General features: G+C 38.3%; 3 protein-coding genes across 3 annotated transcripts; 2 read left to right on the plus strand and 1 right to left on the minus strand.

The window, feature by feature from the left end:
- Positions 1-4311: 4311 nt before the first annotated feature.
- Positions 4312-14163, plus strand: LOC140170190 (protoheme IX farnesyltransferase, mitochondrial-like). The gene is made up of 6 exons (XM_072193522.1): positions 4312-4507; positions 5371-5495; positions 7019-7089; positions 7623-7810; positions 10002-10046; positions 10874-14163. Exons 1-6 carry the CDS (start codon positions 4318-4320, stop codon positions 11272-11274), a joined length of 1020 nt encoding a protein of 339 aa, XP_072049623.1. The 5' UTR covers positions 4312-4317; the 3' UTR covers positions 11275-14163.
- A 369-nt stretch (positions 14164-14532) lies between these two features.
- Positions 14533-28429, minus strand: LOC140170191 (uncharacterized). Its single transcript, XM_072193523.1, has 4 exons — positions 28273-28429; positions 24731-24917; positions 19100-19221; positions 14533-16802 (listed from the first exon to the last, which is right to left on the minus strand). The coding sequence occupies exons 2-4, from the start codon at positions 24906-24908 to the stop codon at positions 16572-16574; spliced, it is 531 nt and encodes a 176-aa protein (XP_072049624.1). The 5' UTR covers positions 24909-24917; positions 28273-28429; the 3' UTR covers positions 14533-16571.
- A 3980-nt stretch (positions 28430-32409) lies between these two features.
- Positions 32410-39897, plus strand: LOC140169053 (uncharacterized). Its single transcript, XM_072192333.1, has 6 exons — positions 32410-32525; positions 33320-33547; positions 34317-34395; positions 37418-37543; positions 38151-38321; positions 39253-39897. Exons 2-6 carry the CDS (start codon positions 33329-33331, stop codon positions 39726-39728), a joined length of 1071 nt encoding a protein of 356 aa, XP_072048434.1. The 5' UTR covers positions 32410-32525; positions 33320-33328; the 3' UTR covers positions 39729-39897.
- Positions 39898-72089: the final 32192 nt, after the last annotated feature.

Here is a 72089-nt window from a genome sequence, read left to right on the forward strand (position 1 = left end):
CGATTTCATCATCAGTATATATTTCGTTACGGGCGTTGCACAGAGTATGAACAGAACAGCAGATGTTTGTGATTTCAGTTAACATGGTTAACAACGTCCGATATATACTTTTTTTTCATTATGTTTTTTGATTCCACGTAAAATATTCGATGAAACATGTCTTCGTTATATTATTTAACCTATTCCCATTATTATGTCAACTCATATTTAACTTCAAACAAACATTCAGTACAAGATGAAAATGACTTGAAATAGGCCTAGATTGTATTGAATATTCTATATATTTGGAGTATTACCCGGTATGGCCCTAAACGGAGTTTGTGCAAACCTACCGTATATATATGTTTTCTGAATCCTTTGTTGTTTTCTTTGTGTCCTTTCCCCGTGGTTGAAAGGATAGTAAACCAAACTAAACAAAATTAAACTGAATATCAACTTTACAATGTTCTCTGTTCTGTATATATTTTCTTTCAAATTTTGATACGACTGCTTGGAGCGCAAGAAGGTCAACTACAGGCCCCTACTGCAGGAATGTATTTGTTTATTGAACAACGTCGTGATTTAAGTGAATATAATTTTACATCAATAATTTGATGAAAAATACTTCATTTTGACCGATGTAGGCTTATACTTAAAATGTACTATTATTTCTAAAATTAATGTACTTGACACTTTTAATTATACAGAGCAATATTGGAAATTTAAAAAATGTCAGTCTGAGTGAGTAGGCCTATACCATTTTACCATTGAAATTTTTCTTGGCCCCTTTCCAGCTAGAATGTGCACGATGTCAAAATAATTCTATACAAAAAATGAAGTTTTACCCAACCAATTTACCAACACAAAGGGTCGTTTTCTGAGCTACGAGTAAATGGATATGAGTCAGGGTATATAATGTTACCGTCCAACTAAAGTTCATTGTTATGTCGCGGTATAAACTTATAAACTTATAAGGCCAAACAAAAAAAACCTATGTCTCAAAGCCGCCCAAAGTCATGAAATTCTGAGACATATTTGGAAGAAAATTAATTAAAATTAATTAAAATTAATTATTAATTAATATTTGTACTTCAAATGTGTAAATCAGCCCCAATTTTATGCTGTGTACTTTTGAACACTAGAATATGACATCTTAATTCAAAATTAAGTTTTAAAAAATCTAAAAAGAAAAAAATGAATAAATAGGAAATGCATTCCGCAAATAGGTCGATGACACAGCTAGTGTTAATTGCATTGTAGTTACATTTCACAGATTTTTGTATAGTGCTAGCCGGTTTATGGCCAGCTGACTTTTTAAAAATTAATGTTAGATAACTTATGCATGATGTGGCCAGTGCTGTATCAAATTAAACTTACTATTAGGCCCTATTAGCAACTAAATAAACCATTACTTACAAACATAAAAATCTTGTGTCTAAAATCAGTTAGTTATGAATAAACCGATTAGGGACCGTTCACAAACACTTGTTAGGGGGGGCCTGATGCAAAAAAAAAAATTCGCGAAAATTTTACGCCCCCCCCCCTTTACAGACCTCAAAATTTTCAGCCCCAACACCACCTCCTTTTTTTGACATGAAAATTATGGGTCAACCCCATAGAAAACCATATATAAACTCAATTTTCCCAGGAAAATTTGTGGTCATTTTTTTCAACAAGTGTTTGTGAAGTGTTTAAGGGTACACTTTTGCTTGAATTGATCCATGTATTGTGGCTTGATAAGCATATAGGCCTACTGTGTGTAACCCAACGTTTTAAATATTTTGGGTTTTGGTTTAGGTAAAAACGTTTTAATAACATTAAAATGTCGGTTATATGAAAACACACTACAACAATATTTTTAAAATGATTTCGAAATGTCATTGTAAACTATATTTGCAAACATTTTTGGCCAAATATTTTGTCAACACTTAAATAACATTAATTATGTTAAAATATTTGCACCCAGCAAACACATAAATGTTCTTAAAATGTTTTTTACAAAACGTTTTAATAACATTTAAATGTCGGGTTATATAAAGGTCGTGAAAACATTTTAAAAACGTTATTGTAAATATTTTGGGCAAACACTTTTTGCAAAATATTTTTTCAAACCCAAAATAACATATTCTGTTTAGAATGGTTTGTACCAAGTTTTCAAAAATGTTTTTGGAGTGTTACTAAAACGTTTTTATACCCTTTATATAACACGACATTAAAATGTTTTCTGTAAAACATTTGTGTTTACTGTGCAGTAAATTACCAACAAATTTTTTTATGTTATGAAAACGTTTTATACCATTAATGTACCCTTTATATAACCCGACATTTAAACGTTTTCTGACAACCTTTTATAACCTTTTGCGAATGATTTCGAAAACGTTTTGTGTTTGCTGGGAACTTTTATGTTACACACCCTGTATACAGATTATACAGGTAGGGGCCTACACAGGTACAGGGTGTCCCAGAAAACAGAACCCTCATTGCGCCCTCTTTTTCTCCTATTTCTTAAAAGTTAATGAAATGTGTTTTGGTATGTAAAGAAACCTTTATTCGTTAGCTTTAAAGGGTGGGGTATGAACGTTTGGATATTATTTATTGTGGGACATTAGAGCACATCAGACATATCGAATTGCATTCTGAATACGAAGAATGTCCTTCTGATATCAAATAATTTTGATTTTTTGAAATTCGCAATGTAATACACATTTTATGGCAAATGATTAAAATTGATATTTTTATATTTAACAGTCCTCGAAGTAAATTTTATAAATCTAATGATATATTCTTAAAGTGTATGTAGGTGGGATAAAAAGCCGACGATCAATTGAAAATTTTGACCTTTCGTATTGAAGATATGGATTTTTTTCCCAAAACACCCAAAAAAAAATAGGTCTTTTGGGGAAAAATTCCATATCTTCAATATGAAAGGTCAAAATTTTCAATTGATCGTCGGCTTTTCCTCCCAGCTGCATACCGGTACACTTTAAGAATATATCATTAGATTTATAAAATTTACTTCGAGGACTGTTATATATCAAAATGTGAAAATATCAAATTTTAATAATTTGTCATAAAATTTGTATTATATCGTGAATTTCAAAAATGAAAATTATTTGATATCAGAAAGACATTCTTCGTATTCAGAATGCAATTCGATATGTCTGATGTACTCTCATGTCCCACAAAAAATACTGTCGAAACGCTCATTCCAGATCCCTTAATAAAAATTTAAAAAGAAATATTTCAATCGGCTCACAACTTTTGAAGATATGCTCTTTTAAAGAAATGCACCAGTTTTTTACTCTGTCCACGGAGGAGGTTTGGCTACTTCAAAGATTGAAAACATGGAAAAGGAGTACACGTACCATGCATGAATATCAAGCATTCTTCAATGATAACTTTATAAAATAACGAAGTTTATTTAAGGAATGGGCTTTAAAGGTTGTGACAGATTTGTTTTAGCCCCTGAACTGGTAATGTTTTATACATGTTCAGAGGCCAAAACAAATCTGTCACAACCTTTCATGATGTTTTCACCTTGGCACATGTATTAAACATTATAAAACCATAAGAAACTAAACGTAACTTTAGTGTATAGGCCTACATGTTGTGGGGCCAAGTGGACGTACGGTCTTCTTGCGCTTAGGTCTTCACTTGCTCCTCGTGGGACCAGGCTTAAACAAAATGCTCGAAGCAGGCTATATAGCCTGTGCAAGCATGCTAGCCTATGTCGAAAGAAGAGAGAGAAACGGATTTGAAGGATAAAGATCAATGAAAGAAAAGAAAGCCACTCCCTAAACAAGTGAATATTTTCACTGTAAGCTTCTGAGTCCGGCCTCTGGGTCAAGAGAAAGGAAACTCAATTGCCACTGATAGCTGATCCTGGGGTCAAGGTGGTTTATGCTGCAGGATGTGTTGCAAAGTCATGTAAGGTGCTGTCCCTTTAACTTGTCCGCTTGTTACAAGTGATAGAAATGTTTTTTGAAGTTTGAACCATTCATGAATAATAAATAAATAAAATAATAAATTTTGGATGACCAATGCAATCAGTGTCTCGGGTTGCAGCAAAAAGATATTGAATAAAAAAAACCGTCCATCTAGAAACCAATTGCATTTAAAGAAGCAAATTAATTTTTTGATATTTTAGTCTTAAATTCGTTCTCCCATCATTGTCATCATCTCCCACCTCCTTTATTCCCTCCATCATGTTGCGCACCATCTCAAACCCGGTACTTATGCGCTGCCAGTTCATTTCCCCTTTCGGTTTCCCCTTTCAAAAGTTATTAATAATAACAAAAATAATGCAAAATCTTATATCTATATTAGGACGTGGACACCATGGCCGACGACACAGAAGACTGCAGCTTTTCACGTCAACCTTTACAAAGAAGTGGTATTCACGACAAACATCCGACACATGAACAAACTAAAGCAAAACAATGTCCTGAGAATGAAGACATCCCACAAAATCTAACACTTGCGAGTCTTCCGTCAATATACCTTCGACTATCCAAAGCAAAATTGACAGGTACGTATAGACCATTCCTAGAATTGGCACTTTCCTGCCGTTGATGGGGTGAACACCGATATCATGCCCTTCTTGACCCCGCTTTCATTTGTCAACGTTTGACAACCAAATACAGTACTTCAAGCGGGTAGCACATTTTAGGAACTACTTATCTCACTTAATGTTGCTCATTGATCCTCTAATCTGTGATGTAAGGTATCTGCTATATGATAGTCTTTCTGTTTAGCATGTTTATCTCAAAGAACCTCATGGCAAGGGCGTGACCAGCTTTCCTGGTCGGAGGAGGGGCAAAATAAAAAATTTGGAAGACTTTAGCTAAATCTTCCACTGGGTAGTGCAGATTTTAAATGGATTAGCCCAAAGCTATCTCCCGGGGGGCATTCCCACTTTGGAGGTGACGCTTTTCAGCGTCGCTGTCACCCAAAGACCCCATGTTTTTTTACGAACACATGCTTTGTCACCCGAATACCCCCTATTTTTCCATTTGATCTGTCACCCAAAGACCCTTACAAGTTCAATTTGAACAGCCACTTTCATATATCACTGATTACTGTCATGTTGAAAAAAAAGAAGAAATTTGAAGTCGATGTTCGAGGTTTCTGTGGCGCTGTTTCGGCTCTCACCCAAAGGTTCCATTTACAAAAAAGTTCATGTTCTCACCCAATGACCCCATATTTTTTACATTTTGCTCTCACCAAATGCCAAAAATCATGCTCTCACCCAATGATCCCATATTTTTTACATTTTGCTCTCACCGAGTGCCAGCCCTACGCCTGTATCTGTTAGAGTATCTGACAAGTCGCATTTAACCAAACTAAACCGAACACCTTAACCCTTGTTTAATATTCTAATCATGTTTATAGGTTTGGTGGCGATGTCAGCATTATGTGGTTATGGTATGGCACCGGGTGAGCTTGATCTAATGGTATGCTTCCTGATGTCACTCGGGACATTCATGTCTTCCTGTTCAGCCAATGCATTCAATCAGGTACTTGTGTCATTTATCTGCTAATGAGGGAAGACATGTCACCACGAAATGAGCGCAAAATCGCAAGTTGGAGGTTTTGAAACGCCCTGGTTACTTACTGCGTTGATGGTCTTTATTTCCTTCGTGAATGACCCATTGTGCCCCATTCACAAAGGACATACAGACGTACTTCTGACTTGAACATGTACGCGGCAAACAAAGCCATCAACTCAGTCAGCCTGGATGTCTCGAAACTACCAACTTGCGACTTTATATTCATTTAGTTGTGGCATGTCACAAATATACAAGCATACAGCGAAAATATTTACACCTGGTATGGTAAACCAGTTTCTCAACAGTAGAATAGTGGTTTAAACAGTCGAAATTTGTGACGAAGCGCAAAGCGGTAAAGGCGAAAACAAATCTGGCAAAAATTACGTTCAAATATACCAAATAGATAGAAAATAGATTCGGAACTTAGTCCTCCGAGATCAGTATACTATAAATAAATATTCAGGGCCGTGCATATAAGGTAACGCATCACGTTTGTTCCGATTGATAGTGGATATAGCGCGCTCACCATCGTGCACGTTATGTCGACTATAGCGTAATATCGTCGACATAACGTACACAATAGTTTTTCAATAGCACAGGCTCTGTTGCTGCATGCTGGGACTGTCTCTGGACTCACTACGCTCGCTTTTCGAGGAACGTCGCTGTTTGCAAACGGGCTAGTTCTAAATCACTAGCGGCAGGACATACTACCACTAGTGTCAAAGAGAAATTACATATGGAAAGGTTTCTATACAAAAACGATTCTCTTATAAACCATCATGTGCACAGTTTCCACCTCGATACACCTGAACACACATTTTCGTCCCAAGAGCTTCCAAGCAGAGAACAACAAGCAGCGAATGTCTCCACCACAATCTTTGATTGCACTACACGGTTGAGTGCATAGCAATGTAGGATCTGTGAAGCTTCTAGCTAAAAAATGGGCCTCTTTGATTGTTTTTTGTCGAAACCTCAAGTGTTCCCTTCATCCAATCAGAATTTTTTTTATATCAAACGAAAGCTAACACTTCCCCCTAAAACACTTTTAGTCACTAGGTCAACAGATAACACAATTCAATGTTATAGCAAGACGAATGTGGAAAATATGTTGAAAACTACCTATCCAAGCACATTTTTTGACCAAAATGTAGGTTTTAAAAGTCAAAACCTCAAGTGGTCATTACAATATTTTTCAAATTTAATGTCATTAAATGAAAAACCACACTTATATTGTCCATATACTAGAGTCACTAGAATGAGCAATGGTTAATTCTCTTTAAATTGCAAAAATTGTGCAAAAAGTTACTATTTTCGCCTGTTTTGTCATACGGTTGTAAATTCAATGAACTATGACTTTTAAAAAGAGCGCTTACAAATTGATATGATGCCTAATGAGAAGGGATTAATTTGAAAGAATTCTTTAATGTGGTGTATCTTAGTGGTTCGGATTCAGGCAATTTTAAACACCGATTTTAATATATTTTTAACAGATCTTCGAAGTGCCGTATGACTCTCAGATGGCTCGAACAAAACGACGTGTGTTGGTTACAGGGCTATTGAGGTAGGTGTAAATGTGTGAAGGCAGTATCTATAATAATAAGAAACCAGATCAACTGATTTTCTTTAAATAATATCGCAACGATACGCGTAAACATCATCATTGCATGTATTTGGAAGTTTTTTACGGTACGCTTAGTAAAAGTGCTGCCCAAAGCACTGTCCTGTCGTCTATGACATGCGTTAACGCTTCCATATTTAATGAACATGCCTAACAATTAGTAAAATGTTTAGCGGGTTCGCTTTCAGACAAGTTCCAAACTTATCCGACGGCGAACCGGGTAAAAAAGACTTATTAATTGTTATGAGCTCCGTCGTAAAAGCCTATCTCACAATTTGTAGAACATGCCTAATACGTATCAAACTTGCGTAAGGTGTAGCTCTGATTTCCTCATGGTACAAATAGACGGGAAAATACCATGTTTCTAATATTTTCAAGAAACTTCAATCTTACAGGAATTTTAGATTTATTTGATTCTTTTAGATACGATCTGTTTATTTTTCACTTTTAATACCATGATTCCATTACTTTTGCAGCCGCGTTCACGCCATTTCCTTTGCATCCATTATCGGCATTAGCGGAATCTTGATCCTCACCTCGTATGTGAATTTACTGGCCGCTATAATATCTGCTACGACTTGGGGTCTGTATGTGACAACATACACACCGCTGAAGCGAGTTTGTATCGGCAATACATGGATCGGAGCCGTTGTTGGAGCTTTGCCACCGCACACCGTCGACATCCCTATATCTTCGTGTTAAAAATTGCCGTGGTAGTACGATAAATCATCACGTTTTTCAACAACTACGCATGGTGATTTTGAGCTATTTTGTTTGAGATAGGCCGTGCGACTCAGGCTATGCATACAATTTGAGATTTTGAGAGCCGGCCACACTGTTTCTATTCTATGTTTTACGATTTTCGCATGATCAGTATATGGCTGGCCGTAACCGCCACAACGTGGAGCTGCTACGCGTAGCTTACTTTTCGCTTCGCGGAGCTAAATTGACCAATCATGTTAGATCTTTTCATTACGCGGAGCCAGTTGATGCATCATCGTTCCAGAGAGAGAAAACTCTTGCCAAAATTAATGTTTACTATGTGGATTTTAAATGAATCGAATGTAAATAAACCACAAACAGTTGTACAGGATCAATACCATTGTTTGATTAGTGTATAGTCAATGTTACCTTGCATGCATGTGCCATGTGTGTGTGGCGTGTTTGTTTGTTTGTCTACTGTGTCAGGCCAGGATCACTGACACCCACGGTACTGATACTGTCATACTATCACGGTGATCATATTGTTGAATGTTGTTGACTTTAAAATAATCATGATGCAGTCATGTCTACAGTAGAATTCACCACGACCTTTGAAGGACTTAAACCCCATTAAAAGCTATTAAACCAAGATAACACTCAATGAAAACAGCTCAACTATGTTACATCAGATCTTCTCTGGTTAAATACACACTGCACTTGTGTCTGTTTTACCTGTGCAATGAACAATGAGCTGGTATTATAGTTTCAGTTGGGTGAATGATTATAAAGCGAACGCAAGGTAACAATACTGTCTGGGCTTTTGTTTACGAAATGAGACAATAGTCTGCTTATTGTTAACCAGCGTTCTTGAAAATGAGAAGCATAATGGTTTGCAGACTTAACACGGTTTAGAAATAATTTGTTCATATTTTTTGGTGTTATCTGTCGTTTACATATCCTTCCTAAAACACAAAAGTACCAATATTTCCAAACACCTAAATTAGCTAAAAATTTAGGAAATGTTACAAAACTATATTTTCTAGAATTTCAGAGAATACTTTAAATATTGACTGGTTATTTTTTACACAGTGACGTCATATAGGCAATGGCATAATACTTCTAACATACACTAGGTCACGCGTCAATGGTGAGCGCACTGAGTATTGTGTATAGGAAAACGGGCAGTACCGTAACTACAGTATGTATGGCCTACTACTAGTATATAAGTAAATCCGAACTGGTTTGCTGAAGGTCGAATTCCGCAGGCCACGCCGCGCAAGATGTACAAATCAGCCTGAATTGTGTGCATGGTTTACCACCACTCTGCCTAGCTATATAGTTGTGTACAATACTGTATGAGTTTCTTGTGAGTGCATGTCCATCTTAATAATAAGTCGGTTCGTACTTTTCATAAATTACTTTTTGAATCATAACTATCGTGACCGAGGATATCTTGCAACTACGTGAAGCTCGTCTGGCAAATTCTTAATGACTAAATTCGCTTCACGTAATGAGTAAGTCGTACTTGATTGGTCAGTTTTACCTCCGAGTAATGAAAAACTCTAACATGATTGGTCAATTTGGCTCCACGGAACAAAAAGTCAGCTACGCGTAGCAGCTCCACGTTGTGGCGGTTGCGGCCTACTATATCAGTATCCCATATGATATTTCTATTGTAAGAAAATTTTATTTGTTGTCACGTAAATCACAGGTTTCGTTTAAATGTACTAACTGGAAATTAAATGTACTAATTAGTGAGGACCGGTATTTTGCTGTGGATATATGTTTAACTGCAATTTGCGGGTAAAAAATTTGAAATCCTGGGTAAAAATTTTTATAATATTCAACTCTTTGAGAAAATTATTTTATAAAGGAATGCTGGTAAAGCCAGGTGCAATACAATGTACATTATTGACACACTATCACGCTCTTTGTCTTCGTCAATAATAGAATAATCGATTTCAATCGAATTGAATGCATGAGTTTGTAGTTGACTACTGAGCGACCTAAGCGATCGATTGCTAGCCAATCAGATAGAACTCCTTTTCTTGCGTTCAGTGAAATACCACTCGCCTGTCGCTCACTACCACTCGCCCGTCGCTCACCAACGGAGTATTAAATTTATATTTATCGTATAGGACGTCGACGGTGTGCACCGATGATTGGTTGGGCTGGGAGAACTGGTAGTTTAGATGCAGGTATGTGAATTCAATATACCCACGATGTCATGGTGATACGGACTTACGATTGCAAAGTTGGTAGTTCGAACCCCAGTGGTATTGTATCATCGCATCGTATCGTGTTCATTTAGGAAAAGAAAATGGCTGGTACCTCTATATAAATTCAGACTCGTTCTGCGGCCGGTTAGGGTTGACTGGGTTGTGTATGCTGAGTTGATATGTGCACTGTTCAACAATTGCCTCGACATTCCTAGGCAAATTAGTAAAGAGTTATAATGGTGTGACAGGTGTATGAATTCTAACCGGCCTGAGTACTGTAAAATACTACATGATATATGCACTGCGCCTGCGTGCATCTCACGTGATGTGATGATGCAATCACCCTAAGTGATATATAGACATACGGCAAGCGAAAGACCCGTGGCTAAGTGTCGGCGACCTAGTGCTTGGCATGCAAGGGGGTCTCGGGTTCGAATCCCACCCAGAGCAAACAACTTCTTTATTTGTTTTCTTTCTTTATTTCTTCCTCCTTTCCCTTCCAGTCGCCAGAAAGCCCTTTCGGGCGTTAGGGTTAGGTTAATCAAAGAAGAAGGTGTAATTCTAAGTAATATTGTTTTTGCCTGTTTAGGAAGTATAGAACAAAGCATCTCATGTATGTAGAACCATGCGAGAGTATTTTCTTCGGAAGAGACAACAGTTACAGAGATGACGGACTCCTGAGGACAGAATAGCCAATATCATGTTTATAATAATGGTACTCTACCAATGATTGCACCTATAATACTATCGTACAAAATTACGAAATGTCTCCTATATTTGAATGTTATTCTCTGTTTCGTTCACAGGTGCCTTTATCATGGCAGGGTTCCTGTTCACGTGGCAATTCCCTCATTTCAATGCATTAAGTTGGAACTTACGCAGTGATTATTCCAAGGCTGGTTACCGTATGATGGCCACAAGAAACCCTGACCTCTGTCAGAGTGTAGCATTTCGTCATTGCCTCTTCATCATCGTGCTTAGTTTTTTGGCGCCATATTTTAATCTAACCACGTGGCCGTTTGCGTTATTCTCTTTACCGCTCAATTTTACATTTGCATATCTGGCGTGGTGTTTCTATAAACAAGCCGATGGTAAAACGGCCACTTATCTATTCAAGTTCTCATTACTCCATTTACCTCTGTTAATGATAATGTTGCTTATTAGTAAAAAGAATCTTCCCGTGGCCAAAGTATTTGAAAATATTTAGATTTGTGATTAATTGGGAATAAGCCCAATCGGCATTGTAACTTCCGGTTTTTAGAGCAGTTTTGGAACACTTTGACCTCTGACATATCGGGAAAATTGCTGTAATTAGGCATATTGTTCATTCATTTATTATTGTAATAATGTTATCATTAATAATATTTTAATAATTAATTTATGAAATAATTGTATTTTTAAACAATTTTTATTCTAGTAAAACATATTAAATAATACGAACAAAAAGCCATTTTCCTGATAGGTCAGAGGACAGTATAAACTTTCAAAAACATCCCACAATGCATTGCAAATTTCAATGTCGTTTTGGCTTATTACCGAAGGCTGTTCAAAGGCGTGCAGGATTAGTTTTGGAAGGGTAAAGATTTGAGAGAATTTTGACTTTTTTTATGACCGTTGTATATTGACTAGGCCATACCCCTGAATAAAATTCAACTGACTAGAATTACAAACTGACTAGAAAACGGTGTTCAAGGGTTTGGGTCAACCTTATGGTGCGTAACCACCAAGAGTTTGAATCTTTTGGCATGGAACATGTTGAAGAACACATTGAACCATTTTTTATTTAAAAACAAGAAAAAGGTTGAGTCAAATTTTTATGTGGTTATGGAATGGCGCCGGGTGAGCTTGATCTATGCTTCCTGATGTCACTCGGGACATTCATGTCTTCCTGTTCGGCCAATGCATTTAATCAGGTATTTGCGTAGTCTCAGTCCCAGACGATTTGTGCTCCTTTGTCACTAAACAACGGAGGAACACAAACCGGCTGGGACCGAGACCTTGGTATAAGCAAAACAAAATATTGAACCTTTCGACATTTAAGCACAAAAATTACATTGTTACTTTTGTCACGAAAGCAGCGGAACTTTTATATCAACTTAGACTTTAATGGATTGGGAGTCTCCTTGAATACAAACTATAGTCATATTAACACAAACTGTATTATGGTATTGTCTTCGAAAATTCATAGTTTCTGCCGTCCATCCTCACACTCTTTGAATTGTCTCTTTCAGTAGTGCAATAAGGTACATTACTTTTTCTCGTCACCGTTCAAATATTGTTTAAGCTATTGTGTATAGACCACTTGACATCACTGTTTATCAACAAAGGCGAGGGACTCGTCTATCGATATGCTCGAACGAGCCGCTATACTGTTCAATGGCTTTCCTGTACTATATGAAATGTGGCGGGCGATTTAAAATGCACGTGCCCTTTGCAGACTACGATGCGTACGCACACTGCAGGGCAAAGAACAATTGAAATTGCCATAATGCGCGCGCATACTGCCGGGCAATGACGTCAGATGCCAAGTGGTCTATACTGACAGAATGGGAATACAGACAGCAAATATTTAAAGTACAAATTATGTTCACCCTTGTATGTCCTAAGCACAGACAAATAATGCCAAAATTAAAACAAGCAGTCAAAATCGGTACCCTTTAGCTTTGATTTAAGACTTCGTTTGTTGAAATTGGTTGAAAATTATAGAAACGGTGATCGGAAAATCCAAGAAAGGAACGCAATCAAAAGTTGCATTTTAATGTTCTAATCAATGGAAAGCACTGGGATAGGTTTCTTGTTCCAGAACGCTTTGTGTAAAATTAACATCCAATAGAGCAATATGCAACTTTTGAATTTGCTTCTTCTTTGCAATTTTGGATAACCGTGTTCTTGACCGATTTCATCAAAATGAGGTGTTAAATCCGAGCTAAAAGATGCAGTTATTGGCTGCTGTTCTAATCATATCTGTCTTTGTTTAGGATATAATTATATGGTACAGGGGGAAATAACGGGTACCCTAACCCCATAAGAACTACCGGCCTATTGGTCTAAAAGGAGTTTTCGTTATCAATTGGACCAATCAGCAACATTGTTAGAATAATTTCACCACGCAAAAAAATGGGGTGAACTCCATTCTGATTGGTGATTAAAATGAAGATATCATGTAATTGACCAATCAGAGGCAATGTTAGATCAGCATGTAGTGCTCAGGGGTTAATTCTTTTGCTGTCTGTATGTGTTGATTATTTTGCTTGATGTTCCACCGTTTCAGTGCTAATTTTGCTCCACCTTAAATAAAAACTTCAGTATTTTGTATATAAACATCTGTAAATTATTACCTAAATATGCTGCTTTTCTTATCTAATCATCAGAATGTGAATTTTGAAATAGAATTTAACATCTTCCATAATAATTATTATTATTTGTGCGTGGTTCTTCATACTGGTATTTTGTTCTTTATACATGGAGGCATATCACCAAAGCATTCTGATATAGTTTTGAGTTAAATTGGTCCAGTGGATTTGATATTAGAAGCAAAAAAAACGTGTATCACAATGGTTAATAGAACAGTGCTATCGGAGTGGTTCATCCATAAACTAATAATATTACAGACTATTCAGCGACTGGCAAAGTCCCAACATCAACCGTTAATGAGGGTCAATCGTTCCAAGGACGTACGAAACTGCTGCGCACATACCGCGTATTTTTACGGTCTTTCGCCTAAACGCGAAGCTCGAAGACACACAAGGCACTATTTCGTGTCACAAGGAACGCATCACTGGCGTGATTTGTTAGACACGCTCGATAAAAACAATCGGCACTCATGAATATGTGAGAATACTCAGCATACAAAGCACTAGGGCTTTGTCTGTAGTCTGGGGATGACAATTTGGTGATGAGGCTGCCACCTTTTTCTTTTATTCATATCTTAATAAAGGGAACATATCACTGGGGATTTTACCGGGTTATGAGAAAAATACGAGCTTTCTTCAGATGCGAAAATCTGCATTTTGATATGGTAAAGTGGGAATGAAGCTCTCAATCGGGTCACCAATCTTTGAGTCACAATATGTATTATCATGATTATATAACTTTTTTTTTTAAATCAGTATTCTAAGCAATTGCTTTTGTAATGAGGCAACGCACAAATAAATCATGTTCCGTAATAAATTTAATTCTATACACGATGTGAATTTATTTAATTTCAGTGAAGTTGCAAAGAATGAAATAAGATGCGTTTCAGCAAAACGTTTTAATATTTAAACAACATTCAACGTCATCATCATCAGGGTCGAGGTTAAGATTTATGTGCGCATGCGCAGTGGGATGGGTTATTCTAGTTGAAATCCATAACCCCCTTTCGAGAAATGATCTTAACAGTAGATTCCTAACGAAGTCACCCACGTACATGTAATCCCATTTGAAATTCACACTCCCTTTGTAGGAGATTAAGGTCGTGCCTTCCATATAGGAGTGTTTGGATTTCATCTGGAATAGCCCAGTGCTGTAAATTTTGGGTTCAACATGGGCAAAAACTGAAAATTATCCAATTTTAACGAAACAAATTTTTGACATATAAAAATATAACGGTTTGTATTGTCATATCTGAATACTTTTACTGCAGTAATAGAGCCTGGCCAGAAAGAAATTTACCAGACCCACTTAGCACCAAAAACTTAACCTCGTATAATACATTTTAACTTGATTGACCTTGTAGAACATTTTCAAAGATCACTTATATTTTATTTAGAAAGCTTACAGGCGGGCTTATAGACAACACAACATCAAAAAGAAGTGAAAATTATATATTTGATAGAAATTTCTACTTTCCAGATGAGGTAGGTTTTTTCCTGAATTGCGGGGAGGTTTTTTCGACTAAGGCATTGATCCACGAATAGGGATAATATATTTGCTTTCTTATAAGAGGTACCGCTAGAATGTACCTCATTTCTTAACATATGTAATGAACCACTTGCCTTGAATCACTGAAATTTCAGTAACGTCACCCTCTATTGACGGAATAAAACAATACAAAAGCGTGGTCGCTACTCGCGCTCGGCGAATCGCTTGAAGTGGTTTGTCTCTGCCGAATTTCTTATATGATTTAAATACGATACAAGTGGTACGGAACAAATTCTTGAACCGTAGCTTTTTTTGAACTAAAATAAAGTTTCCACCCTATTCACGGCAAAAATTATACTTGATGAAACTAAGCGTTTTTCTTGTGGCCACTATTCAGCTTTTTAGCACAGCTTAGAAATGTTAAGCATCATTAAGCAACCATTTGTGATCAAGCAAAAACATTCCGAGCTCGGAAATCTTTCATTTTCAGTTTCTTACAAGATAGTAAAAAGCACTTATATACAAAGCTGGATTTTGCAGAAAACACCGTTGAAATTGAACAACCATATCCAAAGATATGAGCAATTAAAGAGTTTCCAAGACAAAAGGAAACATTTCCTTTGTTTGGCTATATCTCAAATCAATACTTCCGAATTCGATTTTGCGGTACGAAAAAGATTCTGATTTTGCTTGATCGCATCACATTTATGCATAATAAAATAATCAAAATATGAGATTATTTACATACATGATTTGGTCCAACAAATTTAAATATTGTATTGGTTGTATTATGTACACAAAATTGCACACGGGGGTCTCCCTGTTTCATAGTATGGGCCCATGTTTGGGGTTCACTTGCAGCACATTGGGCAATTCTATTTCATTAAAATCCACACACCCCTTGTGGAAGATTTTGGAAATATTTGCATAATGTTTATATTTAGCTTTCACAAACATAACAAAACATGCAGAATATTCTATTTTGTCAGAGTTAAACGTTCATCTACATCTTTTCTTAGGATGAAATCAAAACTCGACCGGTTCCGCCCGGTTCCGTCCAGCGGTTGACTAACAATAGAAACTGGCTGAACTGGCGGTCAACCGCCGGTCGAGTCAGACATTGTATTATTGGAACAGGTATAAAAACAAATTTGGCTACCAACCAAATTTATAATCTTTTAATTTCGTTAACAACTTTTTAATTATGTTTAAAAAGACTTGGGGAAACTTTGAACTTGTGAACCCTTTATGTTTGTAGACACCTCCCAATTGGGCTATTCCATTTAAAATCCACACTACCCCTATGGAAGATTTAGCTAAAGTCTTCCACAGAGGGAGTATAAGTTTTGAATAGAATAGACAATTGGGTAACTTCCATTTGAAATACTCACTCCAGTTTCGGAAGATATAGGTGAAGCCATAATACAGGGGGAGTATGGGTTTCAAAATGATTAACCCTGACCAATTACATTTGAAAAACATACTCCCCTTGTGGTGGATATTTCCAAATCTTCCACAGGGGGAGTGTGGATATCAACTGGAATAACCCATTACATGCACGTTGCGTCGAGATATTGCACGGTGATTATATAGTCAGTATAGCCTGCAGAATAATATGAAATGTTTCAAAATTATTCACACTTTTTACAAACTTCATATCCACTACATACAAAAATAAAATATTAAACTATTTACAAAAAGAACAGCTAGACTTCCCACAAAAGTTGTCCCCGAGTTTCCTGTATGTGCTGGGGCATTGCATAAGTTGGTTTCGCAGCATGTTGCGTTGCTGACGATTTGGTTACCACCAGTACAGTAGCCAGCAGTCTCCATTTCTGCATCAAGGCAGCCACGGGTTAAAGTCTGTGCTATTCCAAGATTCGCTATAAAACTCTGCAAGGCGGAAATGAAATTTGAATAAAACTGTTAGGTTGGCGAAGTTGTATTTTTTTTAAAGATTTTAGTTAAAATTGTTTGACTTCTGAGAGCTCCTATGTGATATGTCCAAGATTTTAAGCTATTTTACCCCCATATGATCGTTTAAAACCCTTCGTAAAATCAATTTTTAGAACACTGGGTAAGAAATTGGTTTGGTAAGGTTTTTTTACCAAACATTGGGGTAAATTTTACCCAACATCGGGTTACTATTGGGTAAAAACCTTACCCAATCCATGCAGGGGCGTAGCCAGCTTTCTTGGTCGGGGGGGGCAAAATAAAATTTTGGGGGCACAGACGAAAAAAATTGCAGTTGCATCATACAATACATAGAGACTGTATGTCTTCGAGCTTCCCGAAAAGGGCCTTATTGGGATGATGTGTGCGCGTAGCGCGAAAAAATGGTATTTTACACTATTCTCGCCCATTATCCGGCTAGAAAGGGTGTTATTGTTACAATGTGCGCGCGTAGCGCGGAAAACATTTGTATTTTACACTATTTTGGCCCTGAATTTTGCTAGAAAAGGGCTCCTTGCCCTTTTTCTTTTCCTTTGCCCTCCTGATTTTCTCTTTCGTTTTTTGTCAGAGGGGCACTTTTTCTTTCATTTTTTTTGTCAGGGGGCCACTCTACCCCCCCAATTGTCCGCTACGGTCGACTAATCCAATCGATAATGACGCTATTGACATGTACGAGCGGAGCTCCACTGACCGAGTTTTGGGTATTTTTCACTGGTTTGCAGCTGTTTGCTGTCATTCAAGGCGGACCACCGTTATTATAAGGACTATGCTAATAATTTAAAGATTGACATGTAGAAAATAAACCATACTTGATTGACAGAAAGTACTAAATTTGTATCTATTACGGTTTTATGACACCAATCTTCCAAATACGCCCAAGTCATGGCTGCCCGGTGAAGCAAAATGTGCATTCGAATAACACGGCGAGTTTGGATAGATGGTAGGATTTCTTTTAATAAAATGTATGTTCCCCGTTATTAAAGCTTGTATCGGGTTGAAGATTCAGATATTTGGAAAAGAATAAGTAATTGAAACATAGAGCAAGTACTAAAATCATAGCTTTTACACTTTTTGATATATGATGCTAACTAGTTCATCCCCAATAGCTACAACACAACGCTACCAGTAGGGTTCAATTGCCTATTGTGAGTGCCCCTGTGTTGTGTGCATACATGTAGTTAACAATAACTGCATGATGATCGTCGGTCGATTCAAAGGTCGGACACATTTGTTTCTGGTGCCTTAGGTATATGTGACCGTACACGACGAATGAGGCATAAATTCCTCCACCGGTCAATTTTGTTTTATTTCGTGTTTAGAAAATATATATCATAAGCTTTAAAATTGTATATCATTTGACTTCAACATATATCCAGAAGCAGGGTTATGGTTTGCTGAACTTTGCTCCTTCAACAAAATGGTACCATTTTTCGTTTCTACATGTGTCTCTTTTTCCACATTGCTGTTAATAAATCATCCCCAAGTCAATGAGATTCAAGCATGTCCTCTCATTGTTATTTGTTGGTTATACATACCTAGACAAAATACAATGCTTTGTAACCCACCACTTGAAAGGATTTAGCCAAAGCAAACAAAGACCAGAGCTATTAAGAATTCTATAGACATCTAAGGTAGAAGCTTATAATCCTCTTCAACAATAGGATTATTGATTGGTTCAAAATGAGTTAGAGGGAGAGCGTGGCGCAATGGTTAGGGTACTTGCCTTTAGTGCATGAGGTCCCGGGTTCGATTCCCGGCGGTGGCGATTTGCTGGGATATTGACTTGGAAAAGAAAAGTCTGAAATTAATTGGCAACATCTGTAGATTAAATTCAGACTTCCGCTCTCCCCATGGTTCATTTAGAATTGGTTAAATGAATCTTGAAAGTACTCCGTCCTTTGGAGGGGGCGTTAAGCCGTCGGTCCCGTGTGCAGAGAGTCATACCTGTACATGTATCTCGCAGACAGTTTCGAAAAGAGTAGGGTGTTAACCCCTGACTGTTCCCAACCCGTCCTGGTGTTCAGATGGACCCCAATGGAAATAAGCTTCAATAGAGGCTTTCTTGGGTTATCCAGGGTTGTCAAATTCCGAACAAATCAAATCAAAAATCAAAATGAGTTACATGTCGCACCAACTTGAGGTACCGATGAATGCAATTTAGGACATTTATGGCTCATTTGTCCTGTACGGTCACATATATCTGAAAAGGAGTATATAATGTGGAATTACCAACTTACAATACACTTTCCTGATGGGCAAGCTACGCTCATGACAGTCTGCGATGGAAAGGTGCCATTGAAACATTCAGCTTCCATCGCATCAGTGCTGGGAATGACTGTATCACATCGCCAGCAATGTACTGAAATGAGACAAGATAATGGACCACTACATTTGAAATCCACACTCCCTCTGTGGAAGATTTAGCTAAAGTCTCCCACAGAGGGAGTATAGTTTTCAAATAGGATAGACAATTGGGTAACTTCCATTTGAAATACTCAATAGGTAACGTAATCATTAGAAATATACACCAGGCACAAAAAGAAACTCGTCAGTTATATTCATCCTCGCTGTTCAATTACTTGATAATTTTGGAGAATTCTGAAATATACATTTTGTTAATTGGACTTTGCTTTCTCATTTGACACCCTGTTCGTGAAAAACGAACAAGAATTGACCAAGATATGCGCCTCCAAAGCCTCAAACCCCAAAATCAAAAGTTGCATTTTCAACGATTTTCAATGGGAACGCATCGTTGTATTGCACACAAGCACCACGGGCCAATCGATAAAACACACAGTGTAACAAGCACAATTGAATCGTTGAAATTGCAACTTTTCATTTTGGGGTTTGAGAGTTTGGAGGCGCATATCTTGGTCAATTCTTGCTCAATGTTCACGAACATGGTGTCAAATGAGAAAGAAAAGTCAAATTAACAAAATGTATATTTCAGAATAATCAAGTTATTGAACAGTAAAGATGAATGTAACTGACGAGTTTCTTTTTGTGCCTGGTGTATATATCCCTCTGTGGAAAACTTTTATTAAATCTTCTACAGGGTAATAGGCCAATCAAATTAAGGAATATCATGGTTTAAGGAAGGGTATGAACGTTTGGACAGTATTTATTGTGGGACATTAGAGCACATCAGACATATCGAATTGCATTCTGAATACGAAGAATGTCCTTCTGATATCAAATAATTTTGATTTTTGAAATTCGCAATGTAATACATTATTTTTGGCAAATCATTAAAATTGATATTTTTGATATTTAACAGTACTCGAAGTAAACTTTATAAATCTGATGATTTATATTTGAAGTGTATGTAGGTGGGATGAAAAGCCGACGATCAATTGAAAATTTTGACCTTTCGTATTGAAGATATGGATTTTTTCCCAAAACACCAAAAAAATGAGGAGTTTTGGGGGAAAAAATCCATATCTTCAATATGAAAGGTCAAAATTTTCAATTGATCGTCGGCTTTTCCTCCCAGCTACATACACTTTAAGACTATATCATTAAATTTATAAAATTTACTTCGAGGACTGTTATATCTCCAAAATGTGAAAAATATCAAATTTTAATAATTTGTCATAAGATTTGCATTATATCGTGAATTTCATAAAATGAAAATTATTTGATATCAGAAAGACATTCTTCGTATTCAGAATGCAATTCGATAGGTCTGATGTGCTCTCATGTCCCACAAAAAATACTGTCGAAACGCTCAAAACGCGCATTCCAGTTCCCTTAACCCACCACTAATTGCAAGAGTATATATATACCGGTAAAAGAAATATCAAAGGTCCCCCTTAGTCCAAGTAGTGGAACAGTGCCTAATTTGCAGAGGGAGTATAGTTTTCAAATAGGATAGACAATTGGGTAACGTAATCATTAGAAATATATGGGTGATTCTCTGAAAAGAGTAACTTTTAAGTCCCGCGACTTTCGGCGCTCATAAAAGTTTTAAAAGCGGATTTTTTTCTCCTTTTTTTTTCTTAGTCATTGACTTTTGTATGTATAAAAATAGTTAAGAACATCCAAGTGGGGAAAAATTAATTTCTTGAGTCAAAAATTCTTCAATATCTGACGACCCCCTGAAAACCCCATGTCCCGATGTCACGCACCGAATTTTAGTGATTTTGTAGTATTTTTGTGAGCAAGTGTGGGAAGTGAAAATTACCACTGACTGGGGTAAATATCATGTCTAAGAAGGTTTAAATGCTTAAAACCACTTCTAAAGTCAATATTATGGAATAATTCAAAATTTGTGTCAAAAATTGCTGTCCCTTGGTTTTGCATCATTGCCGTCACATTGGCATCAAAACGACTGGAGGTGAAGACCAAATATCAGAGGTCAATAATTTGACCCTGTACGCTGCCTTTACAGACGACGAAAAACATCAACCCGGAATAGGTGCACATTGGTACTCTTTTCCTGCCAATTTTGAGGGTATCTTCAAGTATACACGCGCGTACCTTTATTCAACATCATCTCCAAACGTTTCTGATCAATTTGATATAAGTCTTATTGTTGAAATTTTCCGGAAAATAATGATGGTTGAATATGTCCCACAAGCTGTTGTGGTGATATGTAACACGTGGGTAAGATTTACCCTGCTATTAATCGTAAGCAATGTCTGAACCATCATCTCCGCTACATCAGTTGGCGTCACAATTTGCCGTGGCGGAGATGATTCTCTATAGGAATTCGTGTAGAAATATCATCTCCGTCACATCACCATCATCTCCATCACATCACCGGATCTTGAGATACAGCGAAGTCCAGTTTAGTTTATCAGAAAATGCTTACCAATTCTAGACCTTCTCATCTGTATGAATTTAATTTTCAAGTAGTGTGAAAACATTACTGAAATCAAATGTCTGTGACGGAGATGATTCTCTATAGGAACTTGTGTAGAAATATCATCTCCGTCACATCACTATCATCTCCATCACAGCATTGTCATCTCCATCACAATTGTTGTTGACTTTTATTTGACCTTTGACCCAGACAACATGGAATTTACTACTTGGAAATGTAATTGATATTGTATGTGTTTACTATGTCAATAGAAATTTATTTAGTTATTTCAAGCAAAATTATGAATATACTTTAGTTTGTATAAAAAAATACTAACAGACATGACTTTTTCCGTACAGCCTGCCTCTCATTGTCTCAACTAAATGACGAAAGTACAAAATCATATTTTTTAAATCAAAAAAGCAAACATGAATCAAGCAACTTACAAGTTATCCATAAAACTCATAATTAAGAGTTTTAACAATTTTTTTTGTCCTTATTTCCTTTTTGGCCTAAATGTGACGGAGATGATGCTCACCTGGCACAACCTGCAGATTACGCCCTCTATAATATAGAGGGCGCCCTAAAGATTGCGCCAAATATTGTTTTCATGCACTAGAGACTTACATCCTTACAGATATGTAAAGGAAACATTTTTATAATCATTTTCAAATTCATATTTGCCTATCTTCAAATAGTACACCTTTTCAGAGAAATGCCCATATATATCCCTCTGTGGAAAACTTTTCTTAAATCTTCTACAGGGTAATAGACCAATCAAATTAAGGAATATCATGGTTTAAGGGAAGGGGTATGAACGTTTGGACAGTATTTATTGTGGGACATTAGAGCACATCAGACATATCGAATTGCATTCTGAATACGAAGAATGTCATTCTGATATCAAATAATTTTGATTTTTGAAATTCGCAATGTAATACACATTTTATGGCAAATCATTAAAATTGATATTTTTGATATTTAACAGTACTCGAAGTAAACTTTATAAATCTGATGATTTATATTTGAAGTGTATGTAGGTGGGATGAAAAGCCGACGATCAATTGAAAATTTTGACCTTTCGTATTGAAGATATGGATTTTTCCCCAAAACACCAAAAAAAAATTAGGTCTTTTTGGGAAAAAAATCCATATCTTCAATATGAAAGGTCAAAATTTTCAATTGATCGTCGGCTTTTCCTCCCAGCTACATACACTTTAAGACTATATCATTAAATTTATAAAATTTACTTCGAGGACTGTTATATCTCCAAAATGTGAAAAATGTCATAAGATTTGCATTATATCGTGAATTTCATAAAATGAAAATTATTTGATATCAGAAAGACATTCTTCGTATTCAGAATGCAATTCGATAGGTCTGATGTGCTCTCATGTCCCACAAAAAATACTGTCGAAACGCTCAAAACGCGCATTCCAGTTCCCTTAACCCACCACTAATTGCAACAGTATATACCGGTAAAAGAAATATCAAAGGTCCCCCTTAGTCCAAGTGGAACAGTGCCTAATTTGCATAAATTCATGGGGGGGGGGGGGTAAATTTCAAAGTTAGTCAAATCTTGTTTAAAACCATACCACTGTCAGAAAAAGTATGAGTTTGACCAATCTCCGACATACAGTTCTGAAGTTATAGGCAAAAAGGTCAATGGTCAAATCTTGAGGTCCACAGTTGTTTACAATGGAAATATTTATAGTCCAACTGGTCTCAAATTGTTCCTTTGGCCAAAAAAATAAAAATGAGATAAGTTGCATTGTTTTGGATGTTTTGTTACATGGGCTAAATGGCATTCGATCTTCTTTGCCATGTTACCAAGGTAACAAACCACATGACATATGGCAAACTATTCATTAAAAAAAAATGTTTTTGCAAGCGGAGCAATATGAAACCATTTTTATCAAAATCGGAGCATTTTTCAATTTTTGTCCCCCTGTGGAATCCAAATTTTAACATAATATGACCTTTTCCCCCATAACTCAAGAAATGTATATAGGAGATGACCAAAGGAATCATAGGTATGGTTTTTAACAACAATTGACCAAATTTGAAATTTCACCCCTGCAAAAGAAAGGGCTATGCTTTTTTCTTTCTTTGCTTTTTTTAGAAAATGAGGTAGGTATAATGCGATATGCAATATTTTTTGGGGTTTTTTTTTACAGTCAAAGCAACAATGTTTGTAGTATTCAAAAACAGTACAGATACATAGTTCCCCCTCCTCGCACTTATGTAAAGCCCAGTTTCAGAGTAAAACTGCTCCTCCTTAAGAATTTAGAATTAGAATTTAGAAATGTGTACAAAAAACAACAACCAAACTGCAAAAAAAAGAAAGACACTTTTCTTTGGATCGCGATACGATACTGAGAATATCAACAAAAAAAAGAAGAAAAAAACGCGCTTGAAGCGCAAAATTGGAGTTCACTGTTCACATAGCAATGCGCGCGGGTGCCTGAGACAGATGTATTATGTGGTTTTTTTTCACGCATGCTTACAGTGTTTACTTCCGTTTTCAGAGCGTCAAGCCGATCAATCAATACAAATCGCTGATGAGGCAAAAACGACGTCGCTTATATGCAATTTAAAGAAATCTCAACTTCCGAGCGATGACGCTTGACACGTGAATGCATCAACCAATCATAAACAACCAACTGGATCTATTATTTTGCTAATTGGTTTACCTTTCTCGATATATTAACTTTCGGTGATGAATTAATTCAATGCAATAATTATTGACAGCAATTTGGATGTTCTAAAAATAAATTTTGTGGCATTTAGAATACTTAAAGTACTTTAGGCGTAAGTAGCCTATGTCCAGAATGGTCGACTGCTGATCCGTCGGATAACGCTTTTTCAATGGGAAATGAACTTCGCTGCTTGGATGATGTCACGATGAGGTTAGCAGTTATTCCGTATTGAAAAGTGTGTTCCGACGGATCTGCACTCCACCGCCTCGCAAAAGCAACAAGCGACGATCGCAAAATTCACGAAGTTGCCCCCAACGTTTTCGCAATCGCTCGGCAATCGAGTGTAAATTCAGCTTAATGCTTACCTGTATGATTTCCTGCATGCGCAGCGCCATGCCCAGCGCCATGCGCAGCGTTATGCCCAGTGCCATACCCATTGCCATTCCCAGTGCCCTGCCCAGCGCCATGCCCACCATGCCCGCCATGCGCAGAAACAGCTGCTACAACTGCTACTAAAACTACAACTACGTAACGAAGATCCATTATTAGGCCCTGTGATAAAACAAAGAGAAAAATGAGCAATCAATTAGTACATGTACCTGTAATTTGCGTGTTAATTTTGCTATTATTGCCTTCATTAACTCATTTCCTGTATGATATAAACGTATGAATTATTAAGAAGTAGGCTATATTGCAGATTGAATAAATTTCTTTTGCACAAAACCAGAAATTAACTCACGATTGACGGTTTCGTCTATCATGGTCGATAGACATCTTCAGAATGATGATGGTAGATCCTCACCACTTCCGGTTTGCCGGATCCCGACCGTAGATGGTGTATCAGCCAGGAGAGGATCATAGACGTGACTTAAGAAGTGGACGTCCTCGTCTCTATTCATGACGCTGGCTCCCCTTCTACCATCATCATTCTGAAGATGTCTATCGACCATGACAGACGAAACCGTCAATCGTGAGTTGATTTCTGGTTTTGTGCAAAAGAAATTTATTCAATCTGTATATCTACAAACCTGATGAATCTATTCAGTGAAGTATACTGCAATTTTTAATTAAATATCTAAAACATGAAAAATGTGGCTCCCGTGCAGTCCCACTCGCCTCAGCTATTCCAGAAAATATGTGCACACCCCCTATAGAGGGGTAACTTTTCAATCAAAGAAATGTCTGGATTTCCAGGTCTGCTTTCTGAAAACGACTGGAATTCTAGTTGCAAATCAATGTCACTTTAAAAAGCCTGGAAATCCAATTAAATGAATGATTAAACACGGAATGTCCAAAATGCATGAGCTCTCATATTAAGGATTTCTGATTTTGAACTATTTTTCTGCTGTTTTTTCTTTTCGCCTTTGGACACTTTAAAAGTCTGGATTTCCAACAGTCATGACTGGACAAAAAGTCGGGAAATCCGAACTCGGGTGTGCATCTATTTTATGGAATAGCTAATTTGCGCTCAAACCCCACAAAAAACTTTTTGTATCAACTTCTGAACAATTATTTTGAAAGCCTATAATTTGTCATTTGTGACGTGTCATGTCAAAAGGAGACACTTTTGGGCAGGTTATCAATTTTGAGGTTTTCCATATTTTAAATAAAGAGATATTTTGCTCCATAACGCCGTTTTCTCCAATGAAATCGGACATTCCTAAGCGAAGATATTGAGTTCGTAAGTCATGGTATTATAAAATTGGATATTGAGATATCGGACTTTGAAAATATTATCGACAATGTTGAGAGTAGGAATTACCTTGAAAAATGTCTCAAAAATACAAGATGCCAAATTGTGAAAGAATCACCCCGGACAGATTTTTGGCTATTTCTCCATTTACGATCCTGCCCAAAAGTGTCTCCTTTTGACATGACACGTCACATTTATGAGGGAATCTACTTTATGAATTATAAAACAGACCAAAAAAAAATTACACAAAACCCTCCCCCACCCCCCACCTACCCCCCCAACAAAAAAAAAAAATCACACATGTCTAATGGCAAGGTGGAATTATACAAAAAATACAGTTTTTGAAGTTTGTGTGTCTGTGAGACTGTAGTATATTAGGCCAAAAAAACAAAGGTGTTTGTTTGCCCAGACACGACCGACCCAAAAAAATCAAAAAACATCAAACACTTTTTTTTAAACAATGATACAAAAATAAAGAAAATGATGTTTTTCTATACAAAATGCTAAATGACACTTGAAAGTTAATATTCCTAGCAATCACAGCTTTCATTTTCCCATTTAACCCTCCCCAACAATATTTCACCATCAATCAGTATAGAGAAATTTATACAGGCTTTATCAAGATTTTGTTGCCAAAGAGATCAAGCTTTATATGGTAAGGTTGAAATACATTCATACACTCCTATTTCAATTTAGCAGCCAATTAGAAAAGCGGTTAGAAAAGTACGCGGAGTGCATTGATTTTGCACGTGTTCGCGTCGCGTAGGACTGATTCATTTTTGGGGTGGGTTCATGCATTAGAGGCATTAACAACAGCGCGCGTGCATTATTTTTTTCTAATTTCTCTCCCAACAAGTAATACGCGTTCATTAAACAAGTACAAAATGTAAGACTTGCTGCAACACATACTCTTAAAAAAAAAAAAAGGGAAATCGACCTACCGATCCACTCCTTTCTACACCATGTCTGGGCAAACAAACGCTTTTTTTTTTTTTTTTTTTAGTCATGATTCGATTACCATATATGGATATCCGCGGTTTCCTTTGCTGATCATTTTGATTCAAAAAAGGAATAAAGTCATGAGTCATTCATAAATCATAATTCGTAAACGCACAACAACAACGCCATGTGCAAGTTTACTACTTTTCCGACATATCGTTTTGAAGCTTATTGACTGTATGAGAATCATTTGTTTGTTTGTTTGTTTGTTTGTTTCTTTGTTTGTTCGTTTGTGTGTGTGTAGGGGTGGGGGGGTGTGTGTATGTTTATTTGTTTACCTAGAGTGCAATGGTCCAGACTTGTCCAGACCTACAATCCAGGAAAAAATAGTTGGCACACTTGCACTAAACAATGGAAATGCGTGCCCTATCAAAATTGGAGAGGCGAGTGAAACATGCATGCAATATATGTGAAGTGCAGACTCCCCTATATCTCACCCTTCCCCACTCCCCATCTTTCAGGGTCTCACGGACCTGTTGACAACATGGCTTGGTCCAACATTGCCAAAGTCAGGATATAGCTTAATAAAAAAAGCATGCTGCCCTTAGAAGTAAAAGGAAGCATAGCGGTAATTAATTTCTCCTGTATTTAATACAAAATGTAAATTTAATTATAGTTTTCAATATCCTTCACGAAATGCAAATTTCATTTTGAGGGATATTTTGTGTTGAATTTAACCGTCTGTTATGCACTTATTCTTTTCTATCAATATCATTATTACATTATTAATTATAAACATTTGCGAGTTGCAAAAGTGAAAGTGAAGAGTAGCTTATAATACTTACATATATTTTTACTATAATAAAAACTTAATTTATTGTTGTTAATGAGTTATCATCTAAAAAAGTATATCTGTGATTTTAATTCTTCTACACGCTCGCTATGAATTGAGCAATGTATTTTTTTCCAAAGCTCACTATCATTCGTAAGATGCTGTGAACTACTAAATCACAACAGTTTAAAATAACTAATAACCTTAACGTTGTACAAATCATACTAATCGTATTACACACAATGACTTATGGTTTATGGTTCGTTCAGTAAGCCGACGTATACGTTTGAAAGCAACACTTACGCTATACAGTAACGTATAAATGTCATTTGAAATTATGATATTAAAATGTGGGCGTGGAATTTGGCCGCCGTAGCTCTCTTCAAAAACAAGTTACACAACATTCATTTTACGCACCCTATTACATAACGCATAACTCTTACCTTTTTTACTTTTCCAGTTGACAAATGGTATTGGTATAAAACTTTTTAAAAAGTTTTGAACACGTTCGAGTAGAATTGGTTAAGTTCCACGGTTAAGTGCAGCATGTACGTGACTTACGATGTGACGGTGACCGTTTCTTGTCTGTTAAATTAACAGTGCTATGACGTCATCAAGTCTACATGGCCCGCTTTCTTAAAGGATGTTTGTACAGGGTGTCCCTGAAAGAACTGTATCGTTGGGTATTATATTTTAAGGGCTCGGGTATGAGCATTTGGGCAGTATTTTTTGTGGGACATGAGAGCATATCAGACATATCGAATTGCATTTTGAATACGAAGAATGTCCTTTTGATATAATATTCGCGATATATTACACACTTTATGGTAAATGATATAAAAATTGATATTTTTGATATTTAACAGTCCTCGAAGTAGGCCCTAAACTTTATAAATCTAATGATATGTACTTATTAAAGTTTTTATGTATTTATGTAGCTGGGACGATCAATTGAAAAATGTTACCTTTCGTATTGAAGATATGGATTTTTTCACCAAAACACCAAAAAAATTAGGTTTTTTGGGGAAAAAACACCGCCTACAAATTGCCACACAGTAATTTCTATTTTAAATCTATAATAATATAATTGGTACTTTCACAATCCCCCCATTCATAACTCCCCCCCCCCCCCCCGTAAAACCCAAAATGACAAACATTTACACGTTTTGCAGCAATTTTCCGCAAAATTTGTTGATTTTGTCCCCCCCCACCCTGAAATTCACTTTGAACCCCCCCCCCCCCCCCCATGTACCCGCAGAAAAAATAACCTGCGCCACCACTGCAACGAAAGAATGTATGGCCTATACTTTGGAAATCTCTTTTCACTTTTGCACGAAATCCCATTGGATTGACCCCTTTCATGCAAGTATTCGTAGAAACGCATCGCAATTATAAATATTTACAAAAAAGAGATTAAATCACAACCACGACAGTTAGAACATCAAACTGGAATGACCTGGGATATTCAGATTTTCTATAGGCCTACGACTAACAACACATTGATGTAGGACCTATATATAGTTTACAGACTTGCATTAATATAGTGCGTTAAAAGAAGGAACATAATATTTCCGTCCTCATTTAGCATGAAAACGATATTTCGCAGCAAAAACTGTAAATATAATTATGATGTTCTTTATCAATTTCAGAAAATTAATTAATGAGCTCATTATTGTAATTCATATACAAACCTCACAGCGATTTTAAGTTAAAACCTCACAGCAGATTTGCGTGATTATATATACCGGTATGTTAACACTCAACTTAACAGTTAAACTAATATCCAAACAAGATTCATCAAAGATAAAACATAATAAATCCATCATAGAAAAATCCCTAAGGTTGCTGAATTCAACAGACATGTACAAGCAACCATTTCCCATTCGGGAAGTTCATGATTAGGTAATCATGGTAATGTGCTACTAGATGTGAATCAGCATAAAACACTGAATAATTGTGTTGAAAACATCGTTAAAATATCGCCACATTTGTCGGGGTCCCGGGACACCATGTTTATGAAGACTTTGTCTCAATATTCTCTTACATATTTCTTCACAAAAAACATTTCATATTTGCTTTCAGGCAATCCTCAAAGCTCAGCGATATCCGCTAATTTGTGTGGGGGTCTGGTCTCTGCCCTAGCATAAAAACGAATCATTTCTGTGTTCTTACTATAATCATGATAAAAAGACCGAATTAAAAAGACTAGTTTGCGCACATGACGTTAGACTAATTCCAATCAGCCGTCTACACTTCGCATGTACTGTGTAGCCTATGCTTCATAGTGACGACTGATTATCTTACAGCCAATATCATGACGGACTTCTGAAAACTATTCAATGCGACTTTGGTTGTGCGCCGTAGCGCGACTGACTAGCGGCGCCCGCGTACCGCGTCGCTGTACCGCGCCGCTGTGACAAGATCGCGCTCTGAACTTCTAAAAACAACAAACTCGGTCAAAAGGTCAATTTGGACACAACTGCGCATGCTCTATGCCACAGGAATCCTGTTGCAAAATCCGTCACTTTTTTTCCACGTAGTTTTCTCAGTCGTCAATCCAGACGGTTGACGACTGAGGGCAGCAGTCTAACATGACGTCCTGTCAACCAGACCAAACATGCTGTACTGCGCAGGTCAGCAACCAATCAAGTCGCGACAGTGTCCTGACGTCAGACACAAACTAGTCTTTTTTAATACAGTGTTTTTCAATGGAGGACGGGTCTGGGAATAGACCAGAACATGACGCAGCAGCGGCGGCAGAATTGACTTTTTCTGTAAACCCCATAGTTCCTTGCGGTTAGACCTGATATGTCGTCATTTGACGTCACGCCAACTTGCAATGCGCAGTTACGATGTTCAATAAACGATGTGCGAATCGTCGTGACGTCAAATGACGACATCTCCGGTCTAACCGCAAGGAATGATGGGATTTACCGAAACGGACAATTGAAATTGGTCAACAGCAACTTCACCCTTTCCCATTTCGCCCACGTAGCTAAGCCTACTAGTTTGCCCTATCCAGTCCTAAGCTAAAATTCATGTTAAAAGGGCATTTCGTGATCCACAGCCTCATCCCCCACTTTTCTCAAAAAAAGTTGAGATAGGCCTATTTATACCACTGGAAACCTCTGGCTACATAATGTTTATGTACCAAAAATTTCTTGCAGATTAATTCGTTTAGCTAAAATATCTTCATATTTTATTTTCGTTCTGGTATACCAGAACGAAATTACAACAGTGGCCTATGCAGCAGTGTAATACACATAATCATGCATAACTCGCAACGCAAAATCGGAATCAACTGAAATTTTGGGAATAAGCTTTTTTCGTGGATATCTACTGACAAATATCATAAAAAGTGGATGCTAGGATCACGAAATCCCCCTTTAACATACATAAATAGTAGACCGCATGCGCTATTCCAGTTGAAATCCATACACCACCTATGGAAGACATGACCTTAATCTTTCACACAAGGAGTGTGAATTTCAAATGGTGTTGACTGAATGGATGATTCCATTTGAAATCTACACCCCCTGTGTGGGAGATTAAAGTCATGTCTACTGTAGGGGTTGTGTGGATTTCAACTGGAATAAGCCCAATGTTCGTGGTTCCGCCTAGTATCACTTATCCAGTAAAGATGACATCATAAGCTTACCCGAAACTTTCTCTTATTTATTTACCACCGTCATCCAAACCCAAATAATAATCCTCCCTGCTAAATCAAACTTTCATAAATCATAGCAATATAAAACGGCTGATAGGGTGAAACTGCAGGAGACGAAGTTGGAATATTATACAAATTTTGTTTTAAAACTTCAAAAAATTCAGAAATGGAGATTGTCATGACCATATTTGGAATTAGCATGAAAAATGCATTAACATGAGTAGTATTGGCCCCGGGGGTACTCAACTTTAGAAGTGACGGGTATGTGCCTACCGGGGTCGCGAAGTAGGGGCCTATCGGGAACAAAGCGTTATTTTTAAAAAGGGGGGGGTCATGGGTATAAACAAAATAAAAAAGGGGGTCATTGGGTATAATATTTTGAAAAAAGGGGGTCATTGAGTATAAGATTTCAAAAAAGGGTCATCGGGTAGAAAAATTTGAAAAAATGGAGCAAAAGTTTTGAAAGTTTTGGCATAATTTTGAAAAAAATTGAGCAAAATTTGAAAGTTTCGGCATTTTTTGTGGCATTTTGATGATTCTCTTCTAGAAAATCTAGAAAAAAAGGGGGTCATTGGGTAGCCGCAACCAAAAAAAGCGGGTCATTGGGTAGCCGCAACTAAAAAAAAAAAGGGGGTCATCGGGTATAGTCGACTTCAAAAGAGGGGCCTATTGACAGGCACTTACCGTCACTTCCAAAGTTGACTGCCCTCCCCCCCGGGTATTGGCTCAGTGGTTAAAGATGCTCTTGATATTTTGAGAAAATATCTAAAACCTTTACGATGAAGACTATGGGTAGTATGCAGAGCACATTTCTAGCAAGTCGGTTCGTGTCAAGTTCGTTTATTTTTTCTAATACTAGTTTGAAAAAGGGACATTCTTGGGGAGTTGAACGTACTCACTACCATGACTATGTATGAGTTATATGTGTAGTACGTAGGGCCTATCACTATCACTAACTTTTTGTTTTATCCAGCACGATCAGCAGGGCTGTTTTTCGCTCCAACTTGGAACATTGTCAATGATAGTCACGTAAGTATACATACATTGGGGTTATTTGATAAATTTTTATACAATTAGTTCACCATAATAGCATTTTGCGCGCATTTTTTCCAACTCTCCGCTCCGATTCTTAGCTGCGACTTTAAGCTGCGACTCTCCGCTGCGCGCTGGGACTCTCCGCTGCGACTCTCCGCTGCGACTTTTTGCTGAGTGAGCCTTTCCGTTGCGACTCTCCGCAGAGACTTTTGGTTCTCCGCTGTTACTATTCCCTCCCAGGATTATTTATTGTTTGGGGCTTTTGTTCTTCTTCCCACCACTTTTTGTCGTTGCTGAACAATGCTGCATCACGCTGCATCTCTGCGTTTGTCCGCTAAGTGACCCTTTTCGCTGCGACTCTCCGCTGAGAGTTTTGGTTCTCCGCTGTTACTATTCCCTCCCATTATTATTTATTGTTTGGGGCTTTTGTTCTTCTTCCCGCCACTTTTTTTTTTTTGCTGAACAATGCTGCATCACGCTGCATCTCTGCGTTTGTCCGCTAAGTGAGCCTTTTCGCTGCGACTCTCCGCTGAGAGTTTTGGTTCTCCGCTGTTACTATTCACTCCCATTATTATTTTATTGTTTGGGGCTTTTGTTTTTTTTCCCGCCACTTTTTTTTCGTTGCTGAACAATGCTGCATCAAACTGCATCTCTGCGTTTGTTGCCAACGCAAAAATATCTAACTATAATTAGCCCTTATGCTCATTTTATTTGTTTGTTTGTTTGTGGGAAAGTTGCGATTTCAACAGAAATAAAGAGCATTTTGCGTTTATTTGCGATTCTTACAGAACCTCAAGATGACGATCCCATTAGCATGGAATGACCGCGTTGTGTTTCTCTTCATTACAATACTATGTGGCATCCTGGAGATAACAAGTGCCTACCACTTGGAGTCTTCTGAGAATTCTACGCATCAAAGCCTGGAAGATAGAATACTTCATCTGGAAACCTTGGTCCACAAACTAACAGTAGCTATTCAACACAATGGTGGACAAGATAACGGGAAGACAGACAAAGTAAGTCAAGCTCTCATCATCGTTGTCATCACGCATGAGCAACATCCTCCTCCTTGTGCTCATCCCCCGGCCTTCTTCCCTTCTTATCATCATCATCTTCATAATCATCATCATCATCATCAGCAGCAGCAGCAGCAGCATCAACTTCAGCAGCAGCAACAGCAGCAGCAGCAGCAGCAGCATCTTCATCAGCATCAATTTCATAATCATCATCAGCATCATCTTCAGCATCATCATCAGCAGTAGCATCATCATCAGCAGCAGCACTCTTTTCATAATCATCAGCAGCAGCAGCATCGTCATTATCATCGGCATCCTCCTCATCGTGATCGTCATTTTCATCATCTTTTTAATCGGCATCGTCGTCGTCATCATTATCGTCATCGTATCGTCATCATCAGCAGCATCATCAGTAGGATCGGCCTCCTCCTTATCGTGGTCGTCATCATCATCATTATCATCGGCACCGTTGTCGTCATCATTATCGTCATCGTATCGTATCGTATCGTCATCATCATCATCATCGACCTCCTCCTTCTCCTCCTCCTCGTCGTCTTTGTCATGTGTGATCATTATCACTAAAAAGTTGTTGGCAGCAGTTTATTATCATGTTCTGAGGCAAATGTCTTTAAAGGTATTATTTCAAACATTTTACAAAATTCTAGGGTATTGAGCAGAGATTTTGGTGTTTAAAAACTTTCTGGCGTTCCCGAATATAAAACGATTATTCTGCCACAATGGTTGATACGTCCACTTTTTAATTTGCTAGAACAAATCGGAAGGAGGCAGTCGTGTACGTCGTAGCGCCAATGGTACCGACCTTAATTCATCTGGATCGGGAATTTTAGGTAAGCTGGTAGAATTTTGTAAAATATATTATTATGTAATTTCGCAACACAAAAGTATGGTACATAGATAAATCTAAAGGGAGCTTCAAATCACTTTATGGCCTTTTATGAGCCGGTCGCATCCTGACATTATCTTTGTATAACTGACGCACATCGTCATCATTCCTATATCTTCGTGTCAAAAATTGCCGTGATAGTACGGCGAATCCTCTCATTTTTCAACAGCTACGCATGGCGATTTTGTTCGAGATAGGCCGAGCGACTCAGGCTAAGCATACCATGACTATCATATGAGATACTACAGAGTTTCTATATTCTACACATTATTACGATTTGTGCATGCTCTAGTACCCCATATGATGTTTCTATTACAAGAAAATCAATTAGTTTTCAGGTAAAAGCAGGGTTTTGTTTCCAGTACACTAACTCGAAAAGCAATACACTAATTAGCGGGGCCTTGCAGCTTGCTGTGGATATCTTTTACTGCATTTTATAAGTAAAGATTTTGAAATCTAAAGTAAAAATTGTGATATATTTAATTTTGAGAATTACAATTATACTCTATAATAGGTATAAAGGAACACGTTTAGCCCATTCAGTTAAGTTCCAGGTGCAAGTGCTATAACACAATGCATATGTAAACTTCCCTTTATCTGTGTCAATAATAGAATATTGATTTCAACGGACTATGGCGCTGTATGGAAAAAAAATATTTATAATACAGGGTGTTGACACTCCCTCATTTCAAATATATAGTTTTGGTTTCTCTTTTGTTCAGAAACCAAAAATCAAAGGATTAAAAAGTAGAGCTGATCTGATCTGCAATCATAACACTATTATGCTGGGAGGACACAGTATAGGGTATATAACCAGAAGTATACAATAGCCTATTGTGCTAACATAATTATTATCATGATTGATATCGGAAATCTATCCCGCGGACGACAGTTGATGCTCTCTGTCGAAGGTAGGTGGCATATTACACTCACGAGTTCTAGGCCTAGAAATCATATACATGCGCGTATACTGAAGGATGGGGTGGGGTGGGGGAATTTGTTTGTTTGTATGAAACATAAACGATGCATGGAGATGCTTTGATTATGAATTAGTTTAGTGTCCCCGGTACGCACAACCCATACCTCTTTAATATTGGGCTCCCCTCCCTATATAACCACCTCTTTCCTAAATTACCCCTTTCCCCCTCCCCCTCCCCTACATTCGATATCTTCATCTCGAGCTCTCCTCCCCTTCTCTTTCACTTCCAATGCTCTCTCTCATATGTTTCTCTCTCTCTCCCGGCCCATATCCCCCTTGCCCTTCAACCCCCCCACACACACACACACACACACCCCAATCTTCTCCCTCTATCTTCTACTTTTTGCAGTAAAATTGCTTCAGTAAAAGTCATTAGGTTATTAGAGGTCATATAATGGCCTTCCATCGATTCTGGTACATGGGATTAAGGACATGAATCGATTTTGTTTATAGCACCTATACAATTACAGTAGTGGCCCTTTTGTAATGTCGAATGCAAATATTTCGATGGTCTATATATTTTCACAGTGAAATCAGCTTAGGCTATTTCGTAGTCTCAAGCCAATGCTTTCAAACTAAATCAATGCTTTCAAATGTAGACTGTTTTGTTCGACTTCTCTGCTCGTGAATATTGCACTGCGAAATTTAAACATTTCTTTTGTATACTTAGATCAGGTAACTCGAAAATCCTGTAATTTTATTCGTCACACCACTCATAAGAAACTGAAACCAAAACCGAAACTACCTGTCACAAATGTTTAGTTTTAAACAAAAGGTAGAAACAAAGAGATCGATATCTTGTGATTCAAGTGGTTAGGCAGGACAATAGGAAACCACGTGACCAAAACCAAAACCAAAACTAAAACTATATATTTGAAATGAGGCACTGTGTGACGAGTTTCTTTTTGTGTCTGGTGTAGATATGGAAACTATGTAATATGTAGTACAATTCAGATGTTCAAGCAGGACAATAGTTTTAGTGAGGTTGATTTCGTCATGGCATAAAATAAAACCCAATGGGCATTTTCAAGTTCTTGGTTTTAGTTTTGGCTTTGGTTTTGATCACGTGGTTTTCCCCATTGTCGTGACTAAGCTCAAGGCATTATCGTTGTCTCTTGTTGCAAGCCAAAATCTTCAAGAAAGTGGTTTTCGGTTCTCTTTCAGTTGTTTACGTAATATTGTCTGACCGCAAATCCTTGTGATAAGTGTGCACCTGGTAGTTAGAGTAAACAATAGCAGTCACGTGAGAACACAAGTCCGCTTACTAATATACATATTACGTAAGAGAAGTGCTATTACCGTTATTGGCACTGCAATATTCGTGAGCCGGAGCACAGAATGTACAGCTATATATTTTATAAGTGTAATGTACATGTTCAAATAATAAAGGATTATTGCTCTGCGAAACGAAATATTATTGACTGATAAAAAAAAACCACACGTACAATCGCTGCTGAATCGGCCATATTTCGACCACGGTAGCTTTCTCTAGGTTTCTATATAGTATGATCAATAACCATGACAAGACTGATGTCACACTATAAATCTCTTACTTTTTAGTTCCTGTGCAACAGAGAAACCAAAACTGAAAGTTTGATAAGGTGCAATGTATCCTTCTATAAAGCGCTTCTATATGTCTTATAGACGAATCCAATTTCACGCATTCCGCATTCCTACACCTCAATGGCAGCCATAGCTGGGTCCCCGTCGGCTCCATCTCACCTAAAATCCATCTCACCTAAAATGTAAAATGATGCGGCCTTGGAGGGTATTTTAAACTGCATTCTATCACCCGTGGTACACAAAAGAATGATGACAATTTACAACACAAAGGAATCTAACATCGAATTTTAAGCGGCTTTAATCCGTCCAATTGGGCAGTCACAACACCAGTTTGGTGTTGCGGGGACCCAGTAATGGCCGACCAAATCCTGACCATGACTTGGCTCGTTGGATTCGTCTACAGCATACCGAGTGTCTTTTACAGATTTATCAGGTCCAAATGGATTGGGCCCATCGTCATACGCACCCCAAATAAGTGATTGCATGGCTGGCTTACCTGGTAGAGATGGCAGAGACGGACGGGACGGCCCTGCTGGATTACCTGGAAGAGGTAAGAAGAATATTATGCTTGGAAATGTAAAGTAATAGGGGAAATCTGTGTTTACATTACCACAGCCTTAAACAATGTGTTCATTTTCACCTCACAAATTGAGTTTCCCTGAGGGTTTCTATCTGTCAATGAGGTTACCACAGACCACAGGAACAGGTTGTCATTATTATAGTTTAGGCATTACATGGCCCTGATGGGTGACATAACTTTAATGCAGTCATGAAGTTCCCATGAAATAACCTTCATACTGAATATAGCTGTGACTGCCGCAAGTCTTCTGATCGCGCCTGTTCAGTGACCGCCGCGGCGCGCCGTCCATCGGAGTACACCTCAGAGAGGGTAGATAATAACTTTAATGAGGACTCATCTGGGTTTAGATCAGACTAAATCCATCATTCGTGTACACTACTGGCGCATGTCCTTATGTTGCGCTTCGACGGACGTCAGTTGACGAATGAGGAGTGAGGACAACAGTATAGGCTCAGATGCTGAACTACTTCAGGTGCCCTTTTTCTCCTTGTTTTTTTTATTGTAAAATTGTAATTTTTTATTAGAAAAGAATAAAATAGCAAATGTTATAATTTTTTATTTTTCACTAATTTTCAAGACGGCAGTATGGGTATGAAAGGCAGTCCTGGATTTCGTGGAGAGAAAGGTGATCGAGGAGAATCGGGGACGTCTGTCATGCTGAACACAACCATAGCAACTAACGGTGGAACGACTTACATCCGATGGGGGCGCTCTTCATGCCCAGCTTCGGCAAAAGTCGTTTATCAAGGTAAGATTTATGATGATTATTTGAAGGTGATATTTGGCTATTCCAGTTGAAATCCATAACATAACCCCCCCCCCTGTTGAAGATATGACCTTAATCGTCCACACAGGGAGCGAGAATTTCAAATGTGATGTTACCTGAATGGGCAACCCCATTTGAAATCTACACCCCTGTGTGAGATATTAAGGTCATGTATTCCATAGGGGGTGTATGGATATCAACTGGAATAGCCCATTTCATAATAATCAGTCCAGAAGAGAACTTAACTTCCGATGACAAAAGCTGTATGGTGTTAAATAGGTAATCCTCTTACAGGACGAACCTCGTTTGTTCGACACTTCACAACACGATAAACTGTAACTTTAACCGTAATCCGTACCCTACTTCCCTTGTTATTGATTGGCTCAAGTAGTGATTATCGAGTCGAACAAACGGAATACCGAGCAAGTGGAGGAATGGATTAACTCGGTATGGAGGGGGTTGAGAGTTGATTATCTGATATGCATGAACGAAAGAAATTCTGCACGGAATTTTGACAAGCGTTCCAAGTACTTTTTCCAAGATTTATAGGTAACGGAATTACATATTATTGATCTCTTGTATAGATCATGTACATTGAGAGCCATTGCAGTGAGGTATTGTACGCGTATTGTACGCATTCACCTGTGCATGATCGAATCTTGCGCGATATATGAGCCATGCATGGGCAGCACATGTGCAACAACGGCAGTTGTAAGGTGCGTTGGTGACGATATGAATCCTTAGACCAAAAAAGGGGGCCTGTTTTGATGATGAAATTATGGATATGAGAACCGGCGGTAATTACCCTTGGATCTTAGAGACAAGACTATTGCATTGTTAAATATGGATAAAGGTACTAGTATATGGTTTGATGAAAACATAATTAATAATACATGGTTATTTCTACCTGTAGGTATTGCTGGAGGGTCGAGTAACACAAATTCGGGAAATGGTGCCAATTTGTTATGTCTGCCAAGTGATCCTGAATATTTGGACGTAGTAGAAGGTATACAGGTCGGCCGAGCTAGAATCTATTCCGCAGAATATCAGTTATGGTCGCAGGAACAATCCTTGCATTGTCGCGAAGTGCCTTGCGCGGTATGTATCGTACCTCAACGAGGACTCATGCTTATGATTCCCGCCAAAACGACCTGTCCCACAGCTTGGACATCGGAATATCGAGGATACCTGATGGCAGAAAGGGTCGACTATAAAAGAGGAGAGTATATCTGTGTAGACGAACATGCTGAAGGGTGGCTTGCGGGTAGCTCCAGAGGTGAAGGCGGTGCCACGCTGCATCGGGTTGAAGGAAGGTGTACGCCTGGAAATCTACCCTGTCTGCCATATGTAGATGGATATGAGCTTACTTGTGTTGTCTGTACTTTGTAAACGGGACGCCACGGGGTGTAGGGGTGCCTTGTAAGGGGGAGGGGCTATAGGGACAGGACTGTGCGTTACCGAATTACTGTGAAGGTCTTTTAAAACCTGCTAAAGAGATCTAAAGGAACTGAGCTGGAGTTTTGATGTCAAAACTATAGATAATGGGAAAGGGTAATGAGAAATAGTTTTGAAACAAAAATCTATCTGCATGGCCGATTTCTACATTAAAAAATGCTTTTTATCTCTATACTTTACAGAAAATGTAATCATACAATATAGTTAAACTTGAACTACTAAAACTCTACTCTACTATAACTCTACTATACGCAATAATAAGCATGATATCATTGTGGACAAAATAAATGTTTTTATAATGGTATTTATACATTAAATAGCACTACACTGAAAAGCCTTGGAAAATATACTTGAACGTTTACACGAACATTTCAATGGTACTAAACTATTCTTCTATTACAATATGTACAATGGGCCCTTTCAAATTTTCACATATCCATAAGAATGGTTTTTGTTTCTTGTTTTGGGTTGTCTATTTGATTGGTACCTTCAATTGGTGGTTGGAGAAGGTGTGACAACTCATCTTGTGCTGCTGAGAAATCGAAACGCTTAGGACATGACTTTGTATCTGAAAGCAAAAACCCTAAATACTGGGATTTCCAACAGCGACACTTGAAGCGATCGCTGTTTCGCTAAAATCAGCTCTCCGATAAGTGTTATTATACTGAGGTCGTTATAGGCCAGAAAAAAAGCTGAAAAGGTCAAAAAATTGCAACATGATTTTTTTTGCGGAAAACATTTCTATTAGGTGCCCTTATTAACATACTAAAAGTCTACCAAAATCAACCTGTGCGAAATATGGATAAATCGATTCTTTTTTCAAAATGGCCTCCAAAATGATTAAAATGATGGACAAAATATAGAAAACAGACTCACTATGTCACTTATTAGTAATAGTAACACGATTCGTATGTCTCAAGCCATTCTTAGAGGGTCTGAAATAAGATTCATCACTTTTTCTCACTTGTAAGTTTTCAAAATGGCCGCCAAAACAGCTGGAACGGTCATTATTCCATCACTAAATATGAAATTAAATAATTAGGACTTGTAAAAACAAAATGATAGTTTGGGACCACAAGAAACCCCTATACCATAGAAAAAGGTTTTGACACCCCCAGAGGAACGGGGATGCCCAGTATCACCAAACCCTAACGACATAATCGCCCCAACAAGCGCACGTTTCTTGTGACCCTCTCTACGTAAGAACGTATGACAATCTTGAGGGGTGGAACGCCTAAAACGCGGGTCAGAGAGGTAAGTATTGTGCGCTTGTGTATCTCCCTCTCACTTCTGAGTGGGAGAAACACTGAGCTACTCTACTTACCTCCCACGATCTCTTTGATACGCGCAAGGTACCCTCTGAGGGCCCTGACTGGGCGCGACGGTTTCATCGCATATATCCCGCAATGAGAACCAGATCAGGGAGGCACATCGTTTAAGGAGTAAAGGACAGGCATGGTCTGGTTCTTGTGCAGGAACCCAGCTCGAGGAAGGATAAAGACTACCCCGGTGGTGAAGTGTAGGTGGCGCTCGTCTATATACAGAGCATGTACATAACTGGACAACGTCGACCGCAGGCCACTGCCATCAAGAACACAGTCTTGAGTGTCAAGTCTTGCAGCGAGAGGGCCTCCGTGGGTTCGAAGGCCTTGTGTAGATACTGCAACACCAACAGGAGGTCCCATTCCGGAATCAGGGAGCGAACTTGGGGTCTTTCTGCCACCATGCTCTTAATGGGGTCGGCAAGTGCTGGACCCGATAAGACCGTCATAGCCCCCCCCCCCAAGTCATGATGAACCGCTACACCGGGCCGCTACAACGGCAGTCCTGGGGGCGACGATAGACTTCGCCAGAATTATAGGTTAATGAACGCATATTACTTGTTGGGAGAGAAATTATGAGACAAAATAATGCACGCGCGCTGATGTTGATGCGTCTAATGCATGAGCCCCGAAGGGGGAGTGCATTAGACGCATCAGCGCAAGTGGATTATTTTGTCTAATTCCTATTTCATACACGAGAAGAAAGAAAAATGCGTGATTTTTCTGTTTTTATAACGAATTATCACTAAATATGTTGGAAAATAGAAAGAAATGTAAATGCATCAACCCGCCCGAAAATGAATCAATCCTACGCGATGCGAACTCGCGCGAAACACTGCGCGTAGTACGCGGAGTGCACAATATAGACCTTTTTCTCAGACGTCACCAATCAATCGATATTGGGGTCCAGCATTCGAGTCATCAGCACCCAAACGCAAATACCGCGCCAGCGCGCGCGATCAACTTTGCGCCACGCTAGGCGTCCTGCGCGGAATTGCCAGCTCGCGGTACGCGTTTAGTTCGCCACGGTGTAAAAAGTAAACAAAATTGTGAAACAAAACAAAGATTGAATTTTAAATAGCATCGCGATTTTTCCGTATCTTTTGTATTTTATGGCATCAAAACAAACTGGAACAAAGGTAACTAGTATACAGTTCCCGTTTAAACAAATAGGCCCTATTTTATGGAATTTAAAGTGAAATATGACATCAAAACAAACTGGAACAAAGGTAACTAGTATAGGTTATTTAGTACAGTTGTTTTATGGAAGCTAAAGTGAAATATGACAAATCAGAGGAGAAAATATGCAGTATTTGGTGTTTTTACACCGTGGACACGTGAGAAACGCACGTGTTGTTTGTTTACATCTCAGACCCCAATATCGATTAGGTGACGTCATCAGAAAAAGGTCTATACACAATCAATGCATGTTTCGTATTTTTCTAATGCTTGCTCTGATTGGTTCTCGCTATCAAAGAGTGTATGAAGTATATTAGAATTTTAATTAAAGACACTGCAAAGGTGGACATCCCCAACTGTAATTTACTATAAAACCGAAAGACAGCAACAACTTAGTCACAGTTCTACACTATGAGTTATGCTGTGAAGATTGCAGTTATATCTATATAAATAAAAGGAAGGTTGCCCATCTTGTGCGCGAGTGTTCTCCGAATTGCCTAGACTTTCGGCTTTGATTTAGTGGTACATTGATCGGGTACATATTGCCATTTTTCCATCGGACATTCGTTTTTGTTTTTAATTGATGGTAACTAAGAGAATAACATAAAAAACTGTCGTGTTGCTATGCAAAATCGCATGCAGTGGCATTGTGGGTAATAAGGACAGTGTGAACCGCGTAATAATATTTCCATTAAAAAACCATACGCAGAGCAACATTGCCCTGTTTTCTGCCAACTGCGAGGTGGCCAAGAAATGATTCAGGCTATCTAGATGCACAACATCGCGTACTTTAAGAATGATCTTACGAGTTTTTTGCCCTACGCAGAGCTACGCACCCCATTTCCCGCCACTGCACCGATGTTGGCAGCCAAGAGATTAAGGCTACGTCGCGTGAATTTTATTATTTATTCTAGGCCTATGAATCGTCGTTTAGTTTTACAGCCACATTCATACGGGAGATTGAGGAATATACGGGGAACGCATTGCACTTTATTTGGTTGAAAACGGTCAAGACCAAGAATTGGCCTCAAAATCAGTGAAAATATGGTTAAAACCGGGGTTTTTCCTGGGATTTTTTGTTGTCAAAACTCAGTGGTAGCGCGTACCGTAACTAACTGGCAGCAGCGCGTTGGCGTTAGTACGTCGGCGTACTCATAGACGTTTGTCTGGGGGCGTACTCAGCAATGTGACGCGCACGTACGGGGTGCATAATATGCACAGACCAACTTTCAGTGCCCGAGAAATAGAAAAGAAAAGAAAGGAAGACAAAACTGAAACTAGAAGGCTATATATTTGTACACAAATACGGCTATACCCGCATGTTATCGATTTACACAAACTTACAGTCCTTATTAAGAGGACTTAGGTTGCTGTTGTCAGTCTCTCTAATTCACAGTGAAGCTATGCAATTTGATAGATTGAAATTCACAATATGCAATTTGATTAGGGGAAAGCAATTCCAGAGGGAGTATGTAAATTAAATGGAACAGCCATTTCAGAGGGAGTATGTAAATTAAATGGAACAGCTATTTTGGGATCATTTCAGAGGGAGTTCGTAAATTAAATGGAACAGCCAAAGGTATGTTATTTGAATGGAACAGCCTTAACGCTTCACACATGGTATTTCCAATTATCATCATCTATAATTATTATAGGCCTAATACGCTATTGAAATTCACAATATGCAATTTGATTAGGGGAAAGCTATTCTATTCTAGAGGGAGTATGGAAATTAAATGGAACAGCCATTTCAGAGGGAGTATGTAAATTAAATGGAACAGCCTATTTTGTGGCCATTTCAGAGGGAGTATGTAAATTAAATAGAACAGCCAATGGGTATGTAATTTAACTGGAACAGCCTTAACGTTTCTGTCATCTATATTATTATAATTACGCAATAATAGTCTGTGAATGGGATGGGGTGGGTGTTATTAACAATATAATTCGCAGGTGCAATCTGTGTACAAACTCCGAGCCCTGAAGATTTCACACCACCAAATAGTATATATGGTTGTGCGCCCTTGAATTTCATTTCTCAGAAAAACCCATTGATTCTGAATTTACGCATTAAAATGAGCAGAAATTTGCATAATTTTAGCCAAATTTGGATTGGTCATGATTAGTAATATTAATTCCTGCAAGTGTACCACAGATGGGAGAGATCGAATAACTTTTAATGATTTTAAGCAGCCTTTTCTTTACAGAAACACCGGCATGGTTTTGCCTGAAAAATAGGAAATTCCCAGACATCGTAGACTTTGAGGGCCAGTCGTAAAAAATAATGACGGTCAACCTATATTTTTCCCAGCCAGAGGGATCAGGCAAGGGCTGATTTCAACCATCATAGCTGTCGCTTAAAACTGAGTCGCTCCTGTGAAGAAAAATGACGTTTTCTTAAGGCAAATTTAGCACATATCTCTATGGGACTCTGATTTGGTGGTGTGAGATCTGAATGGAGCTGTGCGTGTGAGTCTCAACTTTTGATTGAGCAAGTTAGCCCTGTGCCTAATTCGTGTTTGGATTCACCGAAGAAGTGCATTGACTGAATTTATGTAATTAAAGGCTAAAATTGAAGAGAACTGCAACATTTGCTACTAATATACCAGTGCTAAGGTGAGTTTATGACCCAAAATGTGTGTTTGAGTGAAAGATTTCATTTCGTAGAGTGACTTAGGCCCATGCAATGTAATCATAATATTTTGTAAGCTTACATCATCAATGGCATGCAATGACTCAGTGCCAGATAGAGAAGACATTGCAGTATGATGCTAGGGTACTGGTCGGAACTCATGAAATAGGCGCCTGGATCAGGTAAGCTTACGGTTTGTGTGTTGGTGGGGGGGTAGGCTAAGCTTATGATTCCACTACTGGTAACCCAGGTAATGTTTACAATCATGATGGTATGCAATGACTCAGTGCCAGATGTAGTAGACATCAGTATATGGTGGCACGTTGGCTAGGGCACTGGTTGGCGCTCATAAAATGTGTCCATGGATCAGGTAAGCTTATGGGGGGGGGGGTAGACTTAAGATTTCACTAATAGGCCATATAATTCAACACTTATAATTCAGACATTGTGGTCATGTTCTTCTTTGTTTTTGTGTGTCTGCCTGGTTACTTGTCCCTCTTGACTGTAAATTGCTGAAAGTCTTGGTGAATTTTTAACATGGTAATCACAATGCTATCTTCAGTAGATAGCAGATGTCACAGACACAATGATTCTGCTTGAAAATTTTTTTTTAACCAGCTTCTTGCTCAAATTGTGCTAAAAATAAGTTAATTAGATTAAAATAGTCTGAAATTAAGGATAATCAGAAACATGTTGCATCATTCAGATTTCACACCACCAAATAGTATATATGGTTGTGCGCCCTTGAATTTCATTTCTCAGAAAAACCCATTGATTCTGAATTTACGCATTAAAATGAGCAGAAATTTGCATAATTTTAGCCAAATTTGGATTGGTCATGATTAGTAATATTAATTCCTGCAAAAGTGTACCACAGATGGGAGAGATCGAATAACTTTTAATGATTTTAAGCAGCCTTTTCTTTACAGAAACACCGGCATGGTTTTGCCTGAAAAATAGGAAATTCCCAGACATCGTAGACTTTGAGGGCCAGTCGTAAAAAATAATGACGGTCAACCTATATTTTTTCCCAGCCAGAGGGATCAGGCAAGGGCTGATTTCAACCATCATAGCTGTCGCTTAAAACTGAGTCGCTCCTGTGAAGAAAAAATGACGTTTTCTTAAGGCAAATTTAGCACATATCTCTATGGGACTCTGATTTGGTGGTGTGAGATCTGAAGTTGCTTTATTTGATGATAAACGGACAGCCCTTTTTAACATTTGGGGCCCTGGCCCATAATATTTGACTTATGAGGCTCATGTACACATGTTGAAGTATAATTCTCAAGTGCTATCAGTAGACTTAAGCTGGGCACTGTAGCTGCTTTATTTACTGAGTAACGGCTGGCCCTATGTTTTAGCGTTTGGGGCCCTGGGCCCATATTATGTGACATATGGGGCTCATATGTACATATAACAATATAATTCTCAGGTGCAGTCTGTGTACAAACTTTGAGCTTTGGTGAAAAATGGCCGGCCCTTTGCTTTAATATTTGGGGCCTGGGGCCCATAATATTTGACTTATGGGGCTCTGTGCATATGTTGAAATATACTTCTCAAGTGCTATCAGCAGACTCAAGCTGGACATTGTAGCTGCTTTATTTACTGAGTAACGACCGGCCCTATGTTTTAGCGTTTGGGGCCCTGGGGCCCATATTATGTGACACATAGGGTTCATATATACATAAAACAATATAATGCTGAAGACCTATTAGTGTACCAAATCTAAACCCTGTAGCTACTTTATTTGCTGAGAAACGACCGGCCCTTTGTTTTAACATTTGAGCCTCTGGGGCCCCTAGCCTTAAACATCTGGGGCCAAAATGGGCAGAAGACACATTACAACTTAGGGCCCATACATGTGCCACATATGAGCCCTAGTGCCCTTGTAGTTTTATAGCTAGCCTTGTTAACCTGTTGCCCCTTATTTTAACATTTGGGGCCCTGGGGCCCATAATATATGACATATGGGACTCATGTATACTTGTATATATAGAGTACCCCTGGCTCTATCAGTGTACCAACTCAGGGCCCGAGGCTGCTTCATTTAATGAGAAACCGCATGCTTTGTATTTTTACATTTGGGCCCCTGGGGCCCGTGACCTTTGACCTCTGGGGCCCAGATGTGCAAAGGATAAATCTACGGGGTAGGGCCCATAAGTGTACTACATATGGGCCCTGGGGCCCTTGTAGTTTTAGCGCTAGCTTTGTCAATCTGTTACCCCTTGTTTGAACATTTGGGGCCATGGGGCCCATAATATATGACATATGGGACTCATGTATACTTGTATATATAGAGTACCCCTGGGGCTATCAGTGTACCAACTCAGGCCCCTGAGGCTGCTTCATTTGATGAGAAACGGCATGCTTTGTATTTTTACATTTGGGCCCCTGGGGCCTGTGACCTTTGACCTCTGGGGCCAAGATGGGCAAAGGATAAATCTACGGGGTAGGGCCCATAAGTGTACCACATATGGGCTCTGTGGCCCTTGTAGTTTTAGCGCTAGCCTTGACAGAATGTTGTGTTTGATGGAGGAAGAGAAGAAGGAGAAGAAACTAGAAGGCTATATATTTGTACACAAATACGGCTATACCCGCATGTTATCGGTTTACACAAACTTACAGTCCTTATTTGCTGAGAACTTAGGTTGTCAGTCTCTCTAATTCACAGTGAAGCTATGCAATTTGATAGATTGAAATTCACAAAGTGCAGTTTGATTAGGGGAAAGCTATTCCAGAGAGAGTATGTAAATTAAATGGAACAGCCATTTCAGAGGGAGTATGTAAATTGAATGGAACAGCTTTCTAGGGATCATTTCAGAGGGAGTGTGTAAATTAAATGGAACAGCCAAAGGTATGTAATTTGAATGGAACAGCCTTAACGCTTCACACATGGTATTTCCAATTATCATCATCTATAATTATTATAGGCCTAATACGCTATTGAAATTCACAATATGCAATCTGATTAGGGGAAAGCTATTCTATTCTAGAGGGAGTATGGAAATTAAATGGAACAGCCATTTCAGAGGGAGTATGTAAATTAAATAGAACAGCCAATGGGTATGTAATTTAACTGGAACAGCCTTAAAGTTTCTGTCATCTATATTATTATAATTACGCAATTGTCTGTGAATGGGATGGGGTGGGTGTTATTAACAATATAATTCGCAGGTGCAATCTGTGTACAAATTCCGAGCCCTGAAGTTGCTTTATTTGATGATAAACGGACAGCCCTTTTTAACATTTAGGGCCCTGGCCCTTAATATTTGACTTATGAGGCTCATGTACACATGTTGAAGTATAATTTTCAAGTGCTATCAGTAGACTTAAGCTGGGCACTGTAGCTGCTTTATATACTGAGTAACGGCTGGCCCTATGTTTTAGCGTTTGGGGCCCTGGGCCCATATTATGTGACATATGGGGCTCATATGTACATATAACAATATAATTCTCAGGTGCAGTCTGTGTACAAACTTTGAGCTTTGGTGAAAAATGGCCGGCCCTTTGCTTTAACATTTGGGGCCTGGGGCCCATAATATTTGAATTATGGGGCTCATGTGCATATGTTGAAATATAATTCTCAAGTGCTATCAGCAGACTCAAGCTGGACACTGTAGCTGCTTTATTTACTGAGTAACGACCGGCCCTATGTTTAAGCGTTTGGGGCCCTGGGGCCCATATTATGTGACACATGGGGTTCATATATACATAAAACAATATAATGCTGAAGACCTATTAGTGTACCAAATCTAAACCCTGTAGCTACTTTATATGCTGAGAAACGACCGGCCCTTTGTTTTAACATTTGGGCCTCTGGGGCCCCTAGCCTTAAACATCTGGGGGCCAAAATGGGCAGAAGACACATTACAACTTAGGGCCCATACATGTGCCACATATGAGCCCTAGTGCCCTTGTAGTTTTATAGTTAGCCTTGTTAATCTGTTGCCCCTTATTTTACCATTTGGGGCCCTGGGGCCCATAATATATGACGTATGGGACTCATGTATACTTGTATATATAGAGTACCCCTGGCTCTATCAGTGTACCAACTCAGGGCCCGAGGCTGCTTCATTTAATGAGAAACAACATGCTTTGTATTTTTACATTTGGACCCCTGGGGCCCGTGACCTTTGACCTTTGGGGCCAAGATGTGCAAAGATAAATCTACTGGGTAGGGCCCATAAGTGTACCACATATGGGCCCTGGGGCCTTTGTAGTTTTAGCGCTAGCTCTGTCAATCTATTACCCCCTATTTAACCATTTGGGGCCCTGGGGCCCATAATATATGACATATGGGGCTCATGTATACTTGTTTATATAGAGTACCCCTGGGGCTATCAGTGTACCAACTCAGGGCCCTGAGGCTGCTTCATTTGATGAGAAACGGCATGCTTTGTATTTTTACATTTGGGCCCCTGGGGCCCGTGACCTTTGACCTCTGGGGCCAAGATGTGCAAAGGATAAATCTACGTGGTAGGGCCCACAAGTGTACTACATATGGGCCCTGGGGCCCTTGTAGTTTTAGCGCTAGCTTTGTCAATCTGTTACCCCTTGTTTTAACATTTGGGGCCTTGGGGCCCATAATATATGACATATGGGGCTCATGTATACTTGTATATATAGAGTACCCCTGGGGCTATCAGTGTGCCAACTCAGGGCCCTGAGGCTGCTTCATTTGATGAGAAACGGCATGCTTTGTATTTTTACATTTGGGCCCCTGGGGCCCGTGACCTTTGACCTCTGGGGCCAAGATGGGCAAAGGATAAATGTACGGGGTAGGGCCCATAAGTGTACCACATATGGGCCCTGTGGCCCTTGTAGTTTTAGCGCTAGCCTTGACAGAATGTTGTGTTTGATGGAGGAAGAGAAGAAGGAGAAGGAGAACTAGAAGGCTATATATTTGTACACAAATACGGCTATACCCGCATGTTATCGGTTTACACAAACTTACAGTCCTTATTTGCTGAGGACTTAGGTTGCTGTTGTCAGTCTCTCTAATTCACAGTGAAGCTATGCAATTTGATAGATTGAAATTCACAATGTGCAATTTGATTAGGGAAAGCTATTCCAGAGGGAGTATGTAAATTAAATGGAACAGCCATTTCAGAGGGAGTATGTAAATTAAATAGAACAGCCAATGGGTATGTAATTTAACTGGAACAGCCTTAACGTTTCTGTCATCTATATTATTATAATTACGCAATTGTCTGTGAATGGGATGGGGTGGGTGTTATTAACAATATAATTCGCAGGTGCAATCTGTGTACAAACTCCGAGCCCTGAAGTTGCTTTATTTGATGATAAACGGACAGCCCTTTTTTAACATTTGGGGCCCTGGCCCATAATATTTGACTTATGAGGCTCATGTACACATGTTGAAGTATAATTCTCAAGTGCTATCAGTAGACTTAAGCTGGGCACTGTAGCTGCTTTATTTACTGAGTAACGGCTGGCCCTATGTTTTAGCGTTTGGGGCCCTGGGCCCATATTATGTGACATATGGGGCTCATATGTACATATAACAATATAATTCTCAGGTGCAGTCTGTGTACAAACTTTGAGCTTTGGTGAAAAATGGCCGGCCCTTTGATTTAACATTTGGGGCCTGGGGTCCATAATATTTGACTTATGGGGCTCTGTGCATATGTTGAAATATACTTCTCAAGTGCTATCAGCAGACTCAAGCTGGACATTGTAGCTGCTTTATTTACTGAGTAACGACCGGCCCTATGTTTTAGCGTTTGGGGCCCTGGGGCCCATATTATGTGACACATAGGGTTCATATATACATAAAACAATGTAATGCTGAAGACCTATTAGTGTACCAAATCTAAACCCTGTCGCTACTTTATTTGTTGAGAAACGACCGGCCCTTTGTTTTAACATTTGGGCCTCTGGGGCCCCTAGCCTTAAACATCTGGGGCCAAAATGGGCAGAAGACACATTACAACTTAGGGCCTATACATGTGCCACATATGAGCCCTAGTGCCCTTGTAGTTTTATAGCTAGCCTTGTTAACCTGTTGCCCCTTATTTTAACATTTGGGGCCCTGGGGCCCATAATATATGACATATGGGACTCATGTATACTTGTATATATAGAGTACCCCTGGCTCTATCAGTGTACCAACTCAGGGCCCGAGGCTGCTTCATTTAATGAGAAACCGCATGCTTTGTATTTTTACATTTGGGCCCCTGGGCCCGTGACCTTGACCTCTGGGGCCCAGATGTGCAAAGGATAAATCTACAGGGTAGGGCCCATAAGTGTACTACATATGGGCCCTGGGGCCCTTGTAGTTTTAGCGCTAGCTTTGTCAATCTGTTACCCCTTGTTTTAACATTTGGGGCCCTGGGGCCCATAATATATGACATATGGGGTTCATGTATACTTGTATATATAGAGTACCCCTGGGGCTATCAGTGTACCAACTCAGGCCCCTGAGGCTGCTTCATTTGATGAGAAACGGCATGCTTTGTATTTTTACATTTGGGCCCCTGGGGCCTGTGACCTTTGACCTCTGGGGCCAAGATGGGCAAAGGATAAATCTGAGGGTAGGGCCCATAAGTGTACCACATATGGGCCCTGTGGCCCTTGTAGTTTTAGCGCTAGCCTTGACAGAATGTTGTGTTTGATGGAGGAAAAGGAGAAGGAGGAGAAGAAACCATAGAATGGCAATATACCCGTTCATGCTTCGCATACGGGTATAACTAGAAGGCTATATATTTGTACACAAATACGGCTATACCCGCATGTTATCGGTTTACACAAACTTACAGTTCTTATTTGCTGAGGACTTAGGTTGCTGTTGTCAGTCTCTCTAATTCACAGTGAAGCTATGCAATTTGATAGATTGAAATTCACAATGTGCAATTTGATTAGGGGAAAGCTATTCCAGAGAGAGTATGTAAATTAAATGGAACAGCCATTTCAGAGGGAGTATGTAAATTAAATGGAACAGCTTTTTTTGGGATCATTTCAGAGGGAGTGTGTTTGGAACAGCCAAAGGTATGTAATTTGAATGGAACAGCCTTAACGCTTCACACATGGTATTTCCAATTATCATCATCTATAATTATTATAGGCCTAATACGCTATTGAAATTCACAATATGCAATTTGATTAGGGGAAAGCTATTCTATTCTAGAGGGAGTATGTAAATTAAATGGAACAGCCATTTCAGAGGGAGTATGTAAATTAAATGGAACAGCCTATTTTGTGGCCATTTCAGAGGGAGTATGTAAATTAAATAGAACAGCCAATGGGTATGTAATTTAACTGGAACAGCCTTAAAGTTTCTGTCATCTATATTATTATAATTACGCAATTGTCTGTGAATGGGATGGGGTGGGTGTTATTAACAATATAATTCGCAGGTGCAATCTGTGTACAAACTCCGAGCCCTGAAGTTGCTTTATTTGATGATAAACGGACAGCCCTTTTTAACATTTGGGGCCCTGGCCCATAATATTTGATTTATGAGGCTCATGTACACATGTTGAAGTATAATTCTCAAGTGCTATCAGTAGACTTAAGCTGGGCACTGTAGCTGCTTTATTTACTGAGTTACGGCTGGCCCTATGTTTTAGCGTTTGGGGCCCTGGGCCCATATTATGTGACATATGGGGCTCATATAACAATAACAATATAATTCTCAGGTGCAGTCTGTGTACAAACTTTGAGCTTTGGTGAAAAATGGCCGGCCCTTTGCTTTAACATTTGAGGCCTGGGGCCCATAATATTTGACTTATGGGGCTCATGTGCATATGTTGAAATATAATTCTCAAGTGCTATCAGCAGACTCAAGCTGGACATTGTAGCTGCTTTATTTACTGAGTAACGACCGGCCCTATGTTTTAGCGTTTGGGGCCCTGGGGCCCATATTATGTGACACATGGGGTTCATATACATAAAACAATATAATGCTGAAGACCTATTAGTGTACCAAAGCTAAACCCTGTAGCTACTTTATTTGCTGAGAAACGACCGGCCCTTTGTTTTAACATTTGGGCCTCTGGGGCCCTAGCCTTAAACATCTGGGGCCAAAATGGGCAGAAGACACATTACAACTTAGGGCCCATACATGTGCCACATATGAGCCCTAGTGCCCTTGTAGTTTTATAGCTAGCTTAATCTGTTGCCCCTTATTTTAACATTTGGGGCCCTGGGGCCCATAATATATGACATATGGGACTCATGTATACTTGTATATATAGAGTACCCCTGGCTCTATCAGTGTACCAACTCAGGGCCCCGAGGCTGCTTCATTTAATGAGAAACAACATGCTTTGTATTTTTACATTTGGGCCCCTGGGGCCCGTGACCTTTGACCTCTAGGGCCAAGATGTGTAAAGGATAAATCTACTGGGTAGGGCCCATAAGTGTACCACATATGGGCCCTGGGGCCCTTGTAGTTTTAGCGCAAGCTCTGTCAATCTATTACCCCCTATTTTAACATTTGGGGCCCTGGGGCCCATATTATATGACATATGGGGCTCATGTATACTTGTATATATAGAGTACCCCTGGGGCTATCAGTGTACCAACTCAGGGCCCTGAGGCTGCTTAATTTGATGAGAAACGGCATGCTTTGTATTTTTACATTTGGACCCCTGGGGCCCGTGACCTTTGACCTCTGGGGCCAAGATGGGCAAAGGATAAATCTACGGGGTAGGGCCCATAAGTGTACCACATATGGGCCCTGTGGCCCTTGTAGTTTTAGCGCTAGCCTTGACAGAATGTTGTGTTTGATGGAGGAAGAGAAGAAGGAGAAGGAGAAGAAACCATAGAATGGCAATATACCCGTTCGCATGCGGGTATAAGAAACCATAGAATGGCAATATACCCGTTCATGCTTCGCATGCGGGTATAACTAGAAGGCTATATATTTGTACACAAATACGGCTATACCCGCATGTTATCGGTTTACACAAACTTACAGTCCTTATTTGCTGAGGACTTAGGTTGCTGTTGTCAGTCTCTCTAATTCACAGTGAAGCTACGCAATTTGATAGATTGAAATTCACAATATGCAATTTGATTAGGGGAAAGCTATTCCAGAGGGAGTATGTAAATTATATCGAACAGCCATTTCAGAGGGAGTATGTAAATTAAATGGAACAGCTATTTTGGGATCATTTCAGAGGGAGTATGTAAATTAAATGGAACAGCCTTAACGCTTCACACATGGTATTTCCAATTATCATCATCTATAATTATTATAGGCCTAATACGCTATTGAAATTCACAATATGCACTTTGATTAGGGGAAAGCTGTTCCAGAGGGAGTATGTAAATTAAATGGAACAGCCGTTTCAGAGGGAGTATGTAAATTAAACGGAACAGCCTATTTTGTGGCTATTTCAGAAGGAGTATGTAAATTAAATAGAACAGCCTTAACGTTTCTGTCATCTATGCTATTATAATTACGCTATTGTCTGTGAATGGGGTGGGGTGGGTGTTATTAACAATATAATTCGCAGGTGCAATCTGTGTACAAACTCCGAGCCCTGAAGCTGCTTTATTTGATGATAAACGGCCCTTTTTAACCTTTGGGGCCTTGGCCCATAATATTTGACTTATGAGGCTCATATGTACACATGTTGAAGTATAATTCTCAAGTGCTATCAGTAGACTCAACCTGGGCACTGTAGCTGCTTTATTTACTGAATAACGGCTGGCCCTATGTTTTAGCGTTTGGGGCCCTGGGCCCATATTATGTGACATATGGGGTTCATATGTACATATAACAATATAATTCTCAGATGCAGTCTGTGTACAAACTCTGAGCTCTGAAGCAGCTTTGTGTGGTGAAAAACGGCCGGCCCTTTGCTTTAACATTTGGGGCCCTGGGCCCATATTATGTGACACATGGGGTTCATATATACATATAACAATATAATGCTAAAGACCTATTAGTGTACCAAATCTAAACCCTGTAGCTACTTTATTTGCTGAGAAACGACCGGCCCTTTGTTTTAGCATTTGGGCCTCTGGGGCCCCGAGCCTTAAACATTTGGGGCCAAAATGGGCAGAAGACACATTACAACTTAGGGCCCATACATGTGCCACATATGAGCCCTAGTGCCCTTGTAGTTTTATAGCTAGCCTTGTTAATCTGTTGCCCCTTATTTTAACATTTGGGACCCTGGGGCCCATAATATATGACATATGGGACTCATGTAAACTTGTATATATAGAGTACCCTGGAGCTATCAGTGTACCAACTCAGGGCCCTGAGGCTGCTTCATTTGATGAGAAACAGCATGCTTTGTATTTTCACATTTGGGCCCCTGGGGCCCGTAACCTTGACCTCTTGGGCCAAGATGTGCAAAGGATAAATCTACGGGGTATGACCCATAAGTGTACCACATATGGGCCCTGGGGCCCTTGTAGTTTTAGCGCTAGCCCTGTCAATCTGTTGCCCCTTATTTTAACATTTGGGGCCCTGGGGCCCATAATATATGACATATGGGGCTCCTGTATACTTGTATATATAGAGTACCCCTAGGGCTATCAGTGTACCAACTCATGGCCCTGAGGCTGCTACATTTGATGATAAACGGCATGCTTTGTATTTTTTACATTTGGGCCCCTGGGGCCGTGACCTTGACCTCTGGGGCCAAGATGGGCAAAGGATAAATCTACGGGGTAGGGCCTATAAGTGTACCACATATGGGCCCTGTGGCCCTTGTAGTTTTAGCGCTAGCCTTGACAGAATGTTGTGTTTGATGGGGGAAAAGGAGAAGGAGAAGAAACCATAGAATGGCAATATACCCGTTCATGCTTCGCATGCGGGTATAACTAGAAGGCTATTATATTTGTACACAAATACGGCTATACCCGCATGTTATCGGTTTACACAAACTTACAGTCCTTATTTGCTGAGGACTTATTGTCAGTCTCTCTAATTCACAGTGAAGCTATGCAATTTGATAGATTGAAATTCACAATATGCAATTTGATTAGGAGAAAGCTATTCCAGAGGGAGTATGTAAATTAAATCGAACAGCCATTTCAGAGGGAGTATGTAAATTAAATAGAACAGCTATTTTGGGATCATTTCAGAGGGAGTATGTAAATTAAATGGAACAGCCAAAGGTATGTAAATTGAATGGAACAGCCTTAACGCTTCACACATGGTATTTCCAATTATCATCATCTATAACTATTATAGGCCTAATACGCTATTGAAATTCACAATATGCAATTTGATTAGGGAAAGCTATTCCAGAGGGAGTATGTAAATTAAATGGAACAGTCATTTCAGAGGGAGTATGTAAATTAAATAGAACAGCCTATTTTGTGGCCATTTCAGAGGGAGTATGTAAATTAAATAGAACAGCCAATGGGTATGTAATTTAACTGGTACAGCCTTAACGTTTCTGTCATCTATATTATTATAATTACGCTATTGTCTGTGAATGGGGTGGGGTGGGTGTTATTAACAATATAATTCGCAGGTGCAATCTGTGTACAAACTCCGAGCACTGAAGCTGCTTTATTTGATGATAAACGGACGGCCCTTTTTAACATTTGGGGCCCTGGCCCATAATATTTGACTTATGAGGCTGTACACATGTTGAAGTATAATTCTCAAGTGCTATCAGTAGACTCAAGCTGGGCACTGTAGCTGCTTTATTTACTGAGTAACGGCTGGCCCTATGTTTTAGCGTTTGGGGCCCTGGGCCCATACTATGTGACATATGGGGCTCATATGTACATAAAACAATATAATTCTCAGGTGCAGTCTGTGTACAAACTATGAGCTCTGAAGCAGCTTTATTTGATGAAAAACGGCCGGGCCTTTGCTTTAACATTTGGGGCCCCGGGCCCATAATATTTGACTTATGGGGCTCATGTGCATATGTTGAAATATAATTCTCAAGTGCTATCAGCAGACTCAAGCTGGACATTGTAGCTGCTTTCTTTACGGAGTAACGGCCGGCCCTATGTTTTAGAGTTTGGGGCCCTGGGGCCCATATTATGTGACACATGGGGTTCATATATACGTATAACAATATAATGCTGAAGACCTATTAGTGTACCAAATCTAAACCCTGTAGCTACTTTATTTCCTGAGAAACGACCGGCCCTTTGTTTTAACATTTGGGCCTCTGGGGCCCCTAGTCTTAAACATCTGGGGCCAAAATGGGCAGAAGACACATTACAACTTAGGGCCCATACATGTGCCACATATGAGCCCTAGTGCCCTTGTAGTTTTATAGCTGGCCTTGTTAATCTGTTGCCCCTTATTTTAACATTTGGGGCCCTGGGGCCCATAATATATGACATATGGGACTCATGTATACTTGTATATATAGAGTACCCCTGGAGCTATCAGTGTACCAACTCAGGGCCCTGAGGCTGCTTCATTTGATGAGAAACAGCATGCTTTGTATTTTTACATTTGGGCCCCTGGGGCCCGTGACCTTTGACCTCTGGAGCCAAGATGTGCAAAGGATAAATCTACGGGGTAGGGCCCATAAGTGTATCACATATGGGCCCAGGGGCCCTTATAGTTTTAGCACTAGCCTTGTCAATCTGTTGCCCCTTTTTTTAACATTTGGGGCCCTGGGGCCCATAATATATGACATATGGGGCTCATGTATACTTGTATATATAGAGTACCCCTGGGGCTATCAGTGTACCAACTCAGGGCCATGAGGCTGCTTCATTTGATGAGAAACGGCATGCTTTGTTTTACATTTGGGCCCCTGGGGCCCGTGACCTTTGACCTCTGGGGCCAAGATGGGCAAAGGATAAATCTACGGGGTAGGGCCCATAAGTGTACCACATATGGGCCCTGTGGCCCTTGTAGTTTTAGCGCTAGCCTTGACAGAATGTTGTGTTTGATGGAGGAGGAGAAGAAGGAGAACTAGAAGGCTATATATTTGTACACAAATACGGCTATACCCGCATGTTATCGGTTTACACAAACTTACAGTCCTTATTTGCTGAGGACTTAGGTTGCTGTTGTCAGTCTCTCAAATTCACAGTGAAGCTATGCAATTTGATGGATTGAAATTCACAATACGCAATTTGATTAGGGGAAAGCTATTCCAAAGGGAGTATGTAAATTAAATGGAACAGTCATTTCAGAGGGAGTATGTAAATTAAATGGAACAGCCTATTTTGTGGCTATTCAAGAGGGAGTATGTAAATTAAATGGAACAGCTATTTTGGGACCATTTCAGAGAGAGTATGTAAATTAAATGGAACAGCCAAAGGTATGTAATTTAAATGGAACAGTCTTAACGCTTCACACATGGTATTTCCAATCACCATCTATAATTATCATACTACGCTATTGAAATTCACAATATGCAATTTGATTAGGGGAAGAGCTATGTAAATTAAATGGAACAGCAGAGGGAGTATGTAAATTAAATGGAACAGCCAATGGGTATGCAATTTAACTGGAACAGCCGTAACGTTTATGTTATCTGTATTATAATTACGCTATTGTCTGTGAATCTGTTTAGTCCTACGTGTATGGGGTGGGATGGGATGGGTGTTATTAACAATATAATTCTCAGGTGCAATCTGTGTACAAACTCTTGAGCCCTGAAGCTGCTTTATTTGATGATAAACATACAGCCCTTTTTTAACATTTGGGCCCCTGGGGCCCATAATATTTGACTTATGAGGCTCATGTACATATGTTGAAGTATAATTGCTATCAGTAGACTCAAGCTGGGCACTGTTGCTGCTTTATTTACTGAGTAACGGCTGGCCCTATGTTTTAGCGTTTTGGGCCCTAGGGCCAATGGTGTGACATATGGGGCTCATATGTACATATAACAATATAATTCTCATGTGTAATCTGTGTACAAACTCTGAGCTCTAAAGTTGCTTTATTTGATGAAAAACGGCCGGGCCTTTGCTTTAACATTTGGGGCCCAGGGCCCATAATATTTGACTTATGGGGCTCATGTGCGTATGTTGAAATATAATTCTCAAGTGCTATCAGCAGACTCAAGCTGGACATTGTAGCTGCTTTCTTTATTGAATAACGACCGGCCCTATGTTTTAGCTTTTGGGGCCCTGGGGCCCATATTATGTGACGAATGGAGTCTCATATATACATATAACAATATAATGCTAAAGACCTATTAGTGTACCAAATCTGAACCCTGTAGCTCCTTTATTTGCTGAGAAACGACCGGCCCTTTGTTTTAACATTTGGGCCTCTGGGGCCCCTAGACTTAATTAAACATCTGGGGCCAAAATGGGCAAAAGGCAATTTTCAACTTAGGGCCCATACATGTGCCACATATGAGCTCTAGTGCCCTTGTAGTTTTATAGCTAGCCTTGTCAATCTGTTGCCCTTATTTTAACATTTGGGGCCCTGGGGCCCATAATATATAACATGTGGGGCTTATGTATACTTGTATATATAGAGTACCACTGGATCTATCAGTGAACCAACTCAGGGCCCTGAGGCTGCTTCATTTAATGAGAAACAGCATGCTTTGTATTTTTACATTTGGGCCCCTGGGGCCCGTGACCTTTGACCTCTGGGGCCAAGATGTGCAAATGATAAATCTACGGGGTAGGGCCCATTAGTGTACCACATATGGGCCTTGGGTGCCCTTGTAGTTTTAGCGCTAGCCCTGTCAATCTGTTGCCCCTTATTTTACCATTTGGGGCCCTGGGGCCCATAATATATGACATGTGGGGCTCATGTATACTTGTATATATAGAGTACCCCTGGGGCTATCATTGTACCAACTCAGGGCCCTGAGGCTGCTTCATTTGATGAGAAACGGCATGCTTTGTATTTTTACATTTGGGCCCCTGGGGCCTGTGACCTTTGACCTCTGGGGCCAAGATGGGCAAAGGATAAATCTATGGGTAGGGCCCATTAGTGTGCCACATATGAGCCCTGTGGCCCTTGTAGTTTTAGCGCTAGCCTTGACAGAATGATGTGTTTGATGGAGGAGAAGGAGAAGAAACCATAGAATGGCAATATACCCGTTCATGCTTCGCATGCGGGTATAAGAAACCATAGAATGGCAATATACCCGTCCATGCTTCGCATGCGGGTATAAAGGTAGGCCTATGGACGGGTCGGGTTGTGGATTATATGCATGGTACTGGATTCGGTTAAGAGATTACCCGCCAAGATGATAAAAAATCGTGAGGATACGAGAGGAAAGAAGGAAGCTAAAAATGAAAGAATAAATAAATAATAAAATGTAGAAAAAAGCCAAAACTAAAAGGAGAAATGTAAGAAATGGTAGATTTATAAAATAATGCATGGGAACGGGGAATAACATGGAAACGGAAATCACAAGCTAAGCAGCATGGGAACAAAATAGCTAGACCTATGCAAAAGAAACTGAAGAGAAAGAAAGGAGCTAAATGAATTTAAAAAAATTTAAAAAAGAAGAAGACGAAAAAGGTACGGGTAGGCCTATTATACGGGTTATGGTTACAGTAACTAAATGAAACGGGAGCAAACTAAAGAGGGAAAGAAAAGAAACTAATCAGGAAAATTAAGGAAGAAAGAAGTTAAAATTAGAAACTAATCAGGAAAAATAAGAAAAATAAATAACAACTTAAGGAAACGGGAAATCACAAGCTAAGCAGCTATTGTAAATGAAGCTATAAAGGGAAACGTATAAGAAAGGATAGATTTAGAAAATAATGGGAATGGGGTTAGGCCTAGATAGATAAATAACATGGAAACGGAAAATCACAAGCTAAATAGCATTTTGTTTTAATGGAAACAAACTAGGCCCGTGCAGAAGAAACTGAAAAGAAAATGGAAATGCAAGAAGGGACAGGTTTAGAAAAATAAAATTTACCTTTCAATGATTCTACCTTTTCAGTAATTCCTCCTGTTTTAGTGATCGCTCCCATTTACTCATCTAGCGGGGACCCGCGCGAAGCGCGGGTATCCCGCTAGTAATTATATAATTGCTCTCAAAGTAGAGCAGCTTAATCTGTCGTGTAATTTTACACAAAATTAGGGTTAGAATTAGGGTCAGGATAAAGCGAGGCCAAATATGTAAATTACATACTATATATAAGGACTAGCTGAGAATGGTATATTAGTACAAGTAAAAAAAAAAGTATATTACGTTTAGCATTTTGCTAATTTTAATCTGCATAATCAATTAGAGCCTATTAGAGTTCATTATATTTTTTTCAAAAAATTAACCCTAATTATGGATGAGACTACCAGCTTCTACTCGTAACACATGCATATAAACATATTTATTTAACAATCTTGGCGCAAGAACAAAATTATCATGAGACAAATTGGAGTAAATAATCAGAAATAATTAGGGTGATTACATAACTGATGCATGCTTGAACCACATTTTATTCTTTGTTCTCAAAATTACAAAAAATGACTTAGGCAATTAGCGTAGCAGGGTGTCGATATGCCATCTGCCGTGTCTGTGCATAGAATTATTTTCATGAGTGGAAAATATTATACAATTATTGAATGTTTATGAGTTCAATGGTAAGAATATGAGGTAAAATATGGACCATTCAACGCGGCTTTGCAAAACTTTCAAATTATCATGCCAACCCATTGAACTTGAACGTTGCAAAACAAGACGTAGATCTAAATTTCTTTGGATGGATAATAGCGTTTTTTTCGAACTAGCAAATTTCAGTGCTAAAATCGGAAAAAACACAGTATTAAATTCCCTTTTTCGGCAGTAATTCAAATAACACATTCGTATATTTCAAAAATATGACCGATACAAAGGTTTTGAATACCAATACCTCGAAAAATCCGTACGAATTGGCGTAAATCGACCAGGAGGTAGACACTTTTTTGCGAAGGTCAAATGAAGTTCGAGAACAATCAGCCCGTGACATTCCCCTGTTTGAAAAGCTCTAATTTCTTTATTTCAACAAAATAAAATTATCATACCAAACGAGTGAACTTGCAAGTCGCAAAAAAGAAGGAAAATAAAGATTATTTAAATGAAAAATAAACGTGTGTTTTGAATTAACAATTTCAGTAAAAGGTTGGGAAAAAAACACCATATTTAAACTTAATTTTTTGTTTGTAATTTAAATAACACAATCTTAAAAATCACAAATATAAAAGATAAAACGGTTTTGTACACAAATGCTACGAAAATGTTGTATAAATTGACGTAAATCAACCGGGAGGTAGACAGTTATCGGCGAAGATGAAATGAGCTTTGAAAATATTCAGGTTTTGTTTTTTCATTTTGTTTACTTTTTTATACCGTGACGAACTGAACGCGTATCACACTGGCCACCACTTGCATGGCGCGAGCGTCACGCCAAGTAAATACCGCGCGCCGGCGCGGTATTTGCGTTTGGGCGCGGACAACCCGAATGTTGATTGATAGGAGACGCAAACAATACCACGAGAAAGGCCCACAATCGGTAAAATTAGCATTTTTCCATCATTTTTAAAGAACAACTTAGACACTTTGCCAGCTTTGTACGCGTTTAGTTCGTCACGGTGTAAAAAGTTGACAAAAATGGTGAACCAAAGCAAAGATTAATTTTCAAATAGCATGGCGGTTTTTCCGTATCTTTTGTATTTTGTGGTATCAAAACAATCTGAAACAAAGGTAACCAGTGTACAGTTCCCTTTAAAAATATTTTTTTTTTATGGAAGCTAATGCGAAAGATGACAAAACAGAGGAGAAAATACGCAATATTTTGTGTTTTCACAATGTGGGCATGTGGGAAACGCACGTGTTGTTTGTTTACATCTGAGACCCCAATATCGATTAGGTGACGTCAGCTGGCCGCTAAAAATAGCAGAAATAAAAGAAACTTTGTACGAGTTATATAAATAGCTTTATATTTAGTGGTTTAATTTTACAAGACACCTTAACAGACACAATGATAATCATTTTATACAAAAACGTTTTACAAATACAATTCAGTTCAATTATCAGAACGTTTTCTTTACTCTTTCTTTCCCTTTACCACCCAAACAATTTGGAAAAGGACCGTATTAAATTTCTTTTATTACATGTTCAGGCAGATTTAATAGACTGGATATGTAATTGGGCGGGAAAAACCTCATAATTTACTTTTGGCCCTTGAACATGGATAAAACCTTGTAGGTGTAGACTTTATATTGAAGAGATTGCTTCATCCATGTTCAAGGGCCAAAAGTACATGCAGGAAACAGCTCGTATTTACTTTTGGCCCTTGAACATGGATAAAGCCTTGTAGGTGTTGACTTTATATTGAATGGTTTGCTTCATCCATGTTCAAGGGCAAAAAGTGCATATGAGGTTTTTCCCGTCCACTGACGATATGTAATTCGACTGCTCAAATACAATGCCACAAGTGGGTAAGTGCAAATTACTTGTTACTCATTTCGGCAACAAATTGGCGGTTAATTCTGCCCTCCATAATAAATGCAAGTGACTTTGGGGTATCTGCATGGTCATTTAAACAGATAGTTAGGCGCAAGTGGCCATGCTTAGACCCCTAAAGTCACTTACATTTATTATGGAGGGCAGAATTAACCATCCATTTGTTGCCGAAATGAGTAACATGTAATTTGCACTTACCCACTTTTGGCACTGAGCAGTCAATGCAGAGTTAATGCAGTTGATTAAACAATTATCTTTACAACTTGAGAGTGTAATATTTACATGCATACATAATTCATACGGATCTTTATACATCTTTATTATATTTATATCATGTGTCAGTGTGGTGTGAAATGTGATACAGCCAAACTCACATACTTCATTATGGCAGATATTACCCTTCACGAACATTATGCTTTACTAAAATTATTTCAGTTAGTGTCATTTAAATGATCAAAAACAACAAAAATAAAGCAAACTTGGTCTCGTTTTTTATCACAGAATTAAATGTACATGCCTCCTTAGCAATTTGGAAGCAATTTTGAAATGTTTTTCAGAAAATAGGTGCCAGTATACACCTTATCTTTCAGGTCAGCCAGAGCTCAGCGTGTTTTTGTCTAAATTATTGTACACGGATTGCGAGCGAGAAGTCCCCGTGTATTGTATAGTGAGAATTCTCGTGACCATGCTTAGACCCCTAAAGTCACTTACATTTATTATGGAGGGCAGAATTACTAACCATCCATTTGTTGCCGAAATGAGTGCTTTATGCTTTACTAAAATTATTTCAGAATTATGAATTTAAGATTATAATCAGATCTACTGGACTTGCGTTTTATGAATAGCAATATTTCACACCCTATCCCGGATGCGTAATTACTTTCTGCAACCATAATGGGCCGCAATAGCATGAAACTACACATATAAGTCATATATATGTTAATTATATACGCTAATTTAAATGTACTGAATATTCATTAGCAAAAACATTAATATGCTAATTAATATGCTAGTGCTAATTATCATATGGTTGCAGAAAGAAATTACGCATCCCGGATGCATAATCTTAAATTCATAGTTAACACCTGGATGAATGGTAATCTTCACAATCGTATTTCAGAATTGTTGTATTCTCAAAGACTTTTGGGTAAAGAGTATAACAACTTACCCTGTAGATGATATTAGTTATATTGTTTTTGATGTCAAGAAAAAATACCTGTGAAAGTTCCAAGTTAATCTCATTGAAAAACAAAGTATTTCGATTTAAAAAAAAGAGTTTAGAGTTTATTCGAATAAGTTGCTACGTACTCTCTTAATTTTTTTTTTCGTTTATTTAATCAAAAAGTTTGGGTTTTAGACGATTGGGCTATTCCATTTTAAATCCACACTACTCCTGTGGAGGATTTTGGAAATATCTTCCACAGGGGAGTATGAATCCTAAATGGAATGAATACATTAAGCAGCTCCATTTGAAACTCGCCCTCCCTCTGTGATATATTCAGGTTGAATCTTTCTCAGAGGGTGTATGAAATTCAAATAGAGTTGCCTAATATGTTCATTCCATTTGGAATTTATACTCCCCTGTGGAAGATATTTCCAAAATCTTCCACAGGGGTAGTGTGGATTTAAAATGGAATAGCCCATTGCAGTTAGATAGAAATCGTTTTGGACTGAAAATTCAGTCGTATGATTTGAACTTTCAATCTTTTTAATCAATGAAAACGAGTGATTCTCACTCCTTAAGCGAATTACGTTAGGGACAAGTCTTTTCCGATTAAACATTCAATCAAAGAGATAGATTTTATTGTTTTTCCATCTTTCGGTGACTGAAGTTAGTAGCAAGTTTTTTTATAAATGAACAAAATATTGAAAATATTTACTCTTAAAATGCTTTGAAGTCTCATTCCAACCAACAATATGCAACGCACGCCATTTGGTAGTAAATTAGGAATATAAATATGATAACACTCGATTTGATGATGAAATCAGTATACAAAAAAAATAAGAATCAATTCAAAATACAATTTATTATTCAATGTACTAGTATTTAGATTCTATCATCAACTGTTATAAAAATTAAAATATTTCAATCAATTTAAGAGAGATATACCAATGTTCCTCAAATAAACAACAAACATACTTGTAACATGATTAATTAACATTTAGATTGACGAATGTCCTAAGAATTTTATTAACTTGATTTTGATACCTCACTTGTGTAACAAGAAATGCAAATCGTCCCGATTTGAATGATTTTGTGACAGTTGGTGCAATTTGAGGAGTAACCAAATCAGTAAAATATAGGATACGAAAAACATTATGTCTCTATATTATGGGAAATTGTGCATTTATACTATAATTACTTTAATTACATGAATTACTTCAATAGACCCACTTACTGACAAGCTATACACTGGATGTACGCTGTTCAAGTTTGTCAATTTTAGAATACATCATTTGGTCTCCTCGCGTTGCAGTAATTTGTTGCATATTTAGAGTAGCACTTCTATTGTCTTGTCCACTGATCATGTTACAAATGTCGGTCTGGACTCCAAGGTTACTGCTAGAAGATAAGCAACGACAGCAGAGTTTTTTCAGAGTATCGCGCATTGCATGGCGATATTTTTGACAGCAGCAGACATACAAGATTGGGTTGATACATGAGTTCAGCATTAGTAAAATAAACCCTATGTTTCGAACTGCTTCGCTTTGTTTTACACTTAAAAAGTCAATGTTAGTCACCCCTTCAAGTATTTCATCCAAATGTGTAAATCGACGCGGTAATTGACAAAGGAAAAAGACTATGTTGTTGAGAACCAATGTACGAGTTAACTGAATTTGTTCACTATTGTTTGCAAGTTTTCGGTTCATCGAAACTGAAATAATTTTAACAGAAATAAAGTTGTTAATCAGAAAGCAGCTAAAAAATAAGCAAACTGAGATTATTTGCGGAAATACAGTGTATGACTCGCAAAATGCAGCATTAATGGGTAGATGTGAGAATGCTGTTTCTGTCGGCCAAATAAAACATGTTTGGCGAATTCCATATCCAGATGACTTTACAGTAGAAACTCCAATACCTATCAACCATGCTACAATTATCATCTTGAATGTACGTCTTTCCCCTTTCATCAGGCGGTGTCGAATTGGAAAGCAGATTGCTAGGTATCTTTCCACTGCAATCAGTGTTACAAAACCCAATGACACAAAATAGGGGGAAAACATAGATATCCCGTGAACATAACAATGTATATCTGTACTAAAAAAATAATCCTCGCGAACATCCGAGGTCCAATAATCCAAATTTGCCCACCCGCATATAATTGCTAAAAAGGACATATCTGCAATGGCTAAGTTGCTCATAAAGGCAGTCACCGTACTCTTCATTTCTGGACTTGTTAATACCGATATCAAGAAGATAACATTTCCAAATATGCCAAAAGCACAAATGGAAAAAATACAAATCCATAGGTAGCGAAATATTTCATGGAGAAAATCCTTTCCATTGCTAAAGTTGGATCAGTAACATTGATAATATCGTCTGCCCTGTAACAAGTGTTGGTGTTTTGAACAGCATCCATGGTGAAATTTTTAATGTCCTTAGTAATTTCTTGCACAAGAAAATAGAGAGTTGTGATGTTGGTATTTCAATTGTAATATTGATGAGTTGACATAAGTGATCATGCACTTCAAGGGCTTGCTGCCTTCCTGGAAAATTAATCATAGAAGTCCCAAGTATTTAAATGAGGTTTAATAAAAGAAACCACGTGAATAGAGTGCCCTCTCAAGGATGTCTACTCTCTGTATAAAAATTACCTCATTTAAATATTAATGACTTCTATAATACATATCTACCGCCTTCCTTTCAATTCACACAACACTCAGTTCAGTTCTATAATTAAAAATGCAAATGTGAGTGGAATGGTGTCTTTGTACTGCGTCAATCTCCACTTTCTTCGCTAAAATAATTTTTAATATGGATATAATATGTGGCCATACACTACGAATCAGTCGTAAAGTCGGCCCGGTTAATTTTGTTTCATTTCGTGTTTAGAAACTATATACAGGGTGAGTCAAAAAAAGTGCAATAGAGAAAAGAATCCATTTTTATTTAAGAACCGAGTTGAACCTTTTAGGTTTTAAAACATTTTAGATATGATATATTCATTAGTGACCATGAGTGAAAAAAATCAAGGAATTAGCATTTACCGTTTTGTTTTTATGACACATTTTATAGCGATACCCAATTTTAATGTTTGTCCAAGAGACATCTAAAATTTGAATATCAGCCCACTCTGTGTAAGGTAGATTTGGAACAACTGCCATTTTCTTAACCTCATTAGCATTGAAATAAAATGGAGCACCCAAAGTGTTATTGCCCTTGGTCTTGTTTAAGGAGAAAAAACATTATTTGTTGTTATTTTCATTTTACCTTTACTTTAAAGATGTTTATTCTCTATCAAAAACATACACATTTTGTAGACGGGTTTTTCAAATGTCAAACTGAAATGCGCGCAAATTGAAGTGGAGTGAATTACAAAATATCCAGTAAGTTGGACATATTGGGATTTTTTTAAATGTAGTTGGAGTCGAGTTAGGTATAAAGGACTTAAAGTAATGTTAGAAAGTTTGTTTTAACAGAAAAAAATTAATTAAAATTACGCAAAAATCAATCTTATTTAAGTTAAAGTCAGTTTCAGGGGTGGTGCTTTTACCGTGCATTATGTGCTCTCATCCAAAATGCATGGTACCTCGTGGACAATTAATAACGAAATTGGGTATCGCAGCAAAAGGACTCATAAAAATTAAACGGTAGTCACGATTCACTTCATATTTTCACAGAAGGTGACTATTCTGTCGGTCCGTGCCACGTCACTTCCGGTTGATGATGCGACTCAAATTTGAGTGAAAACAAGTCCTTGGTTCGATTTTTTTCTTGATGAATTCTGTAATTGGTGTTGTGTATATTTCGATCGCAAATAGTCAGTGGAATCAAACAAGTTTCTAAGTTTTCAGAGTGGAAGTTACATACTTGATTTATCGTTTTATATAATGACAAACCGACAATTAAAGTCCATGGTCGAGTGTTGTTTTTTCCAAAATTGACGATGTTGCCACTCCAGTGGAGTGACTAGTCTCCTTCACAGCCGGTTTATGTCGTTCATTGCAAACCGTGAGCCACGTGAAGCTTGGGCCCAAGACTAGAGATAGCCCGGATGTTGGACCGACAGAATTGAGTGTGGCATTTATAGAATCTTTCAATAAGGGGAGAGTTCGACTTGGTTCTTGCATAAATATCGATTCTTTGCTCTATTGCACTTTTTTTTACTCACCCTGTATCATAAGCTTTAAAATGGTATATCATTTGACTTCAAACGGTATCCAGAAGCGAGGTTATGGTTTGTTGAACTCTGCTCCTTCAAGAAAATGGTACCTTTTTTCGGTTCTACGTGTGTCTCTTTTTCCACATTGCTGGTAATAAATATCAAACAGTCATAATTGACGGTCATTTCAAATAATACCCAAATCAACAAGATTCAGGAATGTCCTCTCATTGTTAATTGTTGGTTATACATACCTAGACAAAATACAATGCTTTGTTGTAACCCACCACTTGAACAGGATTTAGTCAAAGCAAACAAAGACTAGAGCTATTTAAGGATTCTATAGAAATAGGTAGAAGCTTATTATCCTCTTCAGCAATAGGATTATTGATTGGTTTAAACGGTGTAAATGAGATACATGTCGCACCAAATTGAGGTGACGTTCTTAAATGCAATTCTTTTTTTAAGTAAAACCAACAGATTGGGATTCTGTCCATATTTATATTTATACTGCTACATAGCTTATCAATATGTGACCGTCCACGGCGAATGGGCCGTGAATTCCTGCCCGGTCAATTTTGTTTTATTTCGTGTTTAAAAAATAAACATCATAAACTTAAAAATGGTATATCATTTGACTTCAAATGATATCCAGAAGCGGAGTTATGGTTAGTTAAACTTTGCTCCTTCAACAAAATTATAGCTTTTTTCGTTTCTATGTGTGTCTCTTTTTCCACATTGCTGGCAATAAATATCAAACAGTCATAATTGGCGGTCATTTCAAATCATCCCCAAGTCAACGAGGTTTAAGAAGGTTCTCTCATTGTTAATTGTTGGTCGCCAGCTTAAGTGACCGATTAATACGACCTTCGTACACATTTTACACCATAACTCAGAATACAATTTAGGGAATTTACGGCTCGTTTGTGCTGCCGGGTCACATATTATAAGTTTCTTAAGGAACTGTTTTTTCTTCTCATTCTCTTTTTAAAATCCAAACAAGATGTCTGTTACTGAAAGATTTATGTTCTTTCCTGTTTGCTCTAAGATTACTGTCTTTACTTCTACCCATAATTTTTTCAATAGTTTTGCAGTTACAAAAGAAGTGTTCCAAATAGTCTTCAACATTACATATTTCACACAACTACTAGTTGCTTTTCCCATTTTCTCTAAGAGAATGTTTGTTGGATAAATAAATATTGCTTAATCTTCCAGTTTAGAATTATAAGCCTAGCCTCTTTGACATGAAGCGGCACGGTTTTTTTTCAAAACCAAATGATAATTTGGGAACTTTCTTTCCGAGAAAGCTTGACAGGTTGGTTGGTTTGACAGATATAATCATTACGACACGAGTTTGGATGAACATTTCTTAGTGTATAAAACTCCATACTCAAAAGGTAGAAATCGTTTTGAACTGAAAATTCAGTCGTGTGATTTGAACTTTCAATCTTTTTAATCAATCAAAACGAGTGATTCTCACTCCTTAAGCGATTTAAGTTATAGGACAAAACAAATGTTTTAAGTCTCATTTCAACCATATGCAACGCACGCCATTGGGCACTAATTAGGAGTAACATTTGATTTGATGGTGAAATCAGTATAAAGAGTAAGAATCAATTCTATTTAGATTCGATCATCAACCGTTATAAAATTAAATTACTTCAATCAATTTAACAGAGATATACCAATGTTCCTCAAATAAACAACAAACGAATTTTGTTAGCTTGATTTTGATACCACACTTGTGTAACAAGAACTGCAAATCGTCCAAATTTTAATGATTTTGTGACAGTAAAAAATAGGCTACGAAAATACATGTATCTGTGCAGTGTGCACATAGCTTTGCATTTTCTCATTGTTTTTGAGCTTTTTAACTTTTGCACAAACCATGTGCAGTTAGTAGATTAGTGTGCCGTAAACATGGTAAATCTGAGCTTTATTTACTTGCAAGTGCTTCATCTAAATAAATAAATAGTATACAAAATACAAAAGGTGTAATATAGTCATAATACTATGTGAAATTGTGCATTTATACTATGAATTACCCCCGAATAGACCCACTTACTGACTAACTATACACTGGATGTACACTGTTCAAGTTTGTTTAGTTTAAAACACATCATTTGATCTTCTCCCGTTGCAGTAATTTGTTGCATATTTCGAGCAGCATTTCTATTGTGTTGTCCACTTATCATGTTACGAATGTCGGTCTGGACGTCAAGGTTACTGCTAGAAGATAGGCAACGACAGCAGATTTTTTCAGAGTATCGCGCATTGCATGACGGTACTTTTGACAGCAGCAGACGTACAGGATCGGGTTGATACAAGAGTTCAGCATTAGTAAAATAAACCCCATGTCTCGAACTGTTTCGCTTTGTTTTACACTTAAAAAGTCAATGTTAGTCACTTCTTCAAGTATTTCATCCAAATGTGTAAATCGACGCGGTAATTGACAAATAAAAAGAGTATGTTGTTGAGAACCAATGTACGAGTAACCTGCCTGATAGGTAACTGAATTTGTTCGCTATTCTTTGCTTGTTGTCGGTTCATCAAAACCGAAATAATTTTAACAGAAACAACGCTGTTAATCAAAAAGCAAATAAAAAATATGCAAACTCCGAATATCTTTGGAAATACACTATATGATTTGCAAAATGCAACATTAACGGGTAGGTGTGAGAATGCTTCTTCTGAAGGCCAAACAAAACACGTTTGTCGAAGTCTATATCCAGACGACTTAACAGCGGCAACTGCAATACCTATCAACCATGCTGCAATTATCATCTTCAATGTACGTTTTAGTCCTTTCATCTGGCGGTGTCGCATTGGAAAACAAATTGCCAAATATCTTTCTATAGCTATCAGTGTTACAAAACCCAAAGACACAAAATAGGAGAAAAATATAGACGTCTGAAGAACATAGCAATCTATATTTGTAATAAAAAATAATCATCGCGAACATACGAGGTCCAATAATCCAAATTTCCTAACATGCATATAATTGCTAAAAAGAACATATCTGCGATGGCTAAGTTGCTCATAAAAGCAGTCAAACTACTCTTCATTTCCGGAATTGTCAAGACTGATATCAAGAAGGTAGCATTTGCTAATATGCCAAAAGCACAAATGGAAAAAAATACAATTCCATAAATAGCTAAATATTTCATAGAGTAAATCCTTTCCATTGCTAAAGTTGGATCAGTAACATTGATAATATCGTCTGCCCTGTAACAAGTGTTGGTGTTTTGAACAGCATCCATGGTGAAATTATTTCAACAATTTCGTGTACAATCGAAATAGAAAGTTGTGGTATTATTGTTGTTGCAACAGATATAATATTGAGTTGGCAGTCATGCACTTCATAGGCTTGCTGCCCTAATTTTAATTCATACAGTTCTATAATTGAAAATGCAAATGTGGGTGGAATGGTGTCTTGATACTGTTTTAATCGCCATCTTCTTTACTAAATATGCATATAATATAGTGACTGGTCATGTCGTTAT

The sequence above is a fragment of the Amphiura filiformis genome, chromosome 14, assembly GCF_039555335.1.
Source record: "Amphiura filiformis chromosome 14, Afil_fr2py, whole genome shotgun sequence".
Lineage (NCBI taxonomy): Eukaryota > Metazoa > Echinodermata > Ophiuroidea > Amphilepidida > Amphiuridae > Amphiura > Amphiura filiformis.

Coding starts and splice junctions, on each gene's coding strand:
- LOC140170191 (XM_072193523.1), bottom strand. CDS start 24,908: ATGGATCTTCGTTACGTAGTTGTAGTTTTAGTAGCAGTTGTAGCAGCT. Junction 19,222..24,730: donor GCATGCAGGAAATCATACAG/GTAAGCATTAAG, acceptor GTCTCATTTCAG/TACATTGCTGGCGATGTGAT. Junction 16,803..19,099: donor GCCCATCAGGAAAGTGTATT/GTAAGTTGGTAA, acceptor TCCGCCTTGCAG/AGTTTTATAGCGAATCTTGG.
- LOC140170190 (XM_072193522.1), top strand. CDS start 4,318: ATGGCCGACGACACAGAAGACTGCAGCTTTTCACGTCAACCTTTACAA. Junction 7,090..7,622: donor TTGGTTACAGGGCTATTGAG/GTAGGTGTAAAT, acceptor TTACTTTTGCAG/CCGCGTTCACGCCATTTCCT. Junction 7,811..10,001: donor AGCCGTTGTTGGAGCTTTGC/CACCGCACACCG, acceptor GTCGACGGTGTG/CACCGATGATTGGTTGGGCT.
- LOC140169053 (XM_072192333.1), top strand. CDS start 33,329: ATGACGATCCCATTAGCATGGAATGACCGCGTTGTGTTTCTCTTCATT. Junction 33,548..34,316: donor ATAACGGGAAGACAGACAAA/GTAAGTCAAGCT, acceptor TTAATTTGCTAG/AACAAATCGGAAGGAGGCAG. Junction 38,322..39,252: donor GGCAAAAGTCGTTTATCAAG/GTAAGATTTATG, acceptor TTCTACCTGTAG/GTATTGCTGGAGGGTCGAGT.